Source organism: Aplidium turbinatum, chromosome 18 (assembly GCF_918807975.1).
Source record: "Aplidium turbinatum chromosome 18, kaAplTurb1.1, whole genome shotgun sequence".
In the NCBI taxonomy this organism is placed as follows: Eukaryota; Metazoa; Chordata; class Ascidiacea; order Aplousobranchia; family Polyclinidae; genus Aplidium; species Aplidium turbinatum.
In genome coordinates this window covers 20,674,181-20,746,269 of record NC_137489.1, presented here as the reverse complement: position 1 = coordinate 20,746,269, position 72,089 = coordinate 20,674,181, and the positions used below count along the sequence as shown (strand labels likewise).

Sequence of the window (72,089 nt, the reverse complement as noted above, 5' to 3'; positions counted from 1 at the left end):
GAAAATGACGGAAACTACTTAAATCCTGCTTATGTGGTAAAGTCTTAACATCGTCAGCCCAAGCTGGGTTAACCACCGAAGTTATATCACAAAACAGTTCATTCGTCTCTAACGACTGAATGTTGAGTTTAACAAGTTCAGCACAAGTAGGTTTCTGACCAGCCAGAGTATCCATTTTAAACGACGCTTTATCATACGGTTTAAGACCAAGTTCGCACACCAAGTCACTCGAAACAAAGGTCAACTGCGAACCAGGATCATGCTGACAATACACCAACTTCGATTTGCCAGTCATTGGATTCAAAACACGAGCAGCAGTAACGCGGTTAAAGGCTGCTTTAACATTTCCAATCTTAACATTACGCACAGGAACTCTGGCACCAGCATCATCTTTACCGACCGAATCCAGAGAATCACGTGACGTCACATAAAAATCATGCAGAAGAAAATAGTGTTTCCTATCGTTGTTAGGCCCACACTGACGACAGTTGTTTGCATGATTACAGTCCTTAACCATATGCTGGCGCAAACAGTTCAAGCATTTGCCAGCTTTCACAATGACATCTCTCCGACCTTTAGGTGTCAAGCGCAAAAATTCTTTACAATTAGACAAAAAATGATATTCAACTTGACCACGTGACGAACAACAAAAACATGCCGGTATGTCACTACGTCTGGCCACACCGCCGCGCGGTGCGTCAACAGCAGTCGAGTACTGCGAACTCCCTGAAATCACATTATCATGGGGTTTTACAGACGTCTGCCTAACCGGACATGAAGGCAATTTTCCTTTGCCAAACTTTTTAAAATGCTGCGACTCACCAGAATCGCCCATTAGCATAATGCTAAAATCAGTCGACTTGCGCGTTTCCTCCCGTACTACAAAATCAAACAAACTCTGAAAGGTAGGTTCCTCAGTGCTACCATACTGATCACCTAAAAAGTCAAGATAACGCTGCTTAGCGTCAAACGGGAGTCGCTTAGCCAAATCCAAAACAAAACGTCCTTCTAATTTATCACGCTGACCATAAGCTTTCGCGTAAAGCAAACACTGCGACAATTCATCTTTAAACTCTTTCAAATCACTGGAAGAGATAGAAGTCAATTTGCTACCATAGCGATACTTTCTAATTTCTGGTTCTGCGAAAAGACCTCCACGAACTCCAAAACGTTGGGACAAGCGAGCTAACGACATTTCTATCCTGTCTTCCTCTGACAAGCCAGGAGTGTCAGAAACCAAATTAGCAATCGTTTGTGCAGCTGTTCTAACACAAGCTGCTTGCAACAAAGTCAAACGAGTTCCCTTAAAGGGCGAAGCTGCCATCAAGGCCATAACACGATTTTTAAAGAAGACAAATGGCATATTATTACCATCGTAACCAATCAAGGCCGCCTTATCGAAGAACGTCCTACTATTTTGGTATTCAAAAAAGCAATCCTGCTGTTGAGAACTCGATTTAGCGGGAGAAGACAAGCTATATCCCTTAAGGGGCTGAGTGGGCTCAGTCACATGCACAGCCCGATCACGATCCTCAAACACGTTAAAATCAGGAGACACGATACGCCTCTCACAACCACCCAAATTACGTGTAGCTGGGCGATCAGCAACTAGCGGCGCAGAAAACTGTGAAGGGGGCAAAGCATTACTGCTAATGGCGGCCCCGTGACCTGTACGCTCTGGGGGAGGAGTTCGGTTGTAATTTGCAGACCTTGGCTCTACAGCCTTCGGAAGACCCTTAGCCGCGGCCCCGAGACCTCCTGAAACAGCTGGAAAACATGTGGATTGTACACTGTACAGGTCCACTTACAGATTGAACAGGCGTCTGGAAAAGGTTAGGTAAATTAAACTGCGATTGATGTTCACTTCTGGAATGCCTAGAAGAGCCCTTCCTAGAGCTACGCCGGGAGCCCAACTCAGAACGATATTCACCTAAAGCTACCTCCTTACGTTGTTCAGCCCTCAACTGTGCGTCTTTGAGTGCGAACTCAGCAGCTCTCGTTTCGGCTTTCGCGGCAGCCTCAGCTCGTACGGCCTCAGTTCTCGCGGCGGCCTCAGCAGCTCTCGCTTCGGCCTCAACTCGTATGGTCTCAGCTCTCGCTATGGCCTCGGCTTGGATCTGGAGCTCCTCTCGTCTTAGCTGTAGGTTAATTTGTGCAACTATCCGTGACGAGCTCTCAGACATCCTAGTGCTTACATTTGAGGCGCTATCCTCAGGATGTATGTCAGCATCCAACCTATCTGACAACTCACTTTCTTTTTGTTCGAAGTTATTTTTTAACGAGTTAAATTCGGGATCTACCCTATCACGAAGTTCTGCCAAGATTGCAGAGTTAACAATTTTACTCAAAAGAGCATGGAAATGCCGTAATTCCTCTTCTAAAGTAGATAACTTAGATCTAAAAATTAACAGTTCCTGCTTATCACTCAAAGAACCTAGGGCTACAGAAAGTTTCCCAATTTGAGTCAAAATATCCCGTCTAAGATGCCGGGCCTCTCGAACTGACTTAGCCTCATCGTTAATGGGTCCCTCCCCAGAATGGCCTGCCCGACCGCAAAGAACATCATCAGGCTTAAACTCAGTCGAGTCGACGGCGGTCGAGTCCCTGTCACCACCGAGTGTAGACATATTAAATGTTAGGGCTAAATTTAACAATTAAAAAATTAAGTTACACAAACACACAAATTACAGTAGTTATAAAAAACTTAACTGCAAAGACCGTAAAAATACAAAAAAGAATTTAAATGCACGATACCGTAGCTGTACGAGTATGTGAAGTCCAAACGTCCACAAAACTTGCTTGGATTCTTCCACTTGAATCTTCAAGCACAGATGGATTGCCTTTAATCTTCTTTCTTGCCAATAAATGTCAAAGTTATTTTTCTTCTGTACCAAACTGAGAAGAAATGTCTTTACTTTTCTTTACTTCTTTAGACTACCAACCAATAAGATCTTCTTTTATTATTTCTTTGCTTCTAAGTGCTTCTTGGCCTACCAACTAACTAACTTCGTCTTTTATTTTTTATGGTCACAGCGGTAAACCATAATTTCTTCGTGGGAAAATTGTAACTTAAAGTTCCCGGATCCTTTCGTCTGCATATAATGACCGAAGAAACACACACTTGAACTTCTTTTCAAAAAGTGTATTTCTGTAAAAATTAGCCCACGGCTACCGAAAACGAGGGGGTGCAACGCGTACACCACTGAAAACTGTCACTACAGAACAGATTACTTGGATAAAAGACGGAACCTTTGTCCAGCTAGCAAGCACTAAGCCAACAGTTAAATGTGCGGCCAACTTTCAAACAATCATTTTACGAATGACCAGAATAGATAGCAATATCTCAAATTCACGTATGCAGTACTGTGACGCAATAATGAAAGACAATTATGAAGTCATTCCAACAGGTGTTTAAAGCTGATGTAATATTTCCTGTTTAAACAGGCCCAAACAGGCCCAAACAGGTTTGACTTAATTCTTATGAACGCTGGTGCAATTTTGGCACATGCTTTAGGAATTTCCATGACGTAATATTCAGTAGACTTGAACGGTTTTTATATGACGTTTGATTTGGTGAAAATTGTCTGGAACAAATGTTGACAGTTTTTTCACAATTGATAACCTTTACACTATTGAAACTGGCAAATTCATGTTTAAACTGAAACATAATCAACTGCCAAAAAACTTTAACTCACCATTTCAACTTAACAGCAACTTGCATCACATATCAACCAGAAACAGCAATCGATTTTTTCTTCTCTACTAGCCTACTCCAAAAAATTAACCCAACAATCCATTCAATTCAGTGGAGTTAAAGTCTGGAACGATCTCCCCAAAAACATTGTAGCGATCCATTATTTCATCATGTAAGTTTTTCTGCCTTTTACTATACCGGTAGTGAACTAGTTTATCTAAATTCATTTCCTAACTTAGTGTTTCTGTAATTTTCCATGTAAACTGCTCCCGAAGTAAATAGAAAAAAGGGAACAGAAAATAAAATGATTTGTTCGCATTTGGCGAGAGTCCAGTTAGACCAGTTCAGCTCTCAGAAAACATCAAATTGATTGTTTAGTTAAAAATGTAATAATTCGTAATAGCCTAATGTTTCCTGCAATTTCACTATTCTGTAATGTTTAATTTCAATTTGTGTTATAGACCTACAATATTATACGAACACCTTCTGATAACTTAAAATTATAATTTGAATAACAATAATTGTGTGGAAATTATTTCATGGAGTCAGATAGCCAAACTAGATCAATTAGACAGATAAATATTTCATCAAGCAGTTAGACAGCCTTAATATTAATTCAACTTATAAACAAACACACTTATACTTAAACTTATACCTAATTATAATATCAATAATAAATGTAACCACAACATTACTGAAATCGAAACATTTTCATTATTCTGCAACAAACTGAAAGCCCATCTGCAAACTGAAATTCAAGCTGATTAGCATGCGTCAACTTTTGTATATTTAATCTTTCAAGTAGCCTACTACTGTTTGACACCAAGTATCTGCTTAGCTTATTTCAGCAGTCACTGTCGGGCGTCTGTCACCACCGCCTAAAATTATTCAATTTCAATAGGCTGCTATTAGATGCTAATATATTACAACGATTTAATATGTTGCCAACGCAATACGCCCTTAATTAGCCGAACTACGTATATTGTACTTGTTCAAAGAACCTTTTGACTCTCTGTTACTTTGTTGTGTAGATTTGTTTGTCAAGACCACGGTACTTCAACAATAAATCTGCATCACTCTCCAGCAGTTGGGTTGGAAATTCATTTGAAAAACGCCAAGAAAACTCCATCCCTCTCCGATACCGAAGTCACCCGCATGCCATCAAGACCATTTTCATATCTTCTTTACTACATTTTTCATCATTTATGATCATCACTTTAATATCATGTTCAAACAATAATTAACTTAGTGTCTATTCCTGAACACATCAGTTATCGATTCCCATTTTAAAACTGCACCACAGTACTGTCGTTGCTGCGAACACTTTACTTCATTTTATTTAAAAGCGAAGCACTGTGCATAGTTTTTTGTATGAGCTCACCGTACGTTTATTCTTAAATGCTCGTGTTTTTGATTTTTCTTTTTTTGTATTGATTGTAAGGTTCAGTCGTCCCCGCATGGCTTCATCAACTGTCAGACCTCCAGTTTCTTTAGGTATGTGGATGCAACTGATTCTTTCAACTGATTCATCTATTTTAAACTGTTAGGTTTGATGGCCGTGCTTAAATAATTAAATTTACTTTTATCGTCGTATCTTTTAAATTTACATCGCATGCACGTTTTAAACTTCTTTGGTTTTGCCACCGTTTCCTTTTGTTGGTTTTATTTCCGTAAACTGTTGGTAACTTTATCATTGCTGTTGTTTTCCGACAAAGAAAAATAAATTGAATTGAATGTCAAGTTTTATTAAAATGAAGTTCAACGTGAATATTATTTCCGTATATAAAACATTTAAAGTGGGTTATTATTTTCAGTTTAAATCTGGGACTCCCTCTTGTTTTACTTATGAATTTGTTGGAGGATCCTGAGTAGTGAGCAACTTGACTATGACTTTAAGAATCAATATTGAATGGATAACCATAACCTATAATTCTATTCTTATTTTTTTTTTTTCAGGTGCGGACAAGATTTCTTACGAAGACCTCTGCCCCATCTGTGACAAGGAAATTCAAGCTTCTGAAGCCTTCAGTATACTGCGTCAAAAGGGTGTTGATGGGATTAATGCTGCCAGTACGAATAAAGGGGACAACACTGTTGCGACAGCTGGGCGAAAAGTAGGCTACACATAGACTGTCGTAAACGTTACACCAACCCAATCGATATACAGCTTAAAGAAGAACAGAGAGGAAAGTGGGTCCTGCGTCACGAGGAAACGAAGTGTTCGAATTCTTGATGACAATTTCGACAGTAAGACTGATTGTTTGTTCTGTGGAACTCGAGTTCTCACGGACAGGCCTGGCTTTAGTTTCGTTCAAACAGATGTTTTTGCAAGGACTATATTAGAGTGTTGTGAGAGACGTTCTGACGATTGGTCATTCGCGTGAAAGGTCGTAGCCTATTGAATATTACGGTGACGATTTGCATGCTGCAGACTGTTTATAGTATATTTTCTTGTGACGTCGAACGCAGGTAAAAATGCAAACGTGAAGTAAAATCCTTAAATGCAGGCCTAAACTTTAAAACAGAAAATGCCAAAACTTGCTAAAGTAAATTATTAAATAACAAAATGCTGAAAAACACAAGATTATTATTTTTTTCATTAAAAAATATCAGTTTTTTTTTCTCCTAGATTTTTAATGTGTAATTCTTGGTTCAAATGATAAATACTACAAAAAACCGTTGAAAAACTTTTTGTAGGAATTTTTCTTGGGTTCAAACCATATATTTCATATATATTTCATATATTGACCCTACTGCTAAAAGCCCGCGGTATTTGTACAAGTCGAGTGTGTGACGTCAGAAGCACGTGATGTCATAGAGAGTTTTCGGGCGCCACAGGTCTAAACATCTAATGAGAGAAAAAAACCTTTTTCGTTTGATGTGAGAATAATATACGATACAAATGTAAATAATCGAATAAAATAGCACCATAACAATTTAGATTTTTTGTTTGTCGCATCCAGGTTTACACCCAGTGGTTGAAGATTTAGATTAAGTGGACTGGAAGGCAAGGAAGCCAATCTTCGTGTCCACCTTTAGGCATGCCTTTAAGTGCCCTGCCACAGACATAGCCGCATGCTCTTGAGCGGTGTCGAACCGGCACCCTATCTGTCTAGGCGCCCTAACAATCTAGATTCCACAGCAGACAGGAAGCAGCGAAAGACTAGGCCTATATTAGTCATCGAGTTAGCTGCTTCCCTTGTTTTTAGTGTGACAAATGTCAAGCATCGGCACTACGTTGAAACAAGATAGGCTTGAGTTCTGTAAAAATGAAAACAAAAAGTTGTTTACTGCTTCGACAGTCAAGTGAATTCTTGTGGTTTTATTCAAATATCAAAAAATATCATGCTCTAAAAAAGTAGTAGGCTGTGAGAAGAAAAAAACAAAAGTAGAAAAAAAAATATGCAAAAACAACACCTGTTAACTGCTAGCATAAAGAACGAAGCAAAAATACTAAAAGTAGGCCTATTATACAGTAGTTTATAACTTCATACTTTAATAGACCGATCCATCGCCTAGCAACGCTCAGCCAATCAGAGCGAAGGAAAGCAAGCTATCTTTGCTTGCCAACTATGTAGCATTGCTTTTATGCAATTTCTGTCACGCTTATGCTGTTTTTGTGATGGTAAACAGTGGCGTAACTACCCATTGGATCTTGTGGATAAATCCAGGGGCGGCACGTTGCTGGAGGGTGGCAAAATGTAACACCGTTGTAAACGAACAAAGACAGTCACATTTGTTTATTGTCAAACTTACTTTAACAAACTTAAACGACCTAAGTTAACACTGATCAAAGTGAAGCCAAAACATTACGCAAGTTATGCCTCTAAACTAATTTGCATTACTTTTTTGGATTGTTACTGACTATGTGGTATTTGTGACGGTTTAATGATTGGTACTCATGCTGTTGAAGTCATGATAGAATGTCGGTTTTGTAACTTGTGAGCTATAGCATTGTTAAGTCAATTTAGCTTTGGTAGTTAAGTTTAGATTTATCATCTGTCTGTGGTAGATAGATGAGATTCCTCTATCTTCATGTGTGAAGATTGGTTAGGTTTGTGAAACGTTTAAAGTTTCAGGTTTGAAATAAATCACTTAGCTTAACTCAGCAAGTTTTGCAATTAAGAAGCAAAAAAGTATTTCAGAAGCACAAAACCGCAACACCGCAACATTAACATTACATTTAACAGGTATAACATTTTTTTGTTTAATGTTGTGGTGTTGCTTAGCTATGTCCGTTTATGGTTGAAAAAGTACTGTAACCTCTCCACCCGAACTGTTTTATAAAAGTATTCACCAGATTTATATAAATTCATATTTTGTAGTTGCCCAAATCAAGATGATGCATTTATGGATATTATGAAAAAAATTAAAGACTTTGTAAATTTTGATGCCGAGGCAACTGCATCATGCCAATTTGGGCAGATTTATAAATAAACTATGATCAGATAATTTCATATTTTTGTTGCCCAAATCTAAACGATAGAGCCTATGTAAATGGGAAAAAATGATGAATTTGTTCATTTTGGGGAAACTGCCTCTCGTTAATTTGGGCAGTTGCATAAACAGACTAATCAGTTTCATCAGATAATGTCGTGTTTTCAGCTGCCCAAATCAACACGATGCATTTGTGAAAATTAATAAAATTAGCTATAGGCTATAGCAAATTTTGCGTTTTGATTTGGGCAGTTTCACAAAAGTATTAGAGACATATTTTGGTGGCTGCCCAAATTGGCATGACGCAGTTGGTTAAATGCATTTCGTACTACAGTTTGATCACCATGCAATGCAATACATCAATACGGGTGTGCTAAATGAAAATTTTGCGGAACATTTCTTGTGCAAATAAGAGGCTGTACTTAGTTTGACAGGTAAAAGATATTAATTTATAGTTTTCTTAATTCATGCAATTTTGTAGCTTTTCATATAGCAATTTTTGCCCTAATAATTGCAAGATTTTGCCCGAATTCGCAACGTTTTGAAAGAACAGGGGGGCAGCTGCCCCCCTGCCCCCCTGGCTCGTACGGCTATGCATGTGGCACAGTATTGACATCCATTCAAAATGGAATGGCAAATAAATCGAATCTGTTTTTTTGATGTTTCAAATCGCAAAATCGAAATTCAAAGTTAGTTTTAGTGGAAACGATAAGTGATATGTACTTATCAGGGTTGGAAGATTTACAAAGGCCAAAATTACGAAAATGAGCAAAGTTGGAATTGATTAGTTGAGTTTCCCAAAGACACAGCTTGTTTACGAAGGCAATAATATGATCATACATCTGATTAATAAATTGCTCCTTTCCTTGTAGTTGTAAGTTTAGCTTGTTCATATGAGAAGTGAAATCAGTGAGAAAGGCTAAATCTGTTAACCCATCAGGATCACTAAGTTCATCAATGCCGAAACCTGCATTCTTTTGTTTCAAGAAAGTCACTATTTCGTTTCGCAAATCATAAAACCGCTATAACATAGCACTGCGACTTAGCCATCTAACCTCGCAAAAATACACCAGATCTTGATGCACAGCATTCATCTCTTCAAGTAAACTTTTGAATTGGCTGTGGTTAAGGCCTCTTGCCAAAACAAAGTTGATTATTTTTAACAACAGTAGACATGGGAGTTACCGAGTAATGTCGGGACACATGTTAAAGAGCTTTTTGTTATGATATAAAATAAATTCATGCGTACATAATGATGAAACTTTAGTTTATGCACTAAAAGTAAGATCGTTCGAGGGCCGCATAAAGTTTGTCCGTGGGCCGTATTTGGCCCGCGGGCCGCAGTTTGCCAACCCTTGCCCTAGTAGGTTATAATTATCCATGACGTCTCAATTAGTCATTTTGCAATGGGTTGGGCTATGGTTTATTTCTTGATTTGTATGAATTAATTACTGGTAGCTTACGGTAGGCTACTAGGCTATTGGCAGGGTTGGAAGTCGTTAGTCAAAAAGCAATGACTATTTCACTATTCGATAGTGCCCAAAAAAGCAATGACTTTCCGCTATCGATACTTAAAAAAAGCAACGAATAGCAATTACTAAAAATTGACTGGACAAAAAAAGCCCAAAAACAAGCAACCCGCAAACTCAAAAAAAGGTACCAAAACTCGAAAAAAATCAATCCCAAACTTGCGGAAAAACCGCAAGGTTTGCAACACTGTTAACGACTCTCACTGGCATGGTTTTTCTGAACTGTGTTGCCGAAAAATTTTCCTTAATCCTTTAAAGTTCGAAAACCGGAGGGGGACTAGGTCGGATAGTAATCCGAAAACTAAATCTCGTAAATTCGTTTTGACGACAAAGTAAGTGAACAACAAAAAATGATTCAGCAGTTCTCCTAAATATCGATTAGCGAAAAACGAATAATGATTTCGTTGCATAAAAAAGCAGTGAATAACGCGCATTCGATATTTATTTTTAAAAGGAATGAGTATAAGCATTCGATATTCAGAAAGCAACGAATAACGCTATCGAATAGAGACAACTAGTCGTTACTTCCAACCCTGGTAGTAGCCTACGTAGCACCAGTTCGTGAGTAGTAGGCCTACGTAGTAACACTCACAGACAAAGTTTATTCATATAATAAATTTTAAGTTTTTTCGTGAAAGTTTTTATACTCGCAGCCCTGACTATTTGCACTGAGCAATAGAATAGATTCGGGTAATAGTGTTGGTCACAGCGGTAAACCATAATCTCTTCGTGGGAAAATTGTAACATAAGATTCCCGAATCCGTTCGTCTGCATGCAATGACCCAAAAATAAACACACTTTCGAAACGTCTATTCAAAAATGTATTCCAGTAAAATTAGCCCGCGGCTATCGAAATGACTGGTGCTACGCCGTACACCTAAAAACTGTCATTACAATACAAATTACTTGGATAAAAGACGGAGAGTTTGTCCAGCTAGCAAGCACCAAATAAACCAGTTAAATGTGCGACCGACTTCCAACAAACAACTTCGAGAATGAATCAGAAAAATTTGTGATAACTCAAAGGCACGAGAGCAGTTCGTGACGCAATATTTCATGTCCAAACAGGCCTCAAACTGAACAGGTTTAAACCGGTTCGACACGAGTCTTACGGACGATGGTGCAATTTTGGCTCATGTTTTAGGAATTTCCATGACGTAATATTCAGTAGACCCGAACGGTTTCTACATGACGTTTGACCAGGCGAACAACCGTCTGGAACATAGCGGCCCCTAGTTATGACAGTCTGACATGGCATAACTAAAAAAGAATTGACGACAATTGTGAGCCAATGAATAAAAACACATGATACACAAATTGTTTGAATCACTCACGTTTAAGTTAATATGCAAATACAAAGGGCATGCAAAGAATGAACAGCAATAAGAATAAACACGACGATACATGAAATTGGTACCATAGGTATTAGGTACACGCAAAAAATGACGCTATATACCATGGTTGCGATAATAACCGACTGTTCTGGGCTCAGACAAGTGTCGGCCACCGCAGACAAAACCAGGCTCAAACCCTAACACTTAGGTGTTCTTTACGGGGGCGAGGCACGAAATATCCCTCAACACACAGTCTACTTTCACTTTCCCCGTACTCTCATCATAGTTGCAGACGGCAACTTTAGCTCTACGAACCACAGGCTTCCCTTTCCTAATTTGTGGAACTACCTCATGCACCCTCCCAAGTTGATACTTCCCACGTTTACCAATGTCCTGGAGAGAACCTACCACTACAAGTTGACCAGGCTCCAAATTCTCGGCCATTTTTAGCCATTTTTTCCGGCCCTGAAGACCTGGCAAGTAAAAATTGATCCATTTACTACAAAACTGCCGAGAAAGTGACAAATTGAACCGATAATCCCTTCTTAATTGGTCACGATCATGTGGTTGCCCAACAGCACAGTATGGGTCTAAGTATGGGGTCAAAAGTGAGGCAGGGGTGATGACAGTAAAATCCCTAGGGTCGTCACTCAAAGGTACCAAAGGGCGTTCGTTCACGATCCGAACGGCACTACTGGTGTACGTAAGCAGTTCAATAAAACTGGGCTAACGAATTGAAGAGTCCAAAATGTGAAAAAATGCGATTTTAAATTGTTTAACCATTGCCTCCCAGGCGCCACCTTGCGCCGGAGCATACGGAGGTATAAATTCCCAGTTTATCTCTCTCTGTCTCAGGGCGTTGTGAAATTCAGCTGATTCTATCAACTCGGGTAACTTCTTAGATGCTGCCTGAAAGGTACTTCCATTGTCGGAATAGATAGCATTAACCTGCCCACGTAAATCTGTAAACCTTGTAAAGGCAAGTAAAAAATCACTCAGCGACAATGACGTAACCAGCTCAACATGAATAGCGCGAGATGCCATACATGTGAACAAGAGTCCCCAAGCTTTTTTGTGACTTCTACCTTCAACAAAAGTTAAAGGTCCAAGATAGTCTAAGCCGCAATCAAAAAAGGGTTTCCTATGCGCAGTTGTGCGAGACAAAGGTAAATCAGACATGAGCTGCCTTATAGGTCGAGCTTTCTCAATCGCGCATACACCACAGTCATTAAGATACCTCTTCACGGAGGCATTACCATTAGCGATCCAAAACTTCTGTCGCGTAGACAACAAAGTGTGCTGTACTCCACAGTGCGCATTTCCATTATGATGCGACAGTACAACAAGCCTAGTGAAGGGGTGCTTCGAAGGCAAAACAATCGGATGCTTTGCTTCAAGAGAGATCTCGGGAGAGTTACTTAAGCGCCCTTCAATGCGGATTACACCAGCGTCATCTACACAAGGTCTGTACTTTTTAAGTGAACGTAATTCTTTCAAGCGTCCCTTCTCACGTTGCGAAGCGCCAACACTACCTCGCTTTATCACTTCCTCAAGGGCATCCGGCGATCGTTTGGTCATTAAATGTACCACATCGCCATACACGCTCTTCTGAACAAACTTCACAGCCAACTCTGAAGCACTGTTAAGATAAGATGCATCCAGTTTTGGCTTCACAAAGCTACGCTTTCTCGTTTTACAGCACAAAAATTTAACAAAAGCAACCAAATAAGCGATTCTCTTTTTCATAACATACAAAGAAGGTGCGGCCTCGATCAATCTGTGAAGACCACCCTGTCCAACGTCAAGCGACTCCTCTTCGTCACGAAGATATAGGCTATGGACAGGTACTGGAGTGGCATTTTCTACAGATGGAATTTCCTCACACTGGTAGAGAAGACTAGAACCATTTAACCACAACTCTCGAAATTCTTTCTTTGTAATAAGATTTGGCCTTGTGCCAACATCAGCTGGGTTCATATCGGTAGGGCAAAAACGCCAATCCTGGGCTCCAGACAACAATAAAATATGCTCAACTCGACGCGTAATAAACTTATTCAAACGTAAATCAGGGTTTTTAACCCACTGCAACACAGTACGAGAATCACACCAAAAATACTTAAGGCAGTCGGGCATCTTCAATGCCTCGTAGGCCTGCTTCACGAGTCTTGCTGTATTCAAAGCGGCAAAAAGCTCTTTCCTAGCTATCAGCCAAGAAAACTGATTTTTTACAACAATGGTAGATTTACCCAGAACGAAAGACACACTCGGAACTCCGTTAACCAGTCTACGTAAGTAAACAACAGAAGAGAAAGCTTGATTCGAAGCATCACTAAACCCATGCAAAAACAATATCATCCGGACTGCACACACCAGAGTTTGCAAAATACCATCTCGGTAACGAAAAATCCTTAAGCAGGTCCAAAGAGCGAAGCCACGACTCCCACTCTTTAACAAAGCTATCAGGGACCTCGGTGTCCCAATCAAACTTGTCTATCGCCAATTGCTGAAGTATAAGGCGTGCTTTTAGAAAAAATGGCGCTCCAAAGCCTAGCGGATCAAAATTTTGTCCAAGCTGACTGAGCATACTTCGGCGCGTGTGTTTAGCTAAGGGCTTTAAGGAACATGCGATACGCATCTCGTCAGACTCGGTTTGCCACACGCAACCCAATGTCTTCGCTGATGGCAAAGTCATATTTTCAGTCTGAAAGTCAATGTCACGAATCAAAGGTGAAAGCATCTCATTATCCAAATTTGACAAGACAATCATAGCCTCCTTGTTAGCACTCCACTTACCAAGTTTAAACCCACGGCTATCAAACAAAGCAATTGATTCATGAGTGATTTGCTGAGCTTCCTCTAAGCTATCAGCCGAAAATATAAAATCATCCATGTACATATTATTTGCAATATTACAGAGAGTCAATTCACCAGCACTGCTGGGATTCTGCTCGTTCATTTTCTTTATAGCCAAGCAAGCGATATACGGGCTACTCTTTATTCCCCAAGGGTGTACACAAAAACGAAATGGTACCATCCTACCATTTTCAAGGTCATCATCTTCAAACCACAATATACGAAACAAATCCCTTTGCGACTCAGGTAACTTTATTTGAAAGAAGCATTTAGTCACATCAGCCATGAGACCAAATCTACCAAGCCGAAATCTAGCCAAGACATCTACCAGAGGGTTTAACAAGTCAGGACCCGGAAACATTACATCATTAACACAAGTTCCTCGAAATTCAGACTTGCCATCGTAAACAATGCGCTTTTTTAATTGTGACGTAACAAAGTATGGTAAATACCATTCAAATCCCTTGACATTTCCTGCTTCACCAGTACGCTCAATATAGCCATTTGATTTAAGATCTTTCATGGTGTCAGTAAGGAAATCACGAAGTTCAGGTTGTTTTAAAGCCTTCTTTCTAAAAGCAGCAACTCTATCTGACGCCAACACAAAATTGTTAGGTAGATCAATATCTTCCTTCAACGGAACAGGTATCTCAAATCGACCATCTTTCAACTCAATATTCGGTTCAACAAGTTCTCCAACCAACTTATCACTGCGAGACAACCCACAGGTTTCATTTTGCAACGTCAAATCCTGAATGACTTTATTCAGGTCTGCTATTTCCATATCACGAGACTCAATTTTACGCTGAAAGCCAGAGATGACATCCGACTCTGAAGACGTCTGCACTCTGCACACTTTAGCAACGCTTTCATCTAAGGGTGACTTACCACCACAAGCCAACCAACCGAGAGGAGTGAGCAAAGCATGTGGTTCACTACGATTTTCACCAACACGCTCTTTTTTTGCACACATCAAATAAGCGTTGTCGTTGCCAATCAGTACATCTACAGTACTACAATCATTCAAATGAAACATATTCACGTCATGAAAATGACGGAAACCATTTAAATCTTGTTTATGCGGTAAAGTTTTAACATCGTCAGCCCAAGCTGGGTTAACCACCGAAGTTATATCACAAAACAGTTCATCTGTCTCTAACGACTGGATGTTGAGTTTGACAAGGTCAGCACAAGTAGCTTTCTGACCAGCCAGGGTATCCATTTTAAACGACGCTTTATCGTACGGTTTAAGATCAAGTTCACACACCAAATCACTCGAAACAAACGTCAACTGCGAACCAGGATCATGCTGACAATACACCAACTTCGATTTGCCAGTCATTGGATTCAAAACACGAGCAGCAGTAACGCGGTTAAAGGCTGCTTTAACATTTCCAATCTTAACATTACGCACAGGAACTCTGGCACCAGTATCATCTTTACCGACCGAATCCAGAGAATCACGTGACGTCACATAAAAATCATGCAGAAGAAAATAATGTTTCCTATCGTTGTTAGGCCCACACTTACGACAGTTATTTGCATGAACGCAATCCCTAACCATATGCTGGCGCAAACAATTCAAGCATTTGCCAGCTTTCACAATGACATCTCTCCGATCTTTAGGTGTCAAGCGCAAAAATTCTTTACAATTAGACAAAAAATGATATTCAACTTGACCACGTGACGAACAACAAATGCATGCCGGTAGGTTTTTACGTCTGGCTTCACCACCGCGCGGTGCGCCAACAACAGTCGAGTACTGCGAACTCCCTGACATCACATCATCATGGGGTTTTACGGACGTCTGCCTAACCGGACATGAAAGCAATTTTCCTTTGCCAAACTTTTTAAATTGCTGCGACTCACCAGAATCGCCCATTAGCATAATGCTAAAATCAGTCGACTTACGCGTTTCCTCCCGTACTACAAATTCAAACAAACTCTGAAAAGTAGGCTCATCAGTGCCACCATACTGATCACCTAAAAAGTCAAGATAACGCTGCTTAGCGTCAAACGGGAGTCGCTTAGCCAAATCCAAAACAAAACGTCCTTCCAATTTGTCACGCTGACCATAAGCTTGCGCGTAAAGCAAACACTGCGATAATTCATCTTTAAACTCTTTCAGATCACTGGAAGAGGTCGAAGTCAATTTGCTACCATAGCGATACTTTCTAATTTCTGGTTCTGCGAAAAGACCTCCACGAACCCCAAAACGCTGGGACAAGCGAGCTAACGACATTTCTATCCTGTCTTCCTCTGACAAGCCAGGGGTGTCAGAAACCAAATTAGCAATCGTTTGCGCAGCTGTTCTAACACAAGCTGCTTGTAACAAAGTCAAACAAGTCCCCTTAAAGGGCGAAGCTGCCATTAAGGCCGTAACACGATTTTTAAAGAAGATAAATGGCATATTATTACCATCGTAACCAATCAAGGCCGCCTTATCGAAAAACGTCCTACTATTTTGGTATTCAAAAAAGCAATCCTGCTGTTGAGAACTCGATTTAGCGGGAGAAGACAAGCTATATCCCTTAAGGGGCTGAGTGGGCTCAGTCACGTGCACAGCCCGATCACGATCCTCACAAACGTTAAAATCAGGAGACGCGATACGCCTCTCACAACCACCCAAATTACGTGTAGCTGGGCGATCAAAACCTAGCGGCGCAGAAAACTGTGAAGGGGGCAAAGCATTACTACTAATGGCGGCCCCGTGACCTGTACGCTCTGGGGGAGGAGTTCGGTTGTAGTTTGCAGACCTTGGCTCTACAGCATTCGGAAGACCCTTAGCCGCGGCCCCGAGACCTCCTGAAACAGCTGGAAAACGTGTGGATTGCCCTGGTCCACTCACAGGTTGAACGGGCGTTTGGAAAAGGTTATGTAAATTAAACTGCGATTGATGTTCATTTCTGGAATGCCTAGAAGAGCCCTTCTTAGAGCTACGCCGAGAGCCCAGCTCTGATCGATATTCAGCTAAAACTACCTCTTTACGTAGTTCAGCCCTCAACTGAGCGTCTTTGAATGCGAACTCAGCAGCTCTCGCGGCTGCCTCAGCTCGAATGGCCTCAGCTCTCGCGGCAGCCTCAGTTCGTATGGCCTCAGCTCTCGCGGCAGCCTCAGCAGCTCTCGCTTCGGCCTCAGCTCTCGCGGCAGCCTCAGCTCGAATGGCCTCAGCTTGTATCTGGAGCTCCTCTCGTCTTAGCTGCAGGTTAATTTGTGCCACTATCCGAGACGAAGTCCTAGACATCCCAGTGCTTACATTTGAGGCGCTATCCTCAGGATGTATGTCAGCATCAAACATATCTGAGAACTCACTTTCTTTTTGTTCAAAGTTATTTTTTAACGAGTTAAATTCGGGATCTACCCTATCACGAAGTTCTGCCAAGATTGCAGAGTTAAAGATTTTAGTCAAAAGAGCATGGAAATGCCGTAATTCCTCTTCTAAAGTAGATAACTTAGATCTAAAAATTAACAGTTCCTGCTTATCACTCAAAGAACCTAGAGCTACAGAAAGTTCCCCAATTTGAGTCAAATTATCCCGTCTAAGATGCCGGGCCTCTCGAACTGACTTAGCCTCATCGTTATTGGGTCCCTCCCCAGAATGGCCTGCCCGACCGCAAAGAACATCATCAGGCTTAAACTCAGTCGAGTCTACGGCGGTCGAGTCCTTGTCGCCACCGAGTGTAGACATATTAAATGTTGGGGCTAAATTTAACAATTAAAAAAATTAAGTTACACAAACACACAAAATTATTAGGCTACAGTAGTTATAAAAAACTTAACTGCAAGACCGTAAAAATACAAAAAAGAATTTAAATGCACGATACCGTAGCTGTACGGGTATGAAGTCCTAAAGTCCACAAAACTTGCTTGGATTCTTCCACTTGAATCTACAAGCACAGATGGATTGTCTTTTAATCTTCTTTCTTGCCAATGAATGTCAAAGTTATTTTTCTTCTGTACCAAACTGAGAAGAATTGTCTTTATTTTTTTTTGCTTCTGTAAGAGTGTAGACTACCAACCAACAAATCTTCTTTTATTATTTCTTGTACTTCCAAGTAGTTCTTCTGCACTAGCTGACAACAAACACGTCGTTTATTTTTATGCCTTCAAGTGCTTCTTGGCCTACCAGCTAACAAATTCGTTTTTTATTTTTCTTGCTTTAATTTCTTCTTGACCTACCAACTGACAAGGACTCGTCTTTTATTTTTTATGAGTGCTTCTAAGTGCTTCTGTGCCAAACACTAGACAGAGAATCGTCTTTTATTTTTTATGGTCACAGCGGTAAACCATAATCTCTTCGTGGGAAAATTGTAACATAAGATTCCCGAATCCGTTCGTCTGCATGCAATGACCCAAAAATAAACACACTTTCGAAACGTCTATTCAAAAATGTATTCCAGTAAAATTAGCCCGCGGCTATCGAAATGACTGGTGCAACGCCGTACACCTAAAAACTGTCATTACAATACAAATTACTTGGATAAAAGACGGAGAGTTTGTCCAGCTAGCAAGCACCAAATAAACCAGTTAAATGTGCGACCGACTTCCAACAAACAACTTCGAGAATGAATCAGAAAAATTTGTGATAACTCAAAGGCACGAGAGCAGTTCGTGACGCAATATTTCATGTCCAAACAGGCTTCAAACTGAACAGGTTTAAACCGGTTCGACACGAGTCTTACGGACGATGGTGCAATTTTGGCTCATGTTTTAGGAATTTCCATGACGTAATATTCAGTAGACCCGAACGGTTTCTACATGACGTTTGACCAGGCGAACAACCGTCTGGAACAAGTGTACTCAGTTGGGTCTCTACGCGGCTGCATTGACACTGTCTGCTTTGTAAAGCGCTGAGGAGCAACGCATTCTGCGATGGATACAGCGCTATATAAAAACAAACATTATTATTATTATTTCTGAAGGTAAATCATTCCCTATTTTAGGGCCTAAGAATTTCAAACTGTCTTGACCTTTTCTTGAGCTGACACTACGCAAGTGAAAGTTATTTTTTTGAGAAGCTCTCGTGCCATGGCAATGTAGCCTACTTCAGTAGTTTCCTGAAAGTAAGGCTCAAAGTAGCCAGGTAATAGCATATTTTTAAATTCAAAGACAAATTTAGAAGTTTCTAACTGATGCAGATTACTGATAGGAAGTATGTCGAAATCTTGGTACAGTAATGAAAGTTTTGCTCTTCTGTTGCTAAAGGTTATTGTGCGAATGATTCGATTTTGCATTGTTGAAATTTTCTTGAGCAGTTTTTGTGTGCTTGAACCCCAACATAAAATGCCATATTGTATTATTGAGCGTGCAAGAGCATAGTACAGTGTTAACATGCTTTGTTTGTGTAGTTATAATTTCATAAAATATTCCAGATATTTTCATCTATCTTCCAGATGGATCTACAATGTAATAATTTCAACTTAACTTGTCATCAAGAAATAAATAAAAAAATTTAATATAAAAGAAGAAGAAAGATATTTGATGTTGTTTGTATTTTGAATTTTTATTTTGTTTAAGACTACATTTAGTTTTAAACTTGACCCTCTTTTTCGTTCAAGTGGCATGTAAAACGTGGTAGCCACTTTAACAAGTCGAAATTCTGCCACTGAAATTGACTAGAATGAAACCGCCAACCAATCATAAGCTACGGTTTAAGTGACGTCAAAAATGGCGAAAAGAAGATCATAGAAAGCAAATTAAGTGATGGATTTTTTGTCACCTGGTTGGCTTAGGGGTTAGGGTTAGGGCTAGAAAGTAGTCATTTCATTGACGCGTGTTCGATTCTCACCACTGCTATTGCTCTTTTTCTTCTGTAATTACCAAATAAAGTTCAAAACAAGCATTAACTCTCTGGATGAGTGCTAGAAGGGTCACAATTGGACGGTAGCCTCTTATAACACGTTCTGATTGGTTGGCGGTTGCATTGTAGTCAATTTCAGTGGCAGAATTTCGACTTGTTAAAGTGGCTACCGTAAAACGTCTTAGAGCAGGGCTTCCCAAACTTTTTTGCTCGCGACCCCTTTTAATCTCCTAAAAGTTTCCGCGACCCCCTTTACGGTTAAAGGGATAAACAATGCGAAATATACGTTTGTGATATTTATTGAAAGGTTCAATTTGAACGAAAACTAAAAGCAAGCTTTCCGTACTCGAAGCCTACTACTTTACTGGGCCTTGTAGCCTGCTGGAAACAAAACCAAACAAAAAGTAAACACATTTATTTAGTGTGATGGGTGCGACTGCTCTTTGCGACAAAGCAAGTCTAGCCGTCGCTCGATGTTTGTCAATGCTGGTCTCAAGGCAGCTTCAATGTTATTTACGCTAGAACGGTATTTTATCAACTTTGAAAACACTGACACGCACATATACGTGGAGACAAACAGCAGAAGTGCGGTTACTGCTGAGCCATATAAGCCTAATGGTGAATATTCCAGTCTAACGTTAGGCTAAGCCAAAAAATGTGAAACTTTTTTCCAGAAAATTCAAGCCACAACTTAATTAAAAGATAGATCTGCAAATTTTTCCTGAGATTTGAAAGAGAGGTAATCGGTATTTTGTTTTTGCATGGTCCGTCCCGTTAGCTCAGTGGTTACGCGCCCAGCTCAAGATCACGCGGCGCAAGTTCGACTCTCGGGGTGTGCGCTTGAGCAACGCATTTCAGGACTGCTCCCCATTCAGCGGCACCTAGTGAATGGAGTATTTCCCCGGCAACAATCGGAAAACTTCACTCTGCCAATCTCGGTAACCGGCCCTGTGTTAAGAGCCTCTACAAGTATGCGAAACTACCAGGGATAACCTATCAAGGCTTTGTCAGGATAAAGATTCAAAACCAACCAACCAAATGGGTTTTGGATCCAATCTATTAAGCTCTTTCAACAGTCTTGACAAGTGTCGATAACCAGAGGCTTAACATAACGTTTGATTCCATGCCATTGTTAGTCAAACACTTTTCAGTAAATGAGATTATTTCAAATAAATCATTTTCAATGTTTTGTTTCTAGATGCTTAATTTTTTGATGAACGCTCCAACTATAGATTTCCATGTAAAAACATAAATGTTTTCTCCTTGGAAGGACAAATTAAAATCGTTTCCTTTTTTCAGGCAAACCTGACAAATAGCATGATTTGAAAAGCCTTTCCAAAAACTCTTTACAAACACGGTGGACAAAGGCTACACTTTTTCCGTTGGAAATTTCACGACTTATTTTTTTAACTCTAATGACTTGTTAAAGCATTGGCTTTAGTTTTGAAATCCACGTTTACAATGCAGAAAAGAAGATTTTCAACTCCTATTCCATATTTCACTAGGCTATATAAATTTAAAAAATACGGGTAGCCTATTGAGTGCACGACTCTTAATAGTTAATAACTTTCACAGCATCTTGCATATAAGTGATAATATGCAGTGCTTTGTGTAAAATTTGTATACTTTCTGCGACCCCCGAAGTTCGTTACGCGACCCCTCTGGGGGTCGCGACCCCCACTTTGGGAAGCCCTGTCTTAGAGTATAGTTGATGCATAATTTGTTTGCATTGAACCAATCAGTGATACGCTGCATCTCAATTTCAATGTTTTGTTGCAATTGCAAAATAAATGTTGCTGAAGTAAATAAAACAGTGTCATAAGCAAATAGCAGAGAATCGAAAGTTAAGAGGCTAATCATTTACGTAAAGAAGAAAAATAAAGTCAAGTACAGATCCTTGCGGAACACCACATGTGATATTTTCATTCTTTGATTTTATAAGGCCTCCCATTAAGCCTCTCAAGCCATAAAACTCCAGCTTTTTTTAAAAGTATTTGGTAGTTAACGGTGTCAAACGCTTTTGCTAAATCAAGAAATAACAGGTAAAGTCTTTCAAGGCAGTGAGTTAGAAGAATGTATTTTTTTGCGATTTTTTTCAAACTTTTTCGTCTTTACATGTTAGTGCAGGGTTTCCCAAACTGTGGTCCGCGGACCACTGGTGGTCCGCGACGACTGCACAGGTGGTCTATGGCGATATGACAAGAAATTAAAAAGTCACACATATAGCCTACGTTGTACAGTAGGCTACGTTATACTAGGGGGGGGGGGGGGGACTTAGAACGCTTTTTGGCGAAAAACGGTTCTCTAATGGGCTAAAAATATGGACCGAGATATAAAAACTTCAACAAGCCCAAATTTATGCCTCTGGAAGATCGTTTACCCCCTTGAACATACCCCTTGAAGATGAACACTTTGAGATTTTGGATATTTTCTTGCAGTGTTGCCATATAAAACCATACGATCAAGTCTTAACACATTTTATTTTGCAAAACTTGTTCCTTTGTAGTTTTAAGCAGTTTTTGATAATTTACCAGTATGTAGAAATATATTTTAGTTGTTTAGTGACACACTTTATTGAATTTAAGTTAAAAAATATTATTTTTTTTTTGTGAATGGCAACATGTGTTCTGCTTTGGAGACTATGTAATAAAAGCGTGTGCCTTTTGATTGTTTGTACACGTTAGTATGAGTGATAGTGCAAGGCAACTAGGCTACTTTATATTGGAATATTGCCTGATCTATGAGTATAAAGCCTTTCCAATTGAGAAGAGAGTACTGATTTAGATACAATTCAAAGTTGTAGTAGGCCATATTAGGCTAATGCCTGACAGTTCTTACTTCTTAGCCTACAATCTTGTAGAAGACTAGGCTATAACTTGTGGCGAAACCAACCTAGCCATTGGTGACTATCAGTACAATAGTTGCAATAAAATGATTATTTTGGTTCAGTTTTAAATCTACAGAGTTTTACACTCTACATGGTGTAGAGAGGGATGGAGCAGGGGCCACTGCCCCTTAACCTTATTTGGATTTTTTATTTATTTTGAGGATAAGTTTTAATTTGCTCTTTGAAACAACTTTTGTTTGGCCAACACCTTGATGGTGTGTTGTAATATTGCAGTCAAGTATACCATAACCAAAACAGACCCAGAGCAAGCATTGATTTTTATTGTTTTTCAAATGTACTATAAACCTATATCATATTGAAGATACAGAAATCTGAAAGTGTACTATTATACCATTTGGGCAGTTAGCAGTCTATTTACACCTAATAATGTCTTCTTTTGAAACTCTGTCCAAAGCAAAAAAAATTAGGTGATGTTGTTTACACTGAAGCAACTGGCTTTCCAGCAGGAACCCTTCCTGTAGAAAAGACAGTCCTTGAAAATATGTTGTACTTGTTACAGCCTAAGAGAGCAGGTGCAAATGAGAGAAGTAAACTGGATGCTGCTGGTATGATAGCAATGATGTTGCAAGAGCACTGGTTGTTCTGCAATTTGTATACAGTTTCCACTATTGCAATTAAAAATTGTGTTGTTAAGATTTATGATGAATTTATGTATCTGTTGAGAATAAGAAAATCTCGTCAAAACAATCGGCATCAGAAACGAGTGAATGACTTCAATGACAGGTCCAGTGGTGTTTTAGATATATTTTGTGAAAATAACGTACAAAAAAAAAACTTGAAGCTCTCCATGGAGTAACGATGACCAGTATGGAATGGGACTTTCTGAAAGATCAACGCTCACAACGAAAAATGTATTGTGAGGATTACATTGACAAACAGTGGTGTAAAACAATGGAAAGATCTTCATGCTCTTGAACGATTGAGGTGCTCCGAAAAAAGAATCACGGAAGAATATAATGAAGGTTTAACTGAATTAAATGAGATGCTTTCAGACTCTGAACAATCTAGTGCTGTTGAGGTCACTTCAGACGACACTCCAACTGATGATGAAGAGCCTAAGCCAAAGAGGAGGAAAGTAGCTATTAATCATGTGGTTGATGACACTATGGCAAAGCAATACCAACATGTTCGACTTACTTTGCGAAATGTTCATAGTGAATTTTATGAAACCTTGGACAAACTAAAAAGTGTTTATCATATGTCACAGCTCCAAGCAGAGGCAGCTATCGTGGAAACAGCAAACACGATGTTTGGAAGAACTTGGAAGTTTCATGGTAGTGACCCGGATCAACTCGATTTGGACACTTTGCCGGACAGACATATTATAAGGAAACCGGCAAAAGCATCGAAACTTCTTCTCTCGTTTGACTTGTAGCAGCTTAGATTGGCAATGCCTCCTCGTGCAGCCAAGATACGGTAGTTGGGTCCAGTTGTCGAATACCAGTGATTCCACTTGGGGGTCGTAAGATGGAACATTCGTGGAGTATGTGTTGCATTGTTTGTTCTACCGCTCCGCAGACACATATCGGCGAATTATGCAACCCCCACCTAAACAGATTAGCTCCAGTACAGCCAACGTCACATCTGATCCTGTTCAATGTGACCCATGCCTTTCTTGAGAGGTCTGCTCCAGGAGGGATGGAGAGTGCTGGCATAACTGAAAACTGGGGAGGGATATGTGGCAGCTCGTTCCATTCTTGGGCCCATGTTTCCATGCAGCTGAAGTTCTTATCCACAAGTTGTATAGCGTATCGATGGAATGGGCGCCTTGATGATAGGCGTTGAGGTCTGACTGGTCCATTTGTTTGGGAGTGACTGCGGAGAAGGTGTTGAGGATCGAGTCTCGCATGTAGAGCCAGTTTGTAAGAGGCTTCTTCCCTACGGACATGAGCAGGAGCAATGCCAGCCAAAGTTGGCAGATAAGCAGTAGGTGTGGGGCGGAGACAGCCAGTGATGATGCGCAAGGTGTCGAAACAATGGCTCTTGATTCCATTGTTCAAGAAATTATGTTTTCTGAGAATAATGCAGCCATTACATATGCTAATGACGGATCAAAAAAACAAGGAGCTGGTTCTTTCATTGTACAGGGAATAATAATAAATGGAAAATATAGAGCACTGCCTACCTTGTCCATTGTTTCAGAAAGCAGAGCTAATTTGGCAGACTTGAAAATGAATACACTACGGATCCTCTCTGTGGCTAGTGATGTGGAGGCTAAAGATATATATGAAAAGATTGACTTTGTGTTGACTGATCAAACTTCACATAATTTTCAAGTGGACCACACAGTGGCTGGAAAGTTTCAAACAAAAAAACTACCAGATTATGTCTTCTGCAATGTTCATCCAAGCTTGATGTTCAATCGTGAAACAAGTAAGCACTGTGCAAGTTTGGAACACGCAATTGGAAGAGACAAAATTTATGCAAACTTTCTTGTTAATGCAACCTCATCAGCAAGAAGTGTCACTGAACAAGCTCTCAATTGCATAACAAGGCTAATTAATCATGATTTTGATCACGAACCATGGAATAAAGCCAGAGACTTTGACCTTCACATTGCCCCAAGAAAAAATCTATCAGTAAGCCTCAAAGATGAAAGATTTAATCGTTTGACTTTGTCCTGCGCTATTGTATTGTATCATATGGAAGACGTAGCTGATTTTTGCGTAAATTTTGTCATATTTTAAATCAGCTAGCATGCATTGTTAGGTCTTTCCTTGACATCGAATTTTTAGAGGTTATGTTTTGTATTGGAGCTCTTCTGGGTTTACATCTGATTGAACCTTTTTTGTCACTTACTCTGTCCCAAACTACCACATACTCTAAACTAACACCTGTATTCCATCAACTTTATGAGGATCTGAACAACACAAATCCTGAAAAGCTATTTGATCTTGATAACCTTGCATTCCAATTCGTGTCATCCGATCGTTTTCATGCCACAAAGTAGCCTACAGCCCAGAAATATGTGCAAGCATTGCACAAGTGACATCCACATACAAAGCACAACTTAAAATCATATTACAAGTTCTTCTTCCAGCTATCGCTGAAGCATTCCAGAGACAAAAAGAAAAATTTTTGGATTCGGAGATCATAATCCAAAGGCAAATATATCCTTAGCCCACATGGATGAGGAAAAACTGGAAAAAGTGCCTATCCACAACATTGACTCTGAGAGAAGCGTTGGCTTCATTAACTATGAACTATCTCGCAGAGGGGCCAGAGAACTACCAGCAGCCTCTGCATCACAAGTAAAAAATAAATCCCAAGATCTAATTGAAAGTATGCCTTCTGGATCTTTCAAAAGTTATACCAAAAAAAACCATCCTTATTCCCGAATTGCAGCTAGAGTGGAGAAAACTTCAAGATAACTTGCAGAAAACGATATCAGAAAACAAAATGTTCGCTAATATTGCACTAACTTACACAAAGACGCCACAAAGATCTTGCAGCTCTCAAATCCTTAGGTGGACCGTTTACTTCATCAATGGAACTCGACAATTACGCAAATTCAATTCAAGCAGAAAGAACCAAGACAGACAGATTGTACAGGAAAATACGTTACGCCAGGGACACATCGTTATCCATTCCCAAAACTAGCGATATTGGGTGGAGATGAAAGGTTGGGTAAGGGACGCATCCGAGGCGTAACCGGTTCGAGCGCCAAGATATTTGTACGTTTCGCCTTTGGGGATGACTCGGATTTCTTCCCCGGCTAGGGAGAAAGGTTCCGGGTCGACCCGCAGACGGGACGCCGACGCTTTCCTATAGGATAAGGTGCCACACTTGCGTGGGTTGAACCGTAGCCTAGGAAGAGAAGGGATCAGTAGTAAATAAGAGGGAGATCATCTGCTCGCGATTGGAACAAAACGAGACAGATGTCGTCCGCATATGCCATACAACGTACTTTGATGTCTTCTTTAGCAGGAAGGTTGTAGCCGCAATCCGTTTTGTCACAGACGCCCCTATATTCTAATATTCAACCCCTATATTCTCGACCGTGCCCAACAGGCGAAAGCTTGTGGGGCCGCGTCCCGGCGGCTACCCGTCGTCTAAATGTACGTTGGTCCGCACGCCCGGATGGCGGTCTCGAGTTGACCGCGGGGAGCTCCAAAATCACCCCTCCCCTAAGAAAAAAAGTGGTTCCGACCCTCCACCAACACAATGACTTGTGGTGGAGGAGACAGTGGGAATCCAAACCTGACCAAGGCAAGACGGTCAGTGCCCACTGTCTGTTCGGATTTTCGAACTCTTGGACTCGGCGACCGGAGCTCCTGGATCACGCGAACCGTGCATTTGCTTATAAAGCCCGCCTAACCCTACTTCCCTTGAAATCAAAACCAAGCCATGGCCACCCATATAAACCTGCGTGTGGGAAAGCGGAAGAGACTCTCCCTCATATATTGAACCACTGCCCTACCATGATGCCTGTTGTCACGGAACGACACAATTCAGTATTGTGGGAGATCGTGAAGCATGTACCTGCCGAATGGCAACTCTTGCTTACCATAGATAGTACGGTTCCACAACACGTGGAAGCGGGCGGTGCTGATCTGCACCCTGACATTGTCCTGCAACGCCCTGACGGTGTCACGGTTGTATGTGACGTCACTTGCCCGTTCGATTACGGCGCGGATTTCCTTCGAAAAGCCGCCGACAGGAAACACGACAAGTACGGCGAGTTATGTGTAAACATATTGGAAGACAGGAAGCGCCCTTGCAGGGACGTCCTGTCACTTCCGTTCGTCGTAGGCTCCCTCGGGAGCTATGCTCCGTTAAGCTCTCGGGCTTTGGCGGCCTTGGGTGTTCCTGCTCGTGGGGTAGCAGAGGTGGCTAGAAAAGTGGCCTCCCTCTCAATCGAAGGTTCTCTCCGTGTCTGGAAAGCTTGGAACGCCGGGCTCACTCGTGGAGGGGCTACGTCATAGAAAAGACGATTCCAGCGATCAGAAGCTCAATTCCCCAACAACAGAAGCTCTGCAGTAAGCATCCGAGCGCGCAAGACAGCAAACCTCAAAACCCACCAGTAATTGTGTGACGTCATAGTATGTTAAATCCATTGTTTCATTATCAATTTACCTGTAAACAATTGTTGTTGCATCAGCATGCTGCAGCTCAATGAAGGATACAATCATCATCAATAAAATAAAATAGCAATATATGAATTAAGTATATATTGCATATCGTGAATGGACTCATATCATCTATCAATGACGTAATATCATTAACAACACTGGATCTGTATTTTCATATTTCAATATTTTAGATTATCACACACTACCTTCTCCCGATATGCTGCTCTTTCCTGCTCGGATCAACCTCGCGTTGCTTTTAACTCATCGATAAACATGATTTCCCGATCAACTCGATGCAACCTCCAAAGTTTCATCCCACTATTCTATATTTTTCCTGGTAATGTAGCCTAGTCATATCTACGCTTCGATCGCTAGTCCCCCCCGACCCATCTGGGCGAACCTGCCTCAACGTCTGGCCAGTGCACATCCGTGCTCGTTGGTTCAACGTCAACACTTTTTCGGTAGGTAAAGCATACAATATATTCCCACTTACCATCTTTTTTTTTACACCAATTAATTGAGCCTTTGCTCCAGATTTTATATAATTTTCGTCTCCCACGAGTATTCAAATCGTCCTTGTAGCTAAGCTTCTCTTCCTCGTGGGAGACCCCAAAGTTTATCCGCTCTGCCTACGGGCAGACCGGGTATAGGAGTTAAACGTACCTGTGTTACGGTCACGTGATGGAGACGTGGGCGCTGCCTGGCTTTATAAAACTTCTGTCGCCCGGCCCGTCGTGAGCTGACCTTTTTGCGTTTGCAGAAAGCAAAGCCCGTCTCCCTGGCCCGTTCCGCCATTCTAACTTTTGCGGACGAGTCGCACAAAATTCTCGATCCACACTTTCCTTCCACAGGTACCTAGACTCCCCAGCCTGGCCCCCGCAACCTAAGCTGGTGGACTTCCCTTCCGGGTGCATCGCCACCCCATAATCACGCCGCTCCCCGCCTCCACGGGGCGTGGCAGGCCGGTTCTTTAAAGTCTCTGACCTGGCTATGTTTATTGTGTTCTTCTCGCCGTGTCAATTATTTTGTACTCGTGCGTCGTTGATCAAAATAAAACAGTTCATCATCATTATTTTTAAGCGTTAAAAGTAAGATAGTTGGTGTTTTTACATGTTTCTCCATATTTTCAGGGGGTTAGAGCAGAACTTTTGGTCTAAGTCCCCCCCCTAGTTATACGTAGCCTACCCTGTCAAAGACAATTGCCGCAGTTCTTTACAACTTAAATGATTTCGAAAGCTTTTGCTCTCCAGTAGGCCTATCGTAAATCTTACTTGTTGTAGGCTACCTTCGTTGCAGTTAAAAAGTTGTTTACGAAAATTTCTCGTATTCCTCAAAACAAAATAACAGCATTCATAAAGAATTAAACTCAACATACGGAAAACAAGGATAAATGATAATGTTGTGCATATTGTGTTTCCTGTTCTGTGTGACTACATTACCAATAAACCCTTAATTAATACAGAATTGATTTTCTCTGACGTTACACAACATTTGGAATTGCTTTTTGCACATTTCAAGAAGTAGGTTACGGTAGCCTACATTTTAAAAGAGACATATGAGAATTTTGACTGGATTTTAAACCCTTTTGTTGTTACAAAGGCTGATCTGTCAGGACGCGAAGAAGAAGAATTAGCCGAATTATCATCTAATTGAACTTTAATGCTTAGTTTCAATCAAACAGCTATTGCATCTTTATGGTTGAGTGTTGTGGAGAAATACCCATTGTTAAAAGGCAACTAAAATTTTAGTGTCTTTTCCCACGACCTACATGTGTGAGACAGCATTTTCAGCTTTTACCAACATGAGGACAAAGTATAAGTCCAGACTTTCCGTGGACCCTGACTTACGAGTTTGCCTTTCACAAATAACTCCGAGAATTGATGACTTATGCAATCCCATCCGTCCCATTGGTGTTGTTAGTTTTTTAAATAAACAAAATTCTGATTTATTCATTATTACCTTTGTAGGCTATAGGGGGTCTGCGAATAAGCAGATTCACAAATAGTGGTCCGTAGCCCAAAAAAGTTTGGGAAACCCTGTGTTAGTGTGGTGTAGACAAATGAAGAAAAGTTTAACTCAAATAAAAATATAGTCAGTTGTTAGTACATAGATGAGCCTTTAATCCTACTTAGGTTTGGTTTTGCAAAGCACATGTTTCAGCTGAGCAGCATCAGTTTTCAATCAATCAATGTTTTATTTGTAAGTAACAGCCTAACAGGAACATAGTACATGTTTGAAATATGCAAATAATATACACAACGCAAAAGTTACACAAGTTCCCATACTGACAGGGAGACAACGAGACGACCATACGGTCTACTAGTCAATTGCCACCCTACGGAAATGACGATTTTGCCATAATAAGCTTACAAGAGAAAAAAAAAAGTTTTGACCCAAATTCTTTAGTAAGGTAAGTTGATACAGCAGGTGGAAGGTAATATGATACGGCGTATCAACTTACCTTCCATAACTGAAACATAGGCTATGTAGTATCTGTTCTTTCTAAATTTGTAGTGGATAACCAGCACTTATATTAGATTATTTAAAACAATGAAAACTATTAATACTACAAAAAGTGCTCAATGCTAAGCAAAAAAAGCAAAGCAAAGCGAATTAAATCAAATATAGTTATTACTATCTGAATCCTTAACAGCCTGTTTCACCTATACGGATCATCAGAAGATTCTATTTGAATAAAAACTTCTAATGATCCGTATAGGTGAAACAGGCTGTTAAGGATTCAGATAGTATTAACACTATTTGATTTATTAGATTATTTATATATTTTAATTTTTAATTTTTAGTTCCAAGCATAATTTTTGCCGAAGACATAATTTTGAAACTGCCAGATCCAGTTACTGTTGGGGGATCAGCGAGGAAAAGCAACAAATTAAGATTTGATTACTACTTTAAAAGTGTGGTCTTAGCTTAAGAAAACTTATCATGACTCCGGTTTGGTATCATGGCTAATACTGCTTCTAACAGAACTTCATCACATTGTCTGACATGTATTTTGGAGGTGTCATTTTTCTGTTTTTGTGTATACAACCTATTACGCCTAAAAAATGTGCAGAAAAATATTCTGAAATATAACCCAAGGCATTTTGATGCATTCGATGCTTGTTCTGCGTACAACTTCAACTAACGCAATTCGTGAAAGTCTTCAAAACTTTCAGAAAAAAGCGATCTTGGACCAAAATCACCCAAATAGAAATGACCGTGAAGATCAAGCTCACGCCCATCTCTGTAAAGAGCAAACCTCTACCTTCTTCATTCTCACTTCTTCACTCACCTCATTACAACCACAACGAAAGCTTCCTATTAAGGCTTCCCATATTGTACTCCTGAATTTTTAACAGCATTGTTAGTCAACTCAGAGATTCTTCGCATCCCTGCCCATTTAAGGGCTTCCGGGAACTGGGGGCTATTCCTTTTCTGACACTTATCATGAGAACTTTTTGTTGTTTGCTTTTATACAGGGAGCATGTCCTTGCTCACCTTCAGCAAGACCGGTCTTGCTGACCGAAACAAAAAATATAATTTGTAATCAATCCTCACCAAATCTCAAAAACGGTGATTTCTGGGACATAAAATTGTAGATAATTACTAAGTGTTTTTCTGTACGCTGTTTGTAAATACTGTAACAGGAATGTTTGCATTCATCAGAATCAAGCTGCAACTGCTCACCAAATAGTGATAAAATATAGTAAACCACAATACGAGAATTTAGAAAATGCAGCTGGCACTACAGAAGAAAAACTTCTCAAAAACAACATGAAATAACGTTGCGTTGTTTCAATGAATGGAAAGCGTCTTCTTTCCCAGTGACATGGGCAATGACTACAACCACGTTCCATCACAGGAAGTCGCTAGTTAGGCTATTTATTGGGGAATCAAGTGAAAAACGTTGTTTGAACGTTTTATTACGTTGAGTTGTTGTACAACACTTTCACAATGCGTTTCTCTATTCGAGAATGTTTGGCCTGTGACTGGAAATATTTCTCCATGTCAGCGCAGTGTTCTTTATGGGTGTTGTTGTTTTGTGGAAAACAACAAGTGCACTGGTAAGGAAATTGCCGATTAGCTTTTCATTCAACAGAAATGCTATGAAGAGTAACACTCTCACGCAAACTAATGCAAAAGTGTATGCTCGGCAACCCGAGAAAAGCGTTAGGCAGCAATTGCGTCACAGATAGGATGTTTGCCAACTTGAAAAAAAACAAAGAATATAAACAATTTTTGAGGCAACTCTAGCGTGAGGTTGACCCTCATATGTCGCCTACTCTAGTGCAGTCTACGTGACCTGCCCGCGTGTGTATCACTTGAAAAAGATTATGATAACATGTTTATTATAGGAACTCTAAATTGTTAAATTTGTACAACTCGAATCGGCCACTGAGCTGGTTTGTTGTCAGAATAAGTCCCTAAATGTGGTGAGATATTTGTATAGAAGATAGAAGAAAAAAAAGAATTTGGCTGATCAACGTGGAGTAATTTCAGGCTAACGAAGTAGTTTTAAGGCATAGATAGAATGCTTTTGGCGACATACAGTATGTCTGGATCAAGAGTTTTATTGAATATTGCTTTTAGTGCTGCAAAGTAAAACGGAGAATGGTCTTTGTCAAGAACGGAAAACGTTTCAAGTCTAACTTTTGATGAGTATTCTTTGTCAAGCAGGAGTTTTCCAATAACGATGATTGATGATTGGCGTTTATTTTGTTGCGAGTATAAATACACACATTCAAAGCAAAGTCAAATAATACAAACGATCACATAGAATGTGTGGATACTGCAACGGGTGGCTGCGAAGTGACCTGGAAGGTCTTCTAGTCAAGCAGCCACCCCGCTTGATTACTAATAGATATACTTTGTAATAATAATTTTGCATGGACGATTTGCTTGATTTCTGATTTTGGTTTTTTCCTCTCTAATTATTTTTGGCACATGTGGTTTAAGTCTTTCTTGGCATCGTTGCACGGACTAGGTAGGCTATCAACTATCACTAAATTGCCGGATTTTATCGATGCGACTTGTTTGGAATTTAAACTGGCTAATTGCCTATTATGTTTATGCCTCCATCTTTGGCAGGATGTATTGTACTTCTGGAGTTGCTGAAATAGCGAAGGATGCCCAATGAAGTTGAAAAAGATTTTGTTGGATTGCTTGATGTTCTGTCGAGTTGGCCTCAGCACTCTGCTTATAAAAGTGATAGGTAGCCTCTCAACCGAGTGTTGATAATGCTCTTTTCACCGAAGAGAGTTGTCTGGATTTGTAGATGTGTGCAATTCACTGGCTGTCCGCCAATGCTGTTGATCGAGTTCTGCTTTGTTTGTTCACAGCCAAATGCTCAAGATCTGGATGTGGTTGCAGCTTTTGGAAAGCGCTTCTAAGCTTGGTACGTGGTGTTTCCAATTTTGGACGTAATTTTAAAACCCAGGTTTCGGGTAGTTCAAAAACAGAAACCCGAGAAAACTATTTTTTCGGGCTTTGAATAAACTGCAATTTGTCTCGATATTAAATTTGCTATTACATATACAAAAACAACAAAAAATACTCTTTAATTGAATGTTTATCGCTAAAACACGTCGTTTTCAAGTCATTTGTATAATATAAATGCATGAAAACCAAAGCGTTGAGACTTTTATCATTCAGTCTGTTTCTCAGTTTTGTGACAGATAGTCCTATGGATGAATAAGTTCCTTCGGGTTGCAATAACATGACTTGACTGTAAGCGAAGCAAGATCAATTTGTTTTAACATTTTCAGGTCTTTTTTTGGATATGAAAACACACATTGCTTTTCACATTCTTTGCTGTGGAAGAATGGCCTCGCAGTCGTTATTTTCACTTTCCAGAAATGAAGCGAACTCCTCAGAAAAATCCTGACCTTTGACTTTCTAATGAGTTTAACATCAACACTTTCTCGGTCCTCTCCCATATGACCATGTGGATAGAATATTTTCCCAAAGAGATTTTCTGAAGAAGCAATTTTTGGTTTCCGATTTTGTGTCTAAACTGAGTCCAGATAGCTGAGAGACTTAGAATAGTTAAATCAGTTCCACATTTTCCCACTTCTTAGACATGTTTCTCCAATCTCTCTTGTAGATTTCTACTGATCTCTGTGCCCAAGTCTTCCATCTTATTCAGGATGAACGTGACCACTATTTTAGCCAATGGAAAAGTATCTTGAAGAACCTATTCCGCTGGGTCTTGCGATCAAGAAAGAGAGTTTTTTTCCGCATGAGGCAATATTTTGAGATGTAGCCTAAGTTGTCTTCATTGCGCCCCGCGGATGTTCTAAATATCTTCATTGCCTTGCAGACTTTTGCAACAGAGCTTGTCTTATTCTCTGAAGCTAATATGCTAAGTATACGATATAACCCTTTGTAACTGCGAGACCTCCTGCACTTTTTTAAGACTTTAAAGTTGTATCGTAATATTGGTCCGACGTGATTCTGCATTGCGGAGGTAGCAGGAAACGGTTATATGCTTCTAGATAGCTAAATGCAATAAATAAGTACAAAGCAGAAGGTAAACAGTATGACTATAGCGTACAGTTTGACTGAACCATTTTAACTTTTTTAAATAGAAATCTTTTTCACATTCTGTCTGAAAACCCGGGTTTCCTGATTTTAAAACCTGGGTTTCGGGTAACGAAAAATAGCAAAAAAAAAAAACCGGGTTGGAAACACTACTGGTAGGCCAGACAAGTAAATACGCCAGGATTTGACTCTTTTCTTGGTTGAATTATTTTATAAAATTAAACTTAGTTGTTTGTTGATTTCTTTTAAGAATTCTAAGTCTGTGGATGTCCTAACGACTGTCAGGGGGGTTGGAGCAATCAGTGGGGTATTTAGAAAGTTTGTTAGGGGGAGGCCAAGACATTGTGTCAGTCAGCCGCGTAGCGTAGCTGACTCGGCAGCCGGAGGCCAGTGACGTAGCAGCCACTTGTCGGTTCTGGCTCTGCGCCAGGGGCGGCAGGCTGCAAGGGGGCGGCAAAATGAGGCTGCACGATGCACACAGCACGAGAAATGAAGTAATGCAAAAATAAATAATAAGTAAAACAAGAAAATGATTTACAAAGAGACAGCTAGCACACCTTAAAAAATTTAAGGATAGAACAATAGCTAAAAAGCTCGAGTTGCTTCTTGCGTGATGTTGGATAGCTGCAGCCTGTGCTCCGTCTGTTGTTCAATTCTTAGTAACATTTATTACGTCATAAATCTGTTGTCATAATCACGATTCATTTTCTCTTTTTCTACTTGGGTTAAAATTAGACTTGTTTGACCTTAGGGAGGGGGTATACCTACCAACTTTAAAAGCTAGCGAGCACTGCTCATTGAATCTCTTGTGAATTTGTGCCATGCAATTGTCAAGAATTAAAAAGGAAGAAAAACTGTTCACAAATTAGCCTACATTGCAGAAAGTATACTTCCCCCCGCGCTAGGATGAATCATCTAAACAATTATGTCCTGCACTAGCGTACAACTTTTTTTTGCAAAATGTGTGCTTTTTACCTGATCATTAGAGGGAGGCCATCGCCCTTTATCCTCCCCCCTAAATACGCTACTGGGAGCAATCCATAAATTGCATAGCTACAGGGCCACAATTTTGAAATTTTATTTTGAAAATTGGTTTGAATGTGGCAGATGTGTCATTCCCTACTTGTGAGATTCATACGGTTACTTTTGTTTGCCGTTTGCCAGCAGATCTTTAAATATCTAAGGTTACTCTATCATAGCGACTGTGTGAAAAGTTTTTATAAAGCACAGAACAGCAGGTAATTGAATTGCCTCTTACTGAAAGACAAACTTCGGTTAAACGTAGCCAGAAACTGCTTAGCGTTTATAAGGTGAAACGTTTTTTCAAACAAATAGCAGTTTGTGGAGATGGGCCCGACGTCTAATAAAGATTTAGGAACAGTCCTCAAAATTAGGATGAGCTAGATCTAAAGACTCTCCTTGTGGTGCCAGCCAATCAACTACACTTAACACTGCCAACAAAGTAAGAGTAGACGGTTTAATTATATTGAAAAATAATGTCGCAAAAAAGCAGATTAAACAATTGAACAATTAAATCCGTAGCAATCGTTGACAATATCTCATCGTTGCGTCGCTTTTTTGCAAATTCACGTTTAAAGTAACTTTATCAAATCTAATGAGGAGCAATTTTTCCAACTTCCCTTTTTAAAACTGCCTGTCGATTGAAAACCCAAACTTGTCCTGCTAATTGTTGATGGGTTGTCTATTTGTTAAGTATATTGCAAAAAGTAACAACATTAAAGATAAAGAAGCAAATAACAGATGCGAGCTACGCCTTCACTCATTTGCAATATTTGTACATTCGCTTGAGGCATGATAAGTGTCGGTTTATAACTTCCAAACAATCTGGTTGCCATGCATCCTGTTGTCGGTATCTTTATTTGTAAACACATGTGCAATCGAAAAAACCTGACTAGATAGAGCTTTTAAATTCAGACTTAATTCAGCATGCGTCATCCTAACTTACTTAGCCTACTCATCAGCTGGAGGGGAACTTCACTATAACCATTTTGTCACAGGTGATCGTAATATTTTGATAAAACATCTGGTAGTTATTTATCTCAAGTTAATTTGACTATTGTTAAACCGGAGCATTATGATGCAACAAACTTGTCCGTCTAGATGTCTCTTGTCGATGGTGGCTGTTTTGATCGGTTTGTTTGGAAGATCAGATCAAAGTCCAGCCAGCTTAGGTATGCAAGTACAGTATATGTTTCAAGAATAGCTTTTTTAAATTTCATACTAGCGAGCCAAGAAGCATTAAGCAAAGAATAATATGCAACAAAAATATCTACTGATGTTAAATGTGATGTGAAATCTCAACTCACCGACTGCAAGGCAACGCTATAGATCAGGAGTCTCAAACTCAAATTGCCCTGAGGGTCATATGAATACTTGTATATTAACCAGAGGGACGCAATGCAGTGACATAGCTAGAAAAAATAGGGAGGAAAAAACAACTACTGGGGGAAGCAAATATTTTTGTTCAAGAATGTAGTTACTGAATGCAGCCAAATATTGATGAAACGTCACTTAAAAATATGTCATAAAATGTCATTAAAATTAATAGCAGTAAAAACACGTTATCTTGGGAAGACAAAGTTTTGGTAAGCGATTGCTCTCCTAAGCTCGTGACTACGTCCATGCCGCAACACACAAGAAGTTAATAAACAAAATAACACGAAAGAATACAACGAAAGAGTTATAAAGAAAGCACAAGAACGTTAGATCGCCATAAAAATAGTCGTCAAAACAAAAAGAAGCAAAAAGACCTGAAGAGCAAAAATTTTACAACCAACTTTTAAAAAGCGGCAAAAATACAAAATCTTTGAAGAAGTGACTGCTGCAAATCGCAAATACCAAAGTTAAAATTCGTCGTGTGAGCCTCTGGGGCCGAGGGTCTATCTTTTTACCACCCCAGATTTACAATGTTCCCGGACTACACTGGAAGCTAGAAAGAGCAGCCAGTCTTTGGTTTCATCATTCATGACGCGAAGACCTTCCACTCCGTTAGGTAGCTTGAAGATGGTACAATCATTGATGATGTGGTCTGCGGTCTATTCCTCGGCACTACATTCACAGGAAGAGGCCATTACCCCATTGGTGCATGATTGAGCGGAAAAGCCATAGACCAGGGGTCACCAAACTTTTTTGCATGCGGGCCACTTTGGCACTAAGGATAGCTGTGACCGGCTGCACTAATAAAAATTTTAGGTAGGTTGACTTTTATGCTAGAAAAGAACGCATTTCGTACCCAGTATCCAGCGTTAGGCTACATGTTGTTAATATTTATCTTAGAATACCGCAGCAACAAAATTAATCAAACAACGCTACTGCCAGGCCAAGCTCCTTTAACAACACTTTTGACTTCTTTAATGTCTAATAAACGAGGCCACTTGTTTTGCGCACTTATAGCGAGGCGAGCGGTTTCATCAGAATATTCATCGCCAAGCAAGAGTGGTGTTAGTTGTCTCTTCGCTTCACAAAAGATATCTTACAATTAACAGTTTCAGTAAACAAGGAAATGTTTGACACGTTGCAATACAGGCAACAATAGTGACCTGCAAACATATCAGTGAAAAATAGGCTCCAATAACAAGGAGAAAGAAACCAGGCACCATGAAACAAACGCTTGTAGAAATCAACGAAAAAACGTTTCTATCATAACTCATGAACAGCGTTCCCTCTAAAAAAGCAATGAGTTGGTTTTTGTTTTTAGGCAGTCGAATGGCGAAAGAACTTAGCAATAAACACGTGTTTCGCCCATGAGGCTGAGCTTGGTTTTTCATCCTTTTGTGAGAGTCTATAAAACCGTCTTTCTTTGATTATTATTAGACAACTGTCACTTGCGGTGCTCATCAGCATGGCAAGAATTGTTGATTAACTACATTTTTGCAGTAGCCTACTAAGCTAAATATTTTTCAACTGCCCGGAAGCATAATAATTCCACTTTGTACGCGTTTTAATCAACTACTGGCACAGTGTGGCTGGACATCAATAATCATATTGGAATAACTTTAAGCGACCCCCACCTAGAACTACAATCTGATTGGTCGGTCGGTGGAATCGTATCCAAGGCGAAAATATGCTTCTTTTTGCCTTCATGCTCTTTAACTCCTCAAGAAAAGTATTTTTGGTTATACTTGTACGCTGATACCTTCCGCGGGCCTCACATAACAGCGAGGCGGGCCGCATGCGACTCGCGGGCTGCCAGTTGGTGACCCCTGCCATAGACAATTGCGATGCGGCACAAGAAGAGAATAAGCAATGTGATTGTGATGTAATAACATGAGCTTTTCGTACGCAACAACACAGCACGATAAAACAGTTTAAAGTTCGTATAAAGTTTGACTGGCGTTGCCAGACTTTTTGAGCAATTTTAAATTGAATTTTATCATTTTAAATCTATAGAAAAAACATGCGGCACTTGAATAGTTACTGTAATTGTTAATTATTGAAAGGTCGAAAAGCATCGTGGGCCGCACCAAGACGTTGTCGCGGGCCGCATGCGGCCTGTGTGTTTGAGACCCATGCTATAGATGGAAGGTGACTAATCAGTAATAACAGAAGGTTAAAGCTATATTAATAATTTTTTTTAAACTGAAATTTGTTTTAATATTTTTGTTTTAAACTTTTAAAATGCAATTTGAAACTAATTGTCTTTGTTGGCGTATATTGTTTTTTCTTGAAAATAAGCTACAGTAGGCTACACGAAAAACTGCTTAGTAAGTTTTTGTCGTGCATTAAGTTTTTGTTTGACAGTTGTGCAATAAATTGCTTATGTACCGTACTAAGTCTGCAAAGATGTTGAACTTGTTTACACATTCAGTGTTTAACATGCTGCACTTATTTTCCAGAAATTCACCGGCTCTCTACTGAAAGTATTGGGGAATTCTCAAGCTCCACTTTGACATTCACGGCAAATGTTTCTTCATTTACATTAAAATATCGTTCCGTTGAACCTTTGTACTTAGACCCTAGCCAGCTTGATGGCGACCCACAGACATTTGCTTTATCTTTGGGTGGATACAGTATCGGAGTGCTGCAAGTTGAAAGAAATAATTGCACAGTAGAGCAATCAAATACGTCGCTTTCTCTGTTATTTAGACGCTTTGTGATGCTGTGTAGATACGAAAGGGTGTTTGGCAAGTCAGTGCACGTGCTTGAAGCCAATATAACAATCTTCAATCCCACTGTAGATTTAAATGGAAGTCAAGTTATTGTAGAATCTATCCCTTCCAGAAGGAACGGTCTGGACATAAAAACTGCTGCCATCACAATTAAATGTAAGTAGCCTAAGCATGGTGGCATCGAGATAGTCCACCAAAATGTGTTACCTTTGCTAATTTTGTCACCCACGGCATTTCTTCTCAATCTCTATGACTTGAAGTAGGTTTAACAATCGAATGAGCAAGGCGTCTGGTGTTCTATTTTCAAACATACCAAAATACTTTGGTGGTAGCTTGCTCGGGCCTGGTGCGTTATCGACTTTCATAATGAAAAAGTTAAACTGTTTATTGGTGAAAAAATTTTGAGAAATTATGTTGCCAGGGTTAGGTCTCGGTGTCTCAGATGACATTCACTTTACTGTTATTGGTGCAAATGAAATATTTTAAAATATGAAACTTACACCAAATGAATTATTGACGGATTTCTGCGTTCAGTGCAATAAATGAACGATTGATGGCTCTGAGTTGCGACCTGGTGCCGATCTGGGTCAAGACGTTTTCACGTATTACAATTACAGATTGCGATCCTCAAGTGTTCGACAGGCAGCATCTTCAACTGAAGCGGGCTTTGAGGCCAACGTCTGAGTTCAGATATGGCGAGGTCGCTTACTTGAAGTGTTCAACCGGGTTACTCTTCAAGCACAACCGAATATCCGATGAAGACTCCAGCAACTTATTGGTGGAGTCTGCGTCACAGAGCTGCGGACCTCATGGAGAATGGGAGGGACCAGCTCTTCGATGTTGGCAAGGTCAGGGTAGTTTTCATTTTTTCCACTTTACTTTTTTTCGTATGTCGAAATAAAACTTTTATCTCTTCAAAACTTGTCAGGTCAAAGTTGATGGTGTCAATGGTTTGGGACTTAGTTGTTTCAAACAGTTGTATTTCATATTTTATATAAATAATTTGAAAGAGTTCAGGTGCTTGTTACCTGCAAAGCAAATTACATTAAATCTAAACAACTGCATTAGGACAAACTCTGGTATTGCCTTCTATACACAACTTCGTCGATATGGATGACAGACCTTCCATCTTCGTCTGCCAAAACACAAACAAGTCTCACTACAGTGAAGTCTCCCTCAAAGTCGGTGATAACAAGAAAGTGAAGGGCATTGTTCCGTCACAGGTTAGTGAAATACTAAGGTAGGCTATGTTCTGCAAGGTGCAAAAGCCACCATTCTCATGTGTAAGCAGTGCAAGCATATTGAAATCAAACACTGTAGGCTTCGCCGGTGTGGCATTGAACATTATGTAGTGCCCATCTAAACTTTGCAAAGGTCTTCACTGGTTACATCAACTGTTTATTCTAATCAAAGCAGGTTCACACTTTTAGCGTATCTACAAAATAATAGAAGGTACTGTCCACTATCCTCTGCAGCCTTGGTCTCTGTGGGTTGCGACCACATTGTGGAGTCGGTTAAACTTTTTGTGGGGTTGCCATAACTTATTACATGGCCGCGGTTTTAGTCTGATTTATGTTCAAAAATTGGGGTTGGTTCAAAGGTTGGAGATCCATGCTCTACAGTCTACAGCTCTGTCAGGAAGAGTGATTAGCTAAGGGAGGAAGTCGGAATAGATATCGTATGCGCAGCTGCCCTGAACTCAGGTTTGAGCGTTGATCACGGAATTAGAGATCGAAAAATCCAGTGATTCATGGTTTGACCCAACCACTTGTGCAATGTTGCTCATTGATCGATCTGAATATCCAACTGTCATGATCAGTCAATGTGGGATGGATAAACAAACGACAGACTAAGTCATCCATTGCACAATCTATCATGTTACAATGGTCTGCACTAATTTGATGACAAGCCCTGCTGGCCATACAAAGGCCTACATGTGGACCCCCACCTAAAAAGTAGTAAAAAGCAAAGTCTTTGAGCTTCTCTTAAAGTAATCTAAAAAAGTAAGATTTGTACAAATTGCTTTTGTGGCATCCAAGAGGCTGTTCGGGTGACTCTTTCGTGCATGGGAAGAAAGGAGCTTAGTACCTACACGAGTTCAGCAAGTCGTCGTCATATGTACGACAACCAATGCGGATTTTGAGATCCTGAACATAATGGGCCTAATGTGTTTATTTTACATTAAAGTTATTTTTATTGGGTTTTACATGGAAAACTTTGAATAAACACTTAATGCAACAAAAAACAATTAATGTTACACTTTATCCATCCCTGCACTGTATCAAAAAATTTTTGTTCCTGGTGTCTAAGTGTCATTTTCGGATTAGTTACGTCGACAAATGAAAGAAAATCTAAGTAATATCTCTTAAACTTTGTTTTTGTTAATGCCAGAATGATTTTTTCAAAATTTAAATTTTATGCAAAAGTGCATAATATCTGGCATATAAAATTTGATGTTATATCTTTTTTGTTTGCTTGTAAAGAGGTTCAAGTTTTGTATTCTAGTTTATGCTTCTTGGAGAAACAAACTATGATCAAGTTGCAACTTACCCCAATGACATTATGATAAATGTAACGTCCAATGTTTGTGGCAAAAAAGCTCAAAAAAATCTAAATAGCGTTTACGCTGCTCAGCGACTGGAACAGATGGATCTAGCAAGTTCAATTTGAGTCTCGATTTCAACAACTTTGCATACGATTTTGTAAGATCAAGATTCCTAATGAAAGCATTGTTATTTTGCTACTTGGGGAAATAGGGATTTTTGCTCTAATGCATTTGTGAAGTTATGTTTGCAACTGGATGTATCCTCCTCATCAACGACCTGGCATTGGAAATATAAACATTTAATAAAAACCAAGAACCCTTGCTACATATTCAGGTGGGTGTTATCATTTGTGCAGTCCAACAACACTTTTCATTAGCTTGGTTGTAATATGGTTTTCCTAATTAATAAAATCAAAACTGCTGAATTACTAACAATTTTTACTTATAAAAAATAAATTGCAGGCCACAGATATTTCCCATTTTACAGATATTTCGTAACTGAAGTATTTCATTCTCTCAACCACAAAAACAAAGTTTGAAAAGAAAAAATGAGATTTTTCAATCTTTCTAGTCATAACCAATCAGGAAATGTTGGTTAGAAGCCAGGAACAAAAAAATTGTTACATAGTGTTATTATTGGTACCAGACAAGAATGTCCGCTCGTTTCGGTCAAACCAAAACAAGAAAATCAGCTTAAATTGGAACATGTAATTTTTCACCCTCTACAGCCACAGCGATGGTGTGTACATAGATGGTGGCGCTGTTGGTCCAAAACATAAATGAAGAGCGACTGAAAGATTGACGGTGTCCGAAACAAAAGGTCCGCCTTGCCGGATGCATCATTATTATCTGTTACAACAAACACAAACGGAATGCACCGCAGGAGGGTTGAACTTTCTCATTAATTAAGCAATTACAGGTGGCCTGGCAAAACCTGTCCCTAGCAGCAACCAGACCAAAGCATCCTGTCACTGTTCGATGCGAGGAACGCGCGCATACCGGCGAGATAACAATCCACGAGACTTCCGTTCACATATCACGTGAGCATCGTTAATCAGTAACTATGTGTGGCTTCATATGCCAACGTAAAGTCAAAAATGTTTAAATCAGATGCAAACTTATTCAAATAAAATATTATTGCTTCTGCCTACTGCATCAAGCGCTTTACTGCAAAATGCAAATGCTGCATTTTACCTCGGGAACAGTTGTCTATGTAGTCTAAGGAGGACGGATGGGGGGGGGGGGGGTCAGGAATTTATTTAGCCTACTACCGCGAGCCGTAAAACTTTAAAAATATCATCGACGAACAGCAAAAACGCGTTCTGAAATGCTTTCTACCAAACATGTTGAAAATATACAAATTAGGCTAAATCAAAAGTTTTGTTTATTAATAAACAGATCCAACACATAATATTTTGCTTTGCCCTTAGAGAACTGTTGCTGAGAATTTAAAGAACGTTTGGAAATATTAGTTTAATTTCCCTCCTTCAAGCAGGTATCTTGGCATCCTAGACTTGATCTCAGATTGTTTACTACGAGCAGCCGCAAAATCACTATCAATAGTTTCATGAGTTAGATTGATGATAGATCAGACTTTGTTGTATCATTGCTGCTCTACACATGAACTTGCCACTAAGTTTTTTACTCAATCACTAGGAATTGTGCTTTTATCATCAATCTTTTTTCCAAATGTTATTTTAATATTTTACGATTAACTTCGCTAACACATATCAAATAACTGTTTCTATTGACACAATTCTTACTTCCGTGATGCAATTCTTGAACATGGAAGAAGATTGAGAAAATTTATCGACAACATGAAGTCGAGTGAAAAAAAAATTAATTGAAAATTTGATGATTCCAGGTTGAACATTTCGATGATTTATATTCTAGTAAAGTTTAGTCTCGGGCCACATGAAATGATCTCGCTCAATACGTCAATATTTATGCCAATATACATGTTTGCTTACCTTACACTGTATGTTGTATGAAAGCGAGGTTGATTTATTCAATTCTTCATGACCATGGGGAAGGGAAGGTAATTTGATACACTTTTAATATTTTTGCCTGTTAACTGAAAATTACGTGACACAAACTATTGATTTTAAGCTGGAATGAAAGTCTGATCCCTTGCACACTTTTTAAAAACATTTTCACTTTTCTATTTTTGTTACTTTTTTTTAGATGAAATTTTAAAAACGTCACTCAAATGTATCAATTTACCTTCCACGGAAGGTAAATTGATACGCCCGGAAGGTAATTTGATACAGTAAAACTAATACAGAAATCTCCTTTGACAGCAAAACAATAAATGAAAATTTAAAATGTGGTTGGCGTGCTTGGGTGCAAGGATGACTATTGAGGCCTATGTGTGCGGCGAAGCTTCTGCAGCGGGATGGACATGGGAAGGATCATTGGCTGGAGTTCTTATTCAAGGGGGATGCTTTGCGCTTTTCTCATTTTTTGAAAGCATATAGCGTGTAGGCCTACGAAAGCCCATATAATAGTTGTTTCCCAAAGTAGCAGGTCTTGTTAATGAAGAATAACTTATTTAAATCAACTAGATCAATAACAACATTTATTACAGTCACAAAAAGAATTTAATATGTTGTATCAATTTACCTTCTCCACATGTATCAATTTACCTTTTTCAAAAAAAGTTATAAAATTCTGAATTTTGTGTGCTTGGATGCACATTGCAGAAAAAATGTGACATGCCCTTGAAGCCTCATCAATGAACTGTCAAATGAGTTTGGTTTCATCTTTCAGGAACTTTTCTTTAATTTTCCAGACGAAAATAATCATGAGTTAAAAATTTTAGAAAAATACTCAGAAAACACACTTTTACAATTTTATGCCATAAAAGCACGAGTTAGCTGCATGGTGCAATTTTTGTAGGCATTATTTTCACAGATCTTCCACCTAATGACAATATTTTTGACTAATATTTTTTGTACATTTCTGTAGGGGGGGTGTATCAAATTACCTTCCGTATCAAATTACCTTCCCTTCCCCTACGTGGCGCAGTGGCAAAGGCATCTCGCCAGCGATCTGAAGGTTGTCTGTTCGACTCCCATCGACACAACGCGGCTGTGTTTTGGCAAGGTATTCATTGCCACGCCGAAGTTTAGAGTAGTTGATTAGGATAGCTGTATGGCTTTTTACAATAACTCGCCATCTGTCCCTTTAGATTATAACATCACTCATATTGTCCACTTGGGCTCCACGAGCGTCTTTACCCTCCCAGTTCCTTCCAAAGAGATCAAACTTGAAAACATCCACATCACCAAAGATGGTAAGTGAATTTGCAAAACACTTATCTTTTTCCTGACGTTGATTCCAAAAAAGTGGTAAAATGCATTGTGCAATGATAATAATTAGTGTTCTCTTTATGCTACATCGTTATTATAATTGTCTTTGAGCTCGAGTAGGCTATAGAATTAAGAATACCTTTATCTCATTTTCATGAATTATTGCAAGGGCGCAAAAATAAGAAAAGAAACAAATTATGTGCCGAAAAACTTAATATCCTGTCGGTTAGGTAGCAATGTATTTTATGATTGAATTGTGGCCTAAAGTTTAATTCATTTGAGCAAGCAATATAGGTGTTTGGATTTGAGTGAAATTGGATTAGACATTGTTTTTAGTGAACGGAAAAAATTTCATCCTGTACATTAATATTTGCAATGGTCGATTTTTTTCCGATTATTCTACATCACAACCCCTCGACCATCACTTTCCTCGGTGTCACAGTTTCTTTCTATCTCTTACCAGGAAAAAGACTTGGAAAGGTTCAATGACGTAGTTTAATGGGTATAACCGAAAAGCAGTCAATTAAATGTCGAATAAGTTCTATTGGTGAAATGATAATGAAAATTCTTGAAGGACTTTAACGAACGGCTTCTCAAATAACTCTAATTTCGAATACAATTTATATCAGCACCAATTCTCATCTACTTGTATTTAGTTAGGTTTACCTATGTCAAAAAAAAGAGTTTCGTTCAAATTTTTTGGAGATTAGCAAACCTATACATTTTCGGAAAGCTTAGATCATGAGGAATCCGAAAAACATTGATTACATTTGCAGAGATATCCGCTTGGCCGCCATTTTGAATTTTCAAAATGGCTGCCGCAAAAGATATATTTTGATATATCTTGGCTCCTATTAAACTTATAAACTTTATCAAACATGCTAATTCTATGTTTTAACCCTTTATCCTGTGACGTATTTTGGCCAATTGACTTGCGGACGGGGGGGTCGGTTCGACACTATCACTTTGAGCTCGTGTAACTCAAAAACTACGCAAGATAGATCAATCAAATTTTCACATGGTGTAGATAATTTATCTGACAACATAACATCGAAACTCTTTTGCAATTTGTTCAACAGCGCAACTTGAAAAATCAAATAATTTGATGGTTGGTCATATTTTTTTATTTGACTTGAGAAATTGCTTCGTAATTAACTTATAATTGAGTGTGACGGGTTAATTCCATTGTGTAGATTTTAATCTCTTACGCGGAGACGTCGTCCACGCTTCAATGAAATCGTAATTGGCGTCCGACTCGCGTTTGCTTGTTGTTTTGCCGGAGGCATTGTAAAAAAAATTTGCTTTGTTTCAACATTTGCAGAGAATGAGACAAAATCACCACAAAAAAACTATTTCAAGTTCTTTTTGAGTCACATTTTTATAGTCTACACTTTTTCAAACGTACTGTCATTACTTGATATTGGAACTAAATCAAGCAAATTTTTTTTCACATTTACACTGTCGAATTTGGTTATGCATGATCAAGAAACACTTTGTATTTCACAGCACATCTCAGGAAGCTATTTATTCGTTTTTAACATTATTTCAACGTCTAAAGACGTTGAATCGATGTAAAAAGTGTCTGATTTGCTGTCTGGGTAGCGGTTGAATACAGAAAAGTAAGGTAGCCTGTGGTGTCACGTGGTATTTGAACAACAACCTATCCAAAGGTAGTGACTTGCTTCGATAGGAGCTTGTTCCATTTTAGGCCATCATGCACTCCAAAAACAAAGAGCGTCTAAAACTCCTGACTGATAAACTATGTCACAATGCATTCCAAAGTGAAATGTTTCAATACTTACTAACAATGATCACTTTGAATGAAACAATTTTGCAAACAGTTGTGACAAAATGTAGTGATAATAATCGTTTAGTCAAATCGTGTTGGTAGGCTATAGAACAGGTCGTTTGCCAAATGGAACTCCCGTTCTGCGTGACAAACTCAAAGTCGTGGCATAACGATACGAAAAATAGAAAAAAAATCTTTTTCAGGCCGAGTGCTATTGTCGTAAAAAAACAAAAAATCACTAAAGTGTTGACTTTTTCCTTGGGCAAAATTGAAGGTTATTGATATTTTAAAAATGCACGTTTGTGTCAATATGATTGAAGTGTTTTTTTTTCATGTTGTTAACTAGATTTGCAAAATAACGTTTTCTACATTTTTTTTCTGATTTGTTGGACATGCATTTTGTGTCAAGTTATTTATTACGCATTAGAAGATTTCTTTCTGTTCAAATTTTGAAATAGCATTTTAGATGCAGTTTGCGGTTGATGGCGTTACTGCAAAAGCCATCTTTTGTAATTGACACACATCCAAAAACAAAAGACGCATAAACTATTGCTGGCTGATAGACCATGTCACAATACATCATAATGATGTTTTTCCGAACCGAAGACCCAGAAAACCAATTTTGTCGTATATTAGATTAGACGTCTGCAGACGTTGAACCAATAACAAAAAGTGATTTGCTGATTTGAAACAAAGTGATTGCTGTTTCCAATGTGCAAATATTTTGATAAAAAGTAATCAAGTTTTGGCCACAGCATTTTGGTCCATTTAGGCTACTATGGTCAATCAACTCACGTTGCAAATAACTTGTTTTGTGTAAAGTCTTGCTTGTGAAAAAATCGAAGTAAAAACGCAAAAATGAAGTAAGCTATATTTACAAAGTATTATATTCTTGAATGAACCATAGTTTTAAAAAAATAGTTTGAACAGGTTTCATCTGATAGAAACTATAATTGATATCATCGCGAAGGATCAAATAGCTGCAAAAATCACTTCAAGCAATTCTTTGGGGTGATTTTCATTATGCAAACCAAGGTGAACCTCAATATACATATTTTTATGCCAAACGATAAAAATCGTTCTTTCTTTTTTTCAAGGACAAGGAAAACGATCCGTATAAAATATAATTCAATTCAACATATTTCCCTTCTTTTGTCAGATATGCATTTTGTGTAACAATGCTTTAGAAAAATTGCTGAGTATCGCATAGCGTTTGAGATGCAGTCAGAGAATACAACTCTATGGTTGATGGCGTTATTACAAAAGCCAATCTTTTGTCACGGAAATGTATTCGAAAACAAAAAGGCACAAAAGCGCTGACTGATAGATTACGTTACGATACGTTACACAAACGAGGCATTGATTTCAGATTCTTTCAACTCAACAAACAACTTTGCTCCAAATGACACAAACGTCTAAATGTATGGAGAAAAAAATGTAGGCCTACACCGTTTTGTGAAAATAAGCTTTTGAAGACCAACATTTGAATGAAAAGTTTGAAATTATTGAGTTGGTCCTAATAGTGTTTCTGCTGAGATATATCAAAACTTTTCAATCCTCGTATAAAAAAATAATTTTGTAACTCTCAAGCAACTGCAAAATTACCATTTAGGTAAAGATTCAGTGATGATACAATATGCACAATGCTTGTCAAAGCACAATAATTTAGCTGCGCGTGTTTTTCCACAAAAGCCAAGCAGTTTAGATAGTCTGTGTCAAGTTCTTTTCAATATCCATCAATCTCTCGTTTTCATAAAACATTTTCACAACATTCATGTGAATATAAGTGTACAGGTACATGGAAAAGTTTATTGGCGGGTCAAGAACGCACTCCTTGCTTTCCGACAAGAAATCAAGAAACTTACCACATCAGTCTGTTTATTTTATGAGATAAACAGAGTTTTGGAAAGAATTTTCCTACTGCTTCTTGTTATAAGTTAGAAACAAAATGTATTCGCCATAGAAAACAACGTAAAATTACATTTTTTCAGTATAGCTTATCGGATGCTTTCTGATAATTTCAAAGCAACTCAAATGTAATTAAAAGATTAATCAAAGCAACTCAAAACTCGAGTTTGCAAACAAAAGGCGGACTCATTACGGTTGAATGCTTTACAACAAAGCCAACTCATGAGATATCTGCGTCGCAGTTCCACGCACTGCGGCGCTCAGTAATCCTATTAATCCGTATAATTTGAAAACAAAAGGGCTAGCTAGTAGCTTGGTAAAATATCAGAGTATGTTTTGAAAATCATGCCATATCTCTAAAACTATAGACAATAGCAACGTCATTTAAAGCGGAATAAATACTTGAATAATTTTTAGGAAAAGTCAAGAAATTTTAAAGCTGTGGATTGCGTAGTTCTTTAATGATATTGCTTTGAAAAGGAGCAAGTCCCCACCGACCCCCCCCCCACAGGAAATAGGGTTAACCCTTTGACCGCCAGCACTCATATTTGAGTGCAAGTCTAAAAACCACAACATCTTGCAAACGGTGGCATCGTTGATGCTCGTTGACCTTTTAAATCAAAGATAAAGCAATGGAAAAGTAAAATATATATTAAAAAAATATGGTTTGTATTTAGACTTTTTGAGATTTTTACTGCCAAACTTGGACAAAAATTTTTGCTTGGATTTTCCGCGCTCGCTTCAAACGAGAGAGCGTTACCGTCGCGCTAGAAACTGTTTTTTTCAGTGTTGCCGATAATATTTCAAACATTTTATTAAATTTCAACACCAAAAGAGCTGAAAATTTAGCTTTTATTTGGGGTTGAAGTGAGAAAAGTATGAAAAAAAAATGCAGATAACTTTGCGAGGTCAAAAATTAATTAATATAACTGTATAAAATAATCTTTTTACATTTTTGAAAAGAGAAAGAATTGCTCTTCGACATTCATGTGAAGGTTATTGAGGGGGGATTCATACATGAAGTATTTAAGGCCAACAAACTCGTGATCACTCATGCGTGACGGTAGGGTAAATTTTTGGTGGCGGTCAAAGGGTTAAGGGTCAAGAAATCCATTAGAAGCATACTTAGATACTTAGCGTTAACCGCTTTGCAATTATCCACCACATTGATTTTCAAAATGGCCGCCGAAATTATATTTCGTTACATTACTACTTACTAGTTGAGATATAAGACTTCATTCAACAATAACATGCTAGTGCTAAGTTATGTTGAGTAAGGAATTCATTAGAAGCGAGCCTGCACGCCACTGTCATATTTTGGACAAACATTTTCCAACAGCTGTCCTGAGTCTTATTTCCAGCATTACAGTCAACGTCATTTTCGCAGTCTATCCCACACAGGTACAAGTCGGTGCAGGTCAAGTTGTTCCTTCGACACGAACATCTCTGGGTTGAGCAGTTGGTTTTGCATTGGCATCGGTCTAGCTGAATAATGGCTTGTGGTGCAGGTAGAATCTTTGTGGTGATAGGTGAAATGCCACTTTCATGCTAATGGTAGCCGTGCCGAAGTGGATCACAGAGCTGTTGCCACATGACAGTAGTGTGGCACCAGACACGACTCTGACCTCGCACGCGTTCAACGTGCTCCTCTAATGCACCAATTGTTGGAGGCAAGTTTTGATTCTCCGCCAAGTTCTTGCAAAACAGATGCCATCTCAGTTCTGGAATGTTGTTTATGTGGACACCCTTGGGCAGTACATCGTGCAGACAAAGTTGGCCAGCATTTTTTTAACATTCGGAGATAGTGTGCTGTCCTCAGGTAAGTGTATTAGTGCACTGATTGTTTCCATTCCTGCCTTCAAATACTGTTGGAACCACTTGGTTTTATCCAATCCTGAGAATCTGCCAACATTATCAGCTGCACTGAAAGTATGGAATACGGGTAATGCTTTTGCCTTCTTTTGTCTTACAGCTCTCCATATTGGTGCGATCACCAGTGTACCTGATAGCATGGAAATGGACGAGTGTTTGCAGAGTTGGTCGTAGTTTGCAACAGCAAGGACAAGAACGTCTGCGTCCAGACTAAAGAAGACTAACTGCGCACCAAGACTCCGCTGTGATGCTGCGAGGCAGATCATCAAGGTGTCAGCTTCTTTGTGATTGTTCACTTCAAACGTGATGTTCCGATTGCTTCTGGTGTGGCCTGACGCTGAAGTTATCACCAGCTTTGGAGAATGCTTGCTGTATCCGGTTACTTCTTCAGCAATATACTGTGTTAAATCTGCTTTCGTTTGGTCATGGGACAGGAACCTACTCAGTGGTATATGTGCTTGATTCTGGTGTCATCCATGATTTGGTATTAGACGGGATCTTTGTCTTTTCGTCGTCTTGCATTAGTTTTCTGTTTCAGACTTGTACGTGTCGAACACCAGAATAATCTCGTCAAACTCTGCTGTCAACGTCATGAGCTTGTCATTGAAGTGTTGGCTAAGATCTTTGACTGTCGTGATGGCCACGTATTCTTTATCATCTTCTGGACGACTACCATGTTATTGACAATGACAATTTTTTGACTCACGTGCGATGCCGATGGTAACAGTTCTGTATTAGCAGTGTCAACTCTCTGTCCACCCGGTGCTGGTTCATGCGCATCATGCTCTGTTCCATCAGTTTCAACGAGATGCTGCAAGCAATGGATGAGCTTTAATTTATCAGTGCATGGTAGAACTGATCCATCTGGAGCGAATAGTGCTCGCGGTGTGAGGGTAAACTCATAGTTACCGATAGCGTTCTTCTGGTCAATGTCCCGGCTTGATCTGGATAGGAACATGAAGCGCCCGTAGGGATCTTTTGTTTCTTTTAGATTGACCGATTGGTCACGAACCTTGACTGTTTCCTACTTGTTTTTTGACATGTACATGGGTTTTTTCTGCTTCTTAACTGGTGCCCATAAGCTGACATCACCATTAATGCGTTCTGCAACATACTCTTTGTAGAGCTGTTGTCCCTGCTCATCGACGGTCAGGATCTGTTTGACATTTTCTTGTGGAACACATGCGTGTGTGATGAAGTTATACAACTCATCACCTTCAACTGCGAATTGATTTCCGTGACTCAGTATGGTAGCTTTTATCTTGTCAACAGCTTTATGCTCTTTCCTGACAATGGCTGGTTGTACTTCAGGGTGACTTTTTTTTTGGAAGAAGTGTCTCCAAACTGCTCTTTGAACTTTTCTCAGAGGCGCGACATCTTTGGTGCAGCCAGGAAAAACCGTTGCCGGGCATTCGTGTTGTTAGAAAGGCCAATTACTCCAGAGCGGACTTTCATCATCTTGTTGAACTGCTCGCATGCACGATCTGCACCAATGAACACAAATGGGATCTCACCCTTGGTAACAGACACATTGCCTTCGTGAAGTTCACACCAAGTCTCTGGGTGGTTGATCTTCAGGTCATGCATATCTACAATATACCGTGACCAAAAGCGCTTGTACTTTATCCGATCTAGGGCTTATTCAGTTTCTCACCAACTTGCAAATGGAGATTGAGATCTGCATTCTGGGATGTCTCGACAAAGAATAAGATCGTTTCCACACAGTGAACATAGTCCCTCATTGATTTGAACATCGCATTAGAGGACTCTTCCGTTTCTCATGCTTTCGATTGCTGCATCACATCTTCATCTATGAGGATTCGTTCCAGATGGTCATGAGCAGTCGAGATGGATTCAAGAGTAATGTTTCTGTTATCAGATAACGATGTACATGCCTCCTGAGACCTTATCTGCTGATCTTGAGCAGATAATCTTCAGATGTGGCTTCTCTGTGAAAAACTGATCCAAGGCCAGTTTTACAAAGCTATGTAAGTGTGGATGTGTGCACGAAGAGTTCTCTTGTAGTGCGCACACTTGAGAATTTGTATTGTGATCGCAGATCAATACACATCGGCTTCGATCCAGGCATCATCAACCCCAGAGTTCTCTATGGAACTTCCGAGAGCTCTTAGTGCAGCCATCACAGCATGCAGCTCACCTCACAGTCTGGAAACAGTCTGGAAACAATTTCTCTTTTCAGGTCGACCCGTGCGTCTAGCAACTATACTGCCTTTTCGTAGAGGGCCATGTCGAAGGTTATCACAGTTGGGTACCCCTGACCGACTAACGTCTTCAGCTGGGATACTTGTAGAACCACAGTCAGCATAGTAGGCCACTCGTGGCAACTTCAGGTATCAGGGGCAGTGCACCAACGTGAGTGAGTGGTTGGCAAGATGAGTAACTTGTATCCTGCCCATCCGGGGATCTTGCTCTGTTCATCATTTTCTCTTGCTCTGGACAAAGCAGATGCTGTGACCCACCCTAACTGGGTCAGTTCATTTGACTGAGCAACACCTGTTGTGTTGGCCTCAAACCTCCGTGCTCTGTTGTCAAGTTCTGGTTTTGGCTTGGCACATGGCTTAATGTGCACATGATATGGAAGGATTGATAAGTTCTTACCTGCAGTAAGTTCGAGGTTTGTTGCGACTAGTTCTCCTAGAACATTTGCTTTCTGATACACTGCAGTGATTGTTCCATGTGTGGTGCCTTTCCAGTACCCGGACAACAAATACGAATAAATACTTTTTCATTTCATTATTTTCATTTTTTATACTTGATTACGGACAAATACTACGTAACACTGTATATAAGTAGTAATGTAACGAAATATAATTTCTGCGGCCATTTTGAAAACCAAAATGGCGGATAATTGCAAAGTGGTTAACGCTTGGTATCTAGGTATGCTTCTAATGGATTTCTTGGCCCTTAAAATATAGAATTAGCATGTTTGATAAAGTTTAATAGGAGCCGAGATATATCAAAATATATATTTTGCGGCGGCCATTTTGAAAATTCAAAATAGCGGCTATGGGGACATCTCTGCAAATGTAATCAACGCTTTTCGGATTCCTCATGGTCTAAGCTTTCCGAAAATGATGAAAACACACAACTCATAAATTCACACCACTATTGATAGCAGGTTTGAAGAAGCTTCTAGATCTGCACGTAGCAGTAGAATGATCTAGAAAACACGTATCATAATAAAGATTTCACAATCACAGATCTACTAGTAAACATCCTTATGACGTCATGACAAACGTCATTTGGCAATCGTGCAAAACCAAAGAACATTCCAGGTTTGTTCTGAATGAATGTTCTGGAAATACATTACATAATAGAGATCTCGCAATCAAAGGTTACTAGAGGACAATAACTGATGATAACTTATAGCATAAGAATTTTACAATCAAAACAGCACGCTCGATCAAGATACAAAGCAGCCCGTCGCGAGACCTCGCACATTGATTGTGACACTCGGTCCTGACTTGAATTGAGAAGTGAAATCAAGACGTTAGATTAATTTTTTACATTAATATAACTATACCTTTGGTAGAAAGATAATTCTTGAATATCATAAACAGATAATCGATAGCAACTTGATAGGTCTCTTGGCAACAAAACGATAAATGTCATCCGAGTGCAATCAAAGACCACATTTATGACGCAGTATTTGTTGTAACATCAAATTTACATTGGATTCATTCAAAATAATTCGAAACTGTCAATCAGAGTTTGAAACTAAAATTCACGAGGCACTCCAAATAAAGCTGCACAACCCTAAGCTCAACAAGCAACTATTCGCTTGAGGGGCATCTTTCTATCACACTCCCGCATAGTTTATAACAGAATGTTAACACCTTTTGTGTTTGTTCTTCAGTTGTGTTTGTACCTAGCTCACACGAAAGTCTGTGCTACTTTGAACGAAAACGCTTGTCCATTGAAATCAAGACACTTGTATTTGTGGCCAACTAGATCTACAGATGAAAATTTGAATGAAAACTAAATACCATTGGGCTCTTGTTCCATCAACCCTCACAGTCACCTATTAGCCTGCTCTTACCGAGGCAAGCTTGTGTGCGTTTCGACCAACCGTCTTCGCATGGGCGTCGGGCCTTTCCAGTCAACGAAGCATCCATAGAGAAGTGGCATCTTTCTCGTGAGTGTGGTGTTATGGAGCAGACCGTATTATCGACCATGATTGTCCAACAAGTGGTGGGAAAGGTGTCTTCGTTGATAAAACTAAAGTTTGGCTGCCCTCTAGTGAACTTTCAATGTAGTCCTGGAAGCATCGAAAATCTGCAAAGAAAAAAGATTTTTAGTCCAAATACGTATCAAACGTCTCAGAAAAATTTACCTCATGAAATTCTAATGCTTGTTTGTCCCTTTGACGGTAAACAAAATATAGAAACATAGCAACAGGGCGGTATAAATCTCTCAAGTGGGCCTCATGAGGCCTCGGATTCGATATAGCTTATCCATTGCATATCCTTCATGAAGTATAGCATGCTAGCTGTCGAAACGTTGGAGGCGTTGGACGCCCTTGTAGCATCTTATTGTTGTCTAAACTGACTGGAAGTAGGTTATGCCTAGGAATTTAAAACTACTGCGTATGCTTCAAGCTGCCATCGCCACAATAATGAAATAGTTTAACAAGATATCAAGCTCACAATGGTTGACTTCTCACACCTGTATCTTGCAGGAGAATCATTCCACAACTTCAAACTGGTTCGCCTTACATCGAAAGGGCGTCATCATACTCATCATGCAATTGCCTTCAACTTTCAACCGGTACGTTGAATCGCGCGATCAGGAACCGTAAAACCCTAATATCCGCCTGGTTTGACAACAATTATAGAAACATTTACAGTGATTCACAATATCAGCTTCAGTTTGCGATGTGTCGTCCATCTTTTAATGTAGGCTACTTCACTTGAAACGCAACAAGACAACATTCGCTTTTCAAACCTTGGCGCCTGGTCAAGAACTCAAAATTAAATAAAAGAGTTTCCACACTCAATATTGTTTTCATGCAGGCTGTGACGAAAGAAGATTTGGGAAACTATATCATCAGAATGAGCTACTCAGGCAGGACAATCGAACGATTGCTCCATATTGTGGATGACCAGAGTTCTGTGTCTAAGCGCACGGTAACAGGAGTAGTTGCTGGCGTGATTATCTCAATTCTGCTTTTGCTCCTCATTGTCGGACTGGCCGTGTGGAAGTTTACGAAGGGTGGACGACTTGTGCATTCCAGTAAGAATTCTTTGAAAACAAAAGTGATATTTTTCTAATTCAGTAGTTCTCAAAGACGACGCAATGAGAAAATGTTTTTAGTCTTGCGACGCACTAAGTCAGTGGTTTCTGGTGGTGCTTTCACACATGAAGTTCCTTGTCTTTGAACCAGTTTTCAAAAGTGTTTCCACATAGGTAAGTTGTCTTGTAACCACCGAGTAGTGCAGTTCATGGATAGTCTAATATCAAATGACAATTTGCCTGCCTTTTCGCAATTTGGACAAGCTGTTGTGTTTTGATAGCCCCATCGATGAAGAAAGTGGTAGCGACTTGGGTACGATAGGATAAAATTTTACTGTAGCTGATGCAATCCTTTCTGTTGTATGTCAAAAAACTTGGGAGGGTTAGCGTTAGATCGACGATAATGTCTTCCCAGTTTTGGACAACTAGTATTTTTTTAACTTTTTGAAATTAGATTATGATTAAAGCTACTTAAGTTTTCACAAATTAAAGTACAGTTTACACTGGATGAAAATTAGTTGGACGCAGTTATCACATATTTTTTTCTATTTGGAGTAAAACGCCAATATGGCAAGTGGCAACTTTAGATCAAAATGTCCTGGGCTGGAAAAATCGGAAAAAAGTGATGTCGCAGCCAGGAAAAATCTGTCCGCTGCCCACACCGTACTGCAAATATATGCCGCACACTGCACCGCAGAACATCTTAAGCTGTCACATTGTGTCCGCACCGCAAAACTCTGAAAGTACCATTGTGCACTTGCACAAGCGCATGGCAAATTTGATAGAATTCATGTATGTAAGAGAAAATTTTAGACCAGGGCTTCCCAAACTTTTTTGTTCGCGACCCCTTTTAATCTCCTAAAATATTTCGCGACCCTTTACGATTAAAACGACGAACAGTGTGAAGTATACATTTGTGATATTTATTGAAAACTTAAATCTAACGAAAACCAAAGACAATTTACCATTCTCAGTTCAGTTTGTTTTTGTTTATTTCTGACCATAACAACGAAGCCTATTGGCAGCTTACTGGAAACAAAACAAAAAAGCAAACACATTTAATCAGTGTGATGGCCTGATGGGTGTGACTGCTTTCTGCAACAAAGCAAGTCCAACCGTGGCTCAGTGTTTGTTAATGCAGGTCTCAAGGCGGTTTGAATGTTGTTTAGGTTGGAACGGTAGGCGAAGTGAGAACATTTCAAATAAATTATTTTGAAATTTTGGTTTCCAGCCATCCAGGTGTTCAATTTTTTGATGAACGCATCAATTGTAGATTTCAATGCAAAATATGGATGTCATCTCTTAGGAGGGAAAAATTAAATTCGTTTAGTTTTTCAAGGAAATCTGACATTTTGCATAATTCCAAAAGCTAGCTGTCATTGCGCAAATGGTGGACCAAGGCTGAACTTTATTCTGTTGGAAAAATTACAATTTCTGTTTTCAACGTTAATTGGCTAGCCATTTTAAAACTTTGACTTTTGAAAGCCATCTCACTTCACGATGCAGTAAAAGAGTTTTTAACTCCGATTCCATTTCACCTCTTAAATTTTCAAAAATACGGGTAGCCTATTGAGTGCGAGACTCTTAATAAAGTTAATAACTGTTACAGCATCTCGCACAGAAGTGTTAAAATGTAGTACCTTGTGCAAATTGGTATACTATCTGCGACCCCTTGGGGGGTCGCGATCCCCAGTTTGGGAAGCCCTGTTTTAGACAACATTTAGGCTGTATGACTAACTTATGGTACGACAACACCTTTGATAGCTCATCTCATTTGCCTTTCATTGATTGCTGAGTCCTGTACTTTAAAGTGCCCCTGACAGGTTGGATCCAAGTATAATAACTTTTTAAAGCATTTCTTAGCGCAGAATTACACTTAGCGAACTTTTTAATCTTAACCTCGTAACTCGACTGGTTAGGGCGTAATTTAATCAAACGTCTGCTCCGCAGCGCCACCACAGGCGAAACTCCATATTTCACTGCTCTGGGACGACTTTGGTGGTATTACGTCATCCTAAGTGGACGTCGTTAGCAACGGATGAAACAAACGCTTCCTAGATGTAATTGGTAGATCACAGTTTGGTCGGAGTTGGTACAAGCGGTTGCTTTTTTCGAAGATTTACTGTTTTTTGCAGTTTAATAAAACTGTACTGGATACGTTCCTACAAAACCTGAAATATACTTGAAGTGAAAAATGAAGAAATCGTACGAATCATCATTCATATTTAATTCATCAATCATATTTAATTCATCATCACTATTCAAAAATAAATAAAAGTTCTCTCTTTCTCTCATAATGTGCCTTCAGTTGGCCATTGAAATCCTGTGTAACGGCCATCTGGATCTGGAAAATTATTTCGGATTCGCCCAGGGATATCTACAACTACGGGATTGCTAACTAGAAAATATCTATGACAGGAGCGGGCCGACGTCAAAATCACCACATTGTGAAGATACGATGCAATCAGGAGGCACTCAGTCAGTGGCGTAGCCAGGAATTTTGAAAGGGGGGGGGGGTTGACGGCCGGCGGGCGAAGCCCGACGTTGTCTTCGCGAAAGGCGACACCCAGCGGCGGGGGGTCTGGGGGAACTCCCCCAGAAAATTTTGAAAAATTACTTTGAATTTGGTGCGTTCTGAGAGCATTTTCAACAAAAATGTTGGTATAAATATTCCTGTAAAATGGTGCTGTCCAGTGGCATAGCAAAAGGATAAGATCATGTTTTCTTGGGCATTTTTCGGTAATAAAGCTAAGTCTCTATGTTTTTTCCTTGTTAATTCCTGGCTGAGATATTTGAATGTTTGGTATTGGCAAAACTCGCTCTTGTGACGTCACACGCGTGCCAAAGGGGGGGTTGTAACCCCCTAAACCCCCTTTGGCAACGCCACTGCACTCAGTCATCTATGTACAAGTACAAAAGTGTACCATGTAACTAACCGTATATTTATGGAATATTCAACTTGCGTCGGCATGTAGCCATCAGGCTAAAGAAAGCTCTACCACAAACGTTAATTATGAATACGGTAAGCAATAAGAGAAAACAAAATGGGTATGCATCGTAACAGGAGTCATAAATTCAAATTAAAACGTGTGCAGTAGATATGAAGCAATAAAACAGATAGTTTTCTTTTAGTTACACAAAATAAAGCATAAAAATACTACCCTAAAACACAATAGAGCAGTGGCGTGGTTGGAATAGCGAATACAGTAAAGACGTATAATAACCAAGCACACACAGACATTAGTGCCAAAATAAGCGTTGACAGTGACTAGCTCGTCTGCAGACTACTGATAACCGAGGAGCCTGAAAGGTGTGATAATATTGCGTAAATTCCAACTTTCATGAGCCAAACACCTGAAAGCATTCTCGCTAATGTGGATATAATGCTAGCTAAGCAAGAGCCGAAAAAGTACCGGCATCGACTGAAATCAGCTTTGAAAAGTACTTCAGTACTCCATACTTGGCTCAAAATGTATTGTTGGTACCAGTAGCGGTATCGGAAAAGTACTTCCCACCTTTAATCGCAATGAATTATAACATTATGCACAAATAATACTGGATAGAAGTCTGGTGACAATCATACGCATAATACATATAGTGTGAAAAAAATGAAAAATACAAGTTCAATACAAATGACATGTGAAGATATGTAAGCATATTTCCTACAACTTAAAATTAGCTGCTACTAGAAGCTTTTGATGTTAGTTTTCTGATTTTTCGAAGCAGTTTAGGTTGTGGTGTATCAACAGTTGGTTGACTGTTAAAACGTTTAAGCTGATTTTTTGAAAAACAATTAAAAGCACATTGCACAATTAAGTCAAAATTACAATGCCCAGTAGAACATTTTGTATTTAGTAAACTAACAAGAATCTTTGATGAGCAAAGCATCTTTTTGATTGCATCAACAAAGGCACGCTGATGACTGTTTAAAGATAAAAACTTTCTCATCATAGAAGGATCATTAATGATGGCCTGATAACACTGAGCAGCCAGTACAGTTGTCCCAAAGCAAAATTCAGACGGTTCACATAAACCTCCTCGGTTAGCCATTTCAAACAGATGCTTATGCTCATTTGGGATGGAGCTCTTCAAATCAGGCTCATCATCTCCCTTTATTAGCAACTCCTTGCAAGCACAGCACTTCGTGCGGCGTACAATGCTGCGTGCAATGTATCCGCTGACATAGTAGGCAATAGCAGCATCCGATTCTGACATATCCTCTAATACAATACCAAGAAAAAAGTCTGCAAGCCAAACCTGCTCTTCATTAACTTCACTACCATCGTCATCATTAGAAAAAATGTCAGAAATTCTTGAGGCTGCCAACAGAGTTTGCTGCTGTAGCAAACTTAAGCAACGTATTTTCTTTTCAGCCAAAAGCAGCTGCTTGACGGAAATAAAGAAATTGCCGCCATTGACCTGTATACAAAAAATGAAACTCAATATATGTAACGCACTAAAAGCAACACCAGCGAATCCTTAGCAAACCATACAGTGATCTCTAATAATACTAGTACAGAATAATATAAACTGACCTGCCTATACCAGCCAAAGCGGCCTTCAATAGGATCCGACATAACCTTGCCTGAAAGCAGATAATCAAAACCATGATTGGTTTGAAGGTAGGTGGCAAGTTCAACTACTGCTCCCATGGACTGAATGCAAGCTGTGAATGTCTCGTTGGAAAGCCCAGCCGTTCCACAAACACGCCATTCTTCAAAAATTTTTGTTGCTTCTTTCAAAAAAAGCAACCCAACATAATTTGTCTCATGGCTGATGCTTAATGGAATGAACATAGGATCTCTTTTCTTCTCTCCTAAACAAAGTACCAAAATTTTATAGGGTTATACATAGGCTCAGCTTATCTGCACTATAGTGCTTGTTTCTTTGACCTCCATAGACTGTACATACCTTTAAAACAAGTTTTAACAGACATTACTTTCCAAATGTTGGTGACAAAATTGATATATCGAGCAGTTTCTGAAAATGCTGAACAAGCTGTGCTGTAATGATCCAAGCCACGAACAGTTGATTCATTGAAAACACCTGCATGCCAAAAAATAACTAGTCAATAGTCACACAAAAATACTAGTAAAGCATTGGCATGAACACAAACACACACCTTGCACATAAATACATAAAATTTATTACCAGCTATATAGCTATAGCTTGAACATAACAAATTTACGCTATGCTGATGATACTGTTCTGTTGGCTGAATCACAAGAAGATCTTCAAGAAATAGTGGACAATGTTAACTCAATTGCCAATTGGTAAAGAATTTAATATGAAAATTAACGCTAAAAAGACCAAATCAATAATAATCTCAAAATCATCAGACACTCCAGTACTCCAAATTATAATTGACAATGAAATTATACAAAAAGTAAAATCTTTTTCCTATCTTGGACATTTAATAACTGAAGATGGGAGGTGTGACCATGGAATTTTGAGACGGATAGAAATTGCAAGAACTACATTTGGAAAAAAGAAAAAATATTTTAACCAATCAACGTTTAAAATTACCAATTCGTCTCAGGATCTTAAAATGCTATATCTGGTGAACACTATTATACAATTTGCACTTGATTACATGTTCTTCAAGTTTTTGAAGAAGTTACATTGAATGCATTTTCTACTAAGTTGTACATTTGTACAATAATGCATTTATAAGAACACTAACCAAACACCTACTGAGAGCATGTAGTGGAGATGTCCGTGAAATGCTGCTTGGATTTAATGAGGATTTCTTCAGTTTGTGAGCAACCTTTAATGCCTTGTCTTCTTCCATAGCATACAGGCGAGACAAATGATGAAATTCTGCAATACATGACTGACCAAGCAGGTGCTCATGGCCAGTACAAGGGAGATGCATCCTTTTCCTTTTTACAAAATTGTTGTAAATATTCTTCAGGTTATGAGTAAAATCAAAAAATAAAAACAGTTTTTCCTCTTTTCTCAATGGATGCTCTATGCTGTGCGAAAGCTTTCCACCACACAGATCAACAAACAATTTCCTATAAAACAAAAAGTACAGCTTAAAGTGGTGAAAATGGTATATACAGCAATAGATGTCACTTTGTTTTTAAACAATGTTTATAAAAAGTTGCAAATGCAACAGGCAAAAGTTTGAGTTTTTATTTCATTGAGATCTAAGAGACTATCGAGCATATGAGAATGAAAGCATAATAAAATATTTTATTTAAACAATTATATATATGAACAGCTTACGCAGTAAGTACCCAAACAAACTACCGGTACTATGATGTAATTAGAAAAATGTTATCTTACCTGTTACAGACATGATTGTCTGCAGATACAGCAACTACAAAAAAGATATCATTGAGTGCAAGCATCACACGTTCAAACCAACTCTTCAACAAATTAGTGTCAAGTTTTTCTACAGGAATGAGACAAACAACATCTTTGTACTTTCCACTTATTGATTGGACCATAAATGTCAATACAGTTTTTGCAGGCTGACCTTCTTCAGTTAAACCAATGAAAGAGCCACTAGTATATTCAACACGCTGAGCAGTATACACTTCGTCCATCATTAAAACGACAATTCGTTCCCGTTGAGATAATTCAGATGTTCGTAATCTTAAATATTCCAAATCCAGTTTTGCAAAGTCAACAGTCATTCCAGTAGAAAGCTGACGAAGACGGCTTCGACAAGGCAATACAAAAAAATTTCGTAGTTTTTTATAAAGGGATGAACTGGTCAGTTGCCATAAAAATGCAGTAGTGATAGTATTGGTGGAATAGCGACGAGCATTTTTTGGTACTTGGAGTAAAGATATTTGTTCTACAATAAATTTTAATAAAGGCACACATGTGTTTTCATTGCAAATGGTCAAATCTATGGATGCACATTGCTCTAGACATGATGCAGCTAACTCCAACAACTGAGTATGACTTATACTATCAAATGACTTGCTGCATAGTGATTTACATAATGCCAGTAAATTTGTAAGCTCAGAAATGGTTGTTAAACATTGAGAAGCGAAGAGATGTTTATAAACTATGCGAGGCAGGACTGCAGAACACACATATGCTTGAACTTCCAAAGCATCAGTAACAACAACAGAGGATAGAAGTTTGGGTGCAAATGTGAAGTCTTCAGAAATGGCAATATAATGAAACTGGATATTTGATTCTTTGAAAATAACGACATAACCACTTGGTAATACTTCATTCTGAATATTTGTCTTAAATGAAGCAAAATTTTTGATCACCTCTTGTTGGAACAGATTTTGATTTTGTTGTTCAATGACAGAATTTTCTTTTTTCAACCTGGCAGATGCAGATGATGCAGTTTTGCGAGGCACAGAACTTGCCGTTGTCAGATACTGGGGTAAAGCCAAAAAAACACGAGGAACTGCAACAGATTTTAATCGCTTTCTTTGCAATGTACTTGAACCCCGTACTTCCATTCGATCAATTCTTGTATCACAAGAATCCGTTACAAAGTCATTCTCATGAAAATGCAGGGAACATACTCTGGATGACTCTGTGACAATCCAATCTTTCCTCGGAATTACTTTTATCCATTTTTGTTTTAGCTCATGTTCTTTAGGAAACCTATATAAAGCAATTTTCTCTTTACTGTCATTCGTTTTATAACCAGTTTTACAACCTGGTACACAACATTTATACACCATCTTTCAGTTTACATTAAATACAGATAGAAACTTAACACTGCAATTTAGCTGAAAGCAATATACATGGATCGATAATGGTACAAGCAGTGTAAATATTTTTAAGGTAGGCTGTCATGAAATATTTTTACTGGCTACCGGTAATTTTAGTAAAGTGACAGTTTCACTTTACTGGTGACTGCCACACAAAATTCTTGAAGTCTAGTTTAACCAGGCCTACTCCAGAAGCTGAACTGGCCTTTCCTGTCTGCTCATTCATAAAAACAAGTGATACCTACTGCCATGAATCAAACTTGTGATCAGGTCAGCACCTTCAGTGAAACTTGCCTAGCCACTTGATTATCAACGTACCGTAGCTGGTGAGAATCAGCAACAATGTTGGTACTGGTAAGCCTAATAACCCCATAGTGTGAGCATGTACTGATGCAACCTGCCATCAACTTTGCAGAGTAGCCTACGATTAGTACATGCAGGGCAGGCATAGGATTGTTGTAGTAGTAGGCTACAGTACCATACAAAAAGTTAATGGCATTTAATGCCGCATAAAAGACAAGGGGGAAAGTCTATTTGAATTGTCAGATTACAAAAATAGATGTTTCTATATAGTTATAAATAGCCTAAACTCAAGTTTTTAAAATTTTTGACTAGTTAGCAGGAAAGTTTATATCCTAACTTGCATATATTGCTTCTGCTGAACCCCTAGCCTAGCACACCATTTTAGTAGCCAGCCAATCTAAGCAAAGAACCACTACAAAGCTTTACATTTACTCCCTTTACTTAAATCATAACCAAGAAACAAAACTAATTCTGCAGTGACAATCTAATAAGCACAGAGTTATGAATTCTCTGGTCAGCACACTGCAAACTTGCAAAGGAATTGTGGAAACACTTCAAAGTTCAAAAATACCGTCGGCCCGCTTATGACAAAATTGCTGAGTCATTAAACGTGAATTAGCAATCCCGTAGTTGTAGATATCCCTGGATTCGCCAAACAATGCATGACGGCATCACAATCCGATTGTTGCTTCCGAGAGCATCACCTTGTAGTAGGCTATACACTCCAACACATGCCTGTAGGCATTTTTACTTGAGTGGTATTAACAAAATCATCTTCAGTGAAGTGAACATATACGACTAGTTTTGTATGGCCCATCCCACTTTCGAACACTTGAAGAAAACTTTGACCATTTTCTTCTCACTACCTTGTTTTGTGGGAAAGTGGGAAAAGAAAGCACACGGTCTTTGTCACTGACAATGTCACATAAACAGCAATTTGTAGGCATTGCCTCAACCATAAATTAAAGGTACTGTTTGTGAGATACTGTTGTTACACTGCAAATGGCTATAGCCAGATTAGGACAAATAAAAAAGTATGAAAATTGTAGCCCTATGAAACTGCAATTTCAATTGAATTGAGATGCTGTTTGATAAAAGTAAACTCAACCTATTTGATCGAAACCTGATAGTAATAATAAGTTCACTTTTTCATTTCGGTAATTCTTAATTTGCACATGCTTTAGACCAACAGAGCCCCACACATTCACGTTTTGCAGTAGCCGTACCATACTTTACCAAGTCATCACAGAGAAAGAATGCATCCTTCCCGCTTACTGTGACGTCACAGCGGTGTTGCCGTTTTTATTTTCGCAATTGAATGAGTGCCAGATTCGCCGATGTCAACGAAAGTTTGCAAGCGTGTAACTTGTTGATATTTTTTACGATTTGCTGGTCAGGGAAGTTTGTTGGTGTCATCTTTTTGGTATCTTAGGTAAATTTAGCGAATTTATTTACCTGTCAGAGGCACTTTAAGTTGACTTGCTGAAATTTTACTCTGTATATTCTGATATGTAAAATATAGTTGACGGCGCTATCACTTCCGTCAACTAAAAAATAAACTGACGGCGCTAGCCTCAGCGTCAACAAAAAGTTGACGCCATCAACGTACAACACTGCTGGTTTTAGGTGATGGTAACTTTGTAGTAGACTCATTGATCAAAAGGCTGTATTGAAAATAATGTTGAACAAACTTGATTTTACAGCAAAACCAGGAAATAAATTAAAACTACAATTGCAGTGTCATGAGTAAGATTAAACATGTTTTTACCAAATTAGATAAGGATTAGCCTGCCAACATTTCGCTTTAACTCATCGAATTAACCAACTAAAATTATCCACTTGTCCGAGTCTGTTTCCATTAGTGCCATGACGTTCATTCATTTCACGCCATTTGCTTGTTGTACAAACTTTCGTTTAGTAAGATGAGAGCAGTTTAATCTTTAAGCTGCAGGAAGTGAAACATGATATTTTTAGAGATAAAAAAACAAAATCAAAATGCGACTTTTACTGGGGTGGTGAGATTTCACGGCCAGTGCAATCTCGAACGATTTGCTTGCTTTTGGCAGACAGCGGTGTGGTTTCATACCCACCATGCTTCCGATAAACTACCACTATTGTTGATTATAAACTAAAACTTCTTCTTGAGTAATATCTTTTGGACTATTGTGTGCAATTCTTCTGTTAAATATGCGTTGTTTTCGAGAAATGTTATGAAAATAACATCACATCTTAAAAATTTTTTGTTTGTTTTTCAATTGTTTGTTTTGATTCTTTTTTCAGGATCTATGGAACACGTGTTGGCGGACCAAGATGGACAGCTTAGTCAGTAAGCACAATTGACTCATAACAATTGGTTTACATCTTAAATTCACACGAGGCGCTTGCACAACTATATGGTGTAGGCTAATCCTGAGGTCGTGGGGATTTATATCGAAATTCTGGCATTTTAATAGTCAGACTAGAAAGTCCAATTACACGACGTATACAATTATGATTCGACTGTGTCATCACCATCTATTTGACCAAACAAATTTGAACCATTACGTCTAAGCTGCGTTTAATTATAAAAATTGCTCCAAATGTCAAACTCGAAGGCAAACTGTAAAGATATTTAAAATGTTTCTGCAGCGTTTTAGAAATGAATGGCTAACAGGTTTTTAGGAATCCTAGTATCCTAAGCGCAAAATACAAAAAATGTAGTTACTCTAATTTAGTAGTAATTCGTCTGAGAAGTACTAACTTTAACCCTATTTAAACCATGCTTGATGGTGACATAATTGAGACTTCAAGCGACTTGAAATGTAGGGGCCGGGCAAAGAATTCAAGAAGAAATGCTAGCACCAGATGGCCTTCGATCCAGGCATACCCACGTTTACTACAAATTTCATTGCTAACAATTGAATGTTCAAAACACACCAGGAGTTTCTTTTGAGAATGCAGAACTTTCTGTGCCCAGAAAGTTCTGCAAACAACATGGGCTTGGAATTTTTGAGGAATTTGAACATAAAGTATTGGCATTTTCGAAGACTGATAGATGTTTGCAATGTTGTTTGGTTATTTGCCATAGTAAAAATCCTATTGCAAAACTCAAAACTCTTTCAATCTGCCAAATCTTAATCCTTCAATTCTTCTCAAATTCGAAATCCTCAATCTCTCATATCACTTTTTTTTTGTTCAGACTTTCCGAAACTTTATTACTTTAACTATTTACATTTCGTGACAAAAGTCTAAAAACATAGACATCTCTGAGAAGCTACTTGATTGTGGTGTTATAGTTTGATCACGTTGTCAGCTAATCTAAGCTGTTTATCAGAGACGAGGGACGATTTTTAAAAGTTCTGTTACAGAAACGGATCTTATATTGTTTTGCAACAAGCTTTGACTTGGTGCTAGTGTGACATCACAAGGAATGACGCCATCTCATTTAATTCTTACCAAGTTTGAATGGCAAAAATAAGTTAAATAATTGAAGTTGGATGGTGGTCACAGCGGTAAACCATAATCTCTTCGTGGGAAAATTGTAACATAAAGTTCCCGGATCCGTTTGTCTGCATGTAGTGACCGAAAAAGAAACACTCCTCGAAACGTCTATTTTTAAAGTGTATTCCTGTAAAATTAGCCCGCGGCTATCGAAATCGAGATGCAAAGCCGTACACCTCTAAAACTGTCACTACGATACAGATTACTTGGATAAAAGACAGAGAATTTGTCCAGCTAGCAAGCACCAAATAAACCAGTTAAATGTGCGACCGACTTCCAACAAACAACTTCGAGAATGAATCAGAAAAATTTGTGATAACTCAAAGGCACGCCTGCAGTAGCGCGACGCAACATTTCATGTCCAAACAGGTTTCAAACTGAAACAGGTTTAAACCGGTTTGACACAGTCTTACGAACGATGGCGCAATTTTGGCTCATGTTTTAGGAATTTCCATGACGTAATATTCAGTAGACTTGAACGGTTTTTATATGACGTTTGACCAGGCGAACAACCGTCTGGAACAGATGGAAAACCATTTAGTTTGATAATATTGGTTACACAACGAATAAAAGAATAGATTGTTTATTAAAAAAAAACTTGTGACTTTTAAATTCTAAAGTTGTGAAAAAAATTTGTCCAATGCTTTGTTCTTGTAACGTATTTATGATTTGCAAACATTACATTTTTATGGTTAGAAAAAAGAAAATGTTAAAAAGTAAGTGAATGGTCGCAATCTGGGATCGGTCTGTTTTGTTGAACAAAAAATATTATTTTTGAAAAGTGCTGAAGGTCTGTTTTGCAGAGATGATGTGTTTTACCCATCTGGAGACAATGAGTCTATCAAAGACGTGCCCACTGAAGCGTATCAATCAACATCGTTTGAGACGGCCTCACGTTCTGCTCGAAACGAGAATGGATATCTACCGCCCTCACAAGTGAGGGGACATGCTTATGTGAATAAAGCAAAAACATATGAAAACCTTCCCAACTTTTCGGTCGCTTACATCAGCACCACAGTGGCGTAAACAAAACCATCAATGAGAACGTGGACGACAGCGCCCGAACATGACATAGCCTAAACTTCGATTTTCTGAAAAATGCAATGTAGGCTGTCCTGTGGCTATCGATTTTTTAACAACAATTGAACTATAAGCATCAAGAAACACACAACGATTAAAAGCAATAGTGTGGAAAACATACAGACAGACGAAAAACAACTTACATTAGGAAAAGGCAACTGCATGACTAAATTACAAAAGAATTTGCATCACGGTTACATGATACAACTAATAAATGTTGAGGAGAATGGAGTTGCCTCCCGCAAATAATTGTTTGTTTAAATTTGGGTTGTAGCGTTTGATTATTAGCGCTTCCTGAATTTTTGTGTAAATTGGAATTTGCCTTTGCATAAAATTTTAAATGAGTCAGTAGAGAATTTTCGATCTGTGCAAAAAGAACAATCTATGATATGGTCTTTGATGCCACTTTTCTTTAAAGTGCAACTGCACGATCGAATTAACATTGGCTAGAATCCATTGCCAAGACATCCGGTACCTGTTGAAAAACTCACTTCCTTACAATTGAGGCCCACAGCCGAGAAACCGACCTTTTTCCTACGCTCTCTAGCGCTTCTCTCTCACGCTACCTGGAAGTGACAAACTCGTCAACGCCACCTAGTAATATGACGTCAGTTGGAGTCGAGCTTAGTGGAGACCAAACTAGCCGAGATAGGCTTGGTTGCTAGGGAATGCGCAAATTTATAAGGCATGCATAATGAAGACGCATCTTTCAGCCAGCATTAGCCTATAGGCTACAAATTTAGTTGTTCATGCCTGTGTGCCAGGAGTGGTTTGCAAAGCCCATCGCTGAAGGCTAGTTTCGTAGATTACAGCAGCCAAACTTGGTTATATCGAAAACATTTATCATTTATCGAAAGCAGTGTTGACATCTAGGTTTTTTTTTAAATAATGTAGATGAAGCTAAAAAAGACCAGAATAAACCAAATTGAAGCAGAAATAGGCTAAACTAAAAAATAAACCAACATACAATACTGATGACAAATCGCATTACGACACACAAATCGAAAACAAACCAAACCAAAAAAAATAAACCAAACGGTTGCAAATAAACCAGATTTGGTTTTATAAAGACTAAAATGGTAACACTGGTCTTCGGAACCCAGCATAAACTCCATCGTCGCTGGGGTAATTTCTGCGGATGAAAGAGACAATGCAGGATGGCAGCACGACTCTGTTCGACTTGCCCAGAACTTCTCCATCCAACAGCCACTCAGCACGTGCCCATAAGCGACCAGCCTGAATTGCCTGAAAGATATAACAGCTTCGTTTAAATATGAATGGAACAATTAAGCAACCACTTCTTGAAAGGCTGTTGGAACAGTAAACAAGCTCAAGTAAACTCACTCATTTGACAACTTTCCATCGCGTCTTCTGGGCTTGCCATCTTCTTCCCAATTCTTCCTATCAACCCTGAAGAAGGCTTGTAGGACTGCTGGATTGACCATTGCACGAAAGTCGTCCAACACAGTGATGCAAGAGGTACTTTCCGCCATGCCGTTAAGTACCCTTACAGCTTACACACTGCTCGATTTCGTGGTTCGAATGTCACATAACATTGGTTAAGACGTACCTTACCTTACCTCGCATGGGCCTATGACAGCTTTGATCTGTCCCTTAACCAATAATTTTAATGGCTAAATCAACAGACCTGGCTTATTTTTTTCAAACTCGAAATTGCAAAGAGCTTATAGGCTACTACCTGCCTTCATATAAAAAGCACGTGCAACAAGATCGAAGCAGCGAAAAGAAAACCTCCTTTCTCTAGGTCTCTAGAACAAATACAACTGAAGGACTTGCAAAAGCGACTGTCGCTTTGTCTGACTCCAACTGACGTCATAACCCGCGTGTTGCACAATGCAATCCGCCATTACAGGAACGTGGCCAAAAATACAAGCGCGTGGAAAACCATGGTTTTGATAATTTTTATTGAGATAAATATAGCCTTAAAAAGTAAGGGCAAAGTTGGTATTTATAGATTGAAACATGCTCTTTCAGATAAAGTGCGGTCAAAGTCATCGTGCAGTTGCACTTTAAGTCTCTAAAGTTCAGATGCTCTCGTGCTCTCATGGTCAAATGTCTGGTGGACATACCGATGTACGTCAATGCCGAGTCACACGAACATGTAAAACTGTAGACGACATTTGAGCAGAGAAACGAAGACGTCTGGGACTTTAGTTGAAAATACGAATTTATTTCAAATGTTTTATAAATAGGAAAAACGTCCACATCAAATTTACTTTTCATAAACTGTCCGATTTTATCAGCAAACGATTTGGTTTTATTGGTTCAATTTTACTTACGTATATTCAGTGGCGTACGCAGGATTTTCTGAAGGGGTGGGCCATTGAGAGTAGCGTAGCCAGGTTGGTGCATTCTGAGAGCATTTTCAACAAAAATGTGGATATGAATATTCCTGTAAAATGGTGCTGTCAGGTGGCATAGCAATAGGATAAGATCATGTTTTCTTCGGCATTTTTCGGAAATAAAGCTAAGTCTCTATGTTTTCTTGTTGTTAATTCCTGGCTGAGATGTTTGAATGTTTGGTATTGGCAAAACTCGCTCTTTTAATGCAGTTTTGTTTAAAATTAGGCAAGTTTTTTTTAGACTGAAAGCATCATTCCCAAGCATAAAGAGACTGAAAGCATCATTCTCAATATCGTAACGTCACACGCGTGCCAAAGTGGGTTTGTAACCCCCCCTCCCCTTGGCTACGCCACTGGTCATTGATATCCCAGACGTCTTCATGATATCCCAGTATGGTTTTAGTTTAGACTTTATCCATTTCTTTCTCACCAATCACTATAATGGGTTTACAGAACACTATGTTACATTGGCATACCTGGGGTGGGGTAGGTGGATTGGGCCATGTATTTCGTATTGGCTTAGTCTATAAAACAACGTTGTTACAGTGATTGCTTTGACAGAGCAATGCAAAACATATTAAATGCCTTAATCTACGTCGTTAAATACTAAACCATTTTTAGGGGGGGGGGAGGCCGTGGCCCAATGCCCCCCCCCCTGCGTACGCCACTGCGTATACTGTATATTTGCTTTGTTTTACTTTTCATTAATTAATTGGCAAAAACAATCCGCTTTGTTGTACTGTTCTTTCACAATGCGTTTTGTCGATACTTTCTGATCTGGAGTGTGGTGTTGAGATTAGTTTCCTACAAAGGACGAGATCGCCACGTGAAGGTTCTCAACATTTCTGATGATATTTTGTTTGTTTGTTATGTTTGTCATCATCGAGAAACGCTTTATCGCCAATATATTTTAAAACATCCATGAGATATTGCAGTACTCTGCTCTGACTGGTACCTTTGGTTGGCTTCGTTTTTCCCCAGGCTATCTCGACAACATCTCTTACTTAGCAGTCGCATTATACAAACGTAATTGTAATGTTAGCATGCGGTCTGCGCAAGTCAGTATTACTCGTTGCAGCCTGTGTACAGTTTTGAGTTGTGCAGGCCTGATCAAGGCCGAATCCCCGGGCCGGAACCCACGGCTGTTTAGGGGGCACCTTATTTTAATTTGTTCAATGCTTTTTGATTATATAAA

At 39.1% G+C, this 72,089-nt stretch overlaps 1 protein-coding gene across 1 annotated transcript; it reads left to right on the top strand.

Moving 5' to 3' along the window:
* The first annotated feature begins 24,531 nt into the window (after positions 1-24,531).
* Positions 24,532-71,819, top strand: LOC145787278 (uncharacterized). The gene is made up of 11 exons (XM_082598989.1): positions 24,532-24,928; positions 25,676-25,837; positions 39,024-39,452; positions 39,914-40,144; positions 40,365-40,519; positions 42,761-42,881; positions 45,032-45,136; positions 55,421-55,509; positions 55,755-55,974; positions 66,252-66,297; positions 68,255-71,819. Exons 1-11 carry the CDS (start codon positions 24,532-24,534, stop codon positions 68,475-68,477), a joined length of 2,178 nt encoding a protein of 725 aa, XP_082455115.1. The 3' UTR covers positions 68,478-71,819.
* The last annotated feature ends 270 nt before the right edge of the window (positions 71,820-72,089 follow it).

Coding starts and splice junctions, on each gene's coding strand:
- LOC145787278 (XM_082598989.1), top strand. CDS start 24,532: ATGGCTCTTGATTCCATTGTTCAAGAAATTATGTTTTCTGAGAATAAT. Junction 24,929..25,675: donor GATGTTCAATCGTGAAACAA/GTAAGCACTGTG, acceptor ATATATCCTTAG/CCCACATGGATGAGGAAAAA. Junction 39,453..39,913: donor TGCTGCCATCACAATTAAAT/GTAAGTAGCCTA, acceptor TTACAATTACAG/ATTGCGATCCTCAAGTGTTC.